At 42.6% G+C, this 72,089-nt stretch overlaps 1 protein-coding gene and 1 long non-coding RNA gene across 4 annotated transcripts; one reads left to right on the forward strand and one right to left on the reverse strand.

The window, feature by feature from the left end:
• Positions 1-668: 668 nt before the first annotated feature.
• LOC139044125 (serine/threonine-protein phosphatase 2A regulatory subunit B'' subunit beta-like) lies at positions 669-33,010 on the reverse strand. 3 transcript variants are annotated; one of them, XM_070503676.1, is made up of 3 exons: positions 29,834-33,010; positions 16,273-16,455; positions 669-8,800 (listed from the first exon to the last, which is right to left on the reverse strand). In XM_070503676.1, exons 1-3 carry the CDS (start codon positions 30,179-30,181, stop codon positions 8,777-8,779), a joined length of 555 nt encoding a protein of 184 aa, XP_070359777.1. In that variant the 5' UTR covers positions 30,182-33,010; the 3' UTR covers positions 669-8,776. The 3 variants fall into 3 exon arrangements, with proteins under 3 accessions (XP_070359777.1, XP_070359776.1, XP_070359775.1); XM_070503675.1 differs by lacking the exon at positions 669-8,800 and adding an exon at positions 10,727-10,942 and having other exon boundaries at positions 16,273-16,449; XM_070503674.1 differs by lacking the exon at positions 669-8,800 and adding an exon at positions 10,727-10,942.
• Positions 8,809-16,266, forward strand: LOC139044126 (uncharacterized). Its single transcript, XR_011501167.1, has 3 exons — positions 8,809-9,219; positions 10,807-11,023; positions 11,915-16,266. It is a non-coding gene; the product is annotated as an uncharacterized lncRNA (long non-coding RNA).
• Positions 33,011-72,089: the final 39,079 nt, after the last annotated feature.

Consider the following 72,089-nt stretch of genomic DNA (forward strand, 5'->3'; position numbering starts at 1 on the left):
CAAAGGCTGGCTGGCGGCAGATTGACCGAGAACTGCTCTGCGGCATCTGAGACTCCTAAGTGTGTATGTCCGGTTGAGAGGGCTTTGCATCTGTGGATCTCATCACAGGGGGCAGAGACGGGCCTTCCCGCTGGAGGTGTTTACGGTTTTTCCCTCTAGATTAGACATGTTTTAAAAAACAGAAACATATTTCTATTTTATCCCATGTTTTTAAAAAACAACATAATTTTGAAATCCTTCAGTGAGATGTATGGGTTCATGTTTTACGAAGTGTATTTTGCTCTTGCTTAGTGATGAGGCTCCAGAAGTAACAAAAGAAATGTTGGCACACAAAAGTGAAACTTCAGTACATCAAGATTCCGACGAATTACGCCGTCCTTTGAGTTCTCTGACAGTTGGGAGCACAGGTATGGTATTTTCATGAATTTTTTACTTGTTTCTCTGGGTTATGGTTTATCAGAGATCGTTTAGAGTCTTTTCCACCATGTGTCTCACCATGTAGCTCAGGGTGTGATCTCAGGGTCAGAAGAGACGGAAAAGCATGGGGAGGGCTATCTGGAAACAGAGCTGGAATGAGGACTGCAGACTGAGAGGAGGACCGAAATGTAAATTTCAAGAGATGAAGAACATTGAGAGACACTGTAAAAGGAGATCTGATGAATGAAATCTTTGAGGCAGAAATAAAATTTTATTTAAATTTTAAATTTATTTACAATTTTAAATTTCAATGTTGAAAAAATTGAAGGATTTAAGAAATTTGTCTTGTGGGGGATGTCGTTATAGGAGTTGCTGCTTTGAAATGTATATGTAATGTTTTCTTTAATCTATAGATCGTGTCTTAAATAAAAATGAAACTACTACTGAAAATTTACATGGCTTTCCAATAAAAGAAGTCCCATCACTTGAAATAAAGGAGGATCAGACATCTCAGCAGCGACATGTGCTGCATTTCAGGTCTGTGCGTTTGTTCCCAGTGTAAGCATTTTGTATTAATGTCTAGACATTTAAAACCAAAATTAAACTATTTTAACCTTAATATAATACGTAGATGAATTAGGAGGAAACTGACCTTGAGTGATTTTTATTTATCTTTTAAATTAAAAATCTTTTTCAATGGCTAGTATATTCATGTGGTTGCTAACTTAAAAGATAGAAAGAGGTACAAGTGAGAAGCCTTTTTTCCAACTCTGCTCCCAACCCTACAGTTCGAACCTTCCACAGAGGCAAGTGTTATTCATTTCTTGTGAATTCTTCCAGAGATACATAATGCATATGTAGATAAACTTTTTTTAAATGTAAACAGTAGCATACTATTCTGTTTTCATTTAATGTTAAATGTAGGAGATATTCCATTTTAGTCCTTTAAGAACTTTCTCATGCTGTTTTTGTGTGTGTTTTAATGGCCGCATGGTATCCAATTGTATGGCTACACCACGATTTACTTAGTAGGTCCCTGTTGCTGGTTGTTTCCATTGAGTTCAGTCTGGTAGTATTACTGTCAAGCCTGCAAAAAACAAGCCTGGATGCTTTTCAATCCTCTCCTGTGCAAATAAATAAAGACCTCAATTTACATTCCCTCAGCAAAATATGGGAGTTCCTATTTTATCATACCTTTTTTTCAAACAAAGAAACTAAGTTAATGTTTATTTTACAAAAGAAGGATAGAGGGAGATGATGGTAGGCTCCTTGGCCCACTAAATCATAAGATAGGATTATGTTTCTCCAACTATGAAGACTGAAAATTAGAGTTCCTGTTTGGGAACCTAAAAGCCATGTCACCTAAATGCCTTGGACACAGATCAGAGGACTGCATCTGGAGAAAGGCCCCAACGCTCCACATCACACAGGAAATGATGACATACTATGTTCTTGAGTGAATGTAGCAAGGAGATTCTCACATCTTTTCCAATACAGTACTAACCACTTTTTTGGGCTTTGACAATCAAATAGAGGAGAAATATTATCTTCCTATACTTTTAATACTCATTTGTTCTATTATGAATGAGTATATTTCAGAGCCACTTCAGCTGTTTGTAGAACGTAAGGTTTTATGATTGTAAGGGATTTTAGAGATGAGCTAGTCCACCGTGTTGTTGGACTGAGACATTGAGATAATAAGCAATTTACCCAACTAAATAATGTCGGATCTAAGACAAGTCTCCTTTCTCATTAATTAAGTTTTCATTAGATATAAACAGCTAATTTTTTCTTCTAAGAAAAAAAACTATCCTCAGTTTCTCCTGCTAAGATGCTTTTTATAAAGAGACAGAGTCAATTTATCTTGGGCCGGGGTTTCTCAACTTGCACTACTGACATTTCAGATTGGATAATTCTTGTTGTGGGGCCGTCCTCTGCATCGCAGGATGTTGTGTAACGTCCCAGACCAGTAGCACTCCTCTGGTTTGTGACAAAGGTGCTCTAGACACTGCCAGATGTCCCCTGGGGGGCAAAATTGACCAGTGTTGAGAACTACCGCCCTTGGACAAGCAAAGCCTACTAATTAGAATCTGTGAGGCCCTGACACTGTAATTCCAGTCTTACAGGGTTTAGCTTCAACTTACTCTGGGCAGTTGGGTTGGTCTCAGTTCCATGGGCAATACCAGAAGTAAAGACAGAACTCAGGCATGTCTGGTTCTTTCTGTTTCATCTCTGATAAATGAGAACGGAAAGAACTAGAAATATTAGCTTGGAAAGTTGCTCTTGGCATTAACCATCCACGTAAGTTTTAGGTGTAGAAAGATGGACATGTATAGGATATCAACTTGTATTTATGGATTTTAATATATCACAGTTCATAAAATAAGCATCAGCTCTGGAAAATCGCTATTGTATAAGTGTCATATTGCTAATACTTAGATATTAGTATGAGAAACATTTGTAAAGCTGAAACATGTCATAATTTTAGAAAGATTCTCTGATATGAAAGAGAGGAATTAATATTGACCGACTGCCTTGAGTGGGAAAGGAAGCTTGAAGTATAGATTCCAAACAAAGGGGAGGGAACATTTATGTTTTTTGTCTTAGCTTTGTTTATTTTATTTTATTTATGTATTTATTCTTTTTAGGAAGATCGGCCCTGAGCTAACATCTGTTGCCAGTCTTCCTCCTTTTTTTCCCTCTCCCCAAAGCCCTGACATATAGCTGTATATCCTAGTTGTAGGTCATTCTAGTTCTTCTGCGTGGGATGCCAGCACAGCATGGCCTGATGAGCGGTGTGTAGGTCTGGGCCCAGGATCTGAACCAGTGAACCCTGGGCTGCTGCAGGTGAGTGCATGGACCCAACCACTTGGCCACCAGGGTGGCTCTGCATTGTTTATTTTAATATGTCTACATTTATCTGAAACAAAAATCTAGTGTTGCCGAACTTTATAGTTTTGTTAATCAAAATAGCAAGACTTTTCATTTCTCAACATACGTTCACTAGTATCTCTGTGCTAAAATGGTAGATGACTTATAAGGTGTAAGTAATTAGAATGTTAGCAATCATTCCTGGGAGTTAAACGTTTGCCTATTTTATTATTAGATTTTTTATGACTTTTTGAGTGACATCTATATCTAGTATTGTTTAATTATGCAAAATATTTTCTGAATGAAAATGACCTAAATAAATATGGAACAAATTTTCTGATATTTCCTTAATCTTATTTGGAGAAGCTTTTTAGAAAAAATCATTTGTGTGCTGTGTGAAGTCCTTAGATGCTGATGTACAGTGAGTTGTTTGAGGTTGAATTCTTGTAAAATACAAGGTGAGCAGAATGCTGTTTACTATGTAGCAACATATATGAGAATGAATATTGCTACGTTTTAGTGGGAACAGAAGCAGACAGTTAATGCTCAGTATTGGTATGACAAAGTTTTGTAGTCGATGTTTTTTTGTTTTGCTTTAAGGTAAGAGTTTGATTCTGGAAGCCCCAGGATATTTGGGGTGAGGTCGTCTTATCAGCTGGCTGACTTGCAATCAAGGTCCTGTTTTGTTCTCTAGCTTTTAAAAATCTCATCTTTTCCTTAGCAGAAGATCTTATTCCCCTCGCAGTTGGTCAAAAAAGACTCCTTAAGGCAGAAATATTCAAACGGCTTGAAGAACTGGTGGACAATTTGGAATACAAATGAGGCAAAAAGGATACCACCTGTGCAGACCTGGATGGGTTCTGGAACATGGCCAGCCTTCAGGTATGTGGCCAGGATTTGGAATGGCTTAACTTTCGAGTCGCATGTTTTTGGAAGTGAGGTAACAGTAGTAAAATGGGAGTAGTAGAGGCTGCTTAGGTATCTGTAATATTAAAGGAGATATTAGCCCCTTTACAAACTGTAAAGCACTGTCTAAATTTTATGGCTGCTGTCCCCTCCTCCTGCATACTGTCAGGGTAATTTCTATATGGGTTGGAAATTGAGATTCTATTCAGCTGTTGCCTAGTCTGTGATGATTCCATGTGTGCGAAAATGAGGACGAGTCTTCAGTAGCTGGGTCCATCGAGCAGTTATTGTCCCTGCTGTGTGTCAGGCGTTGTATGAGGAGCTGACAAATAGGCACATTCTCTACCCCAGAGGAGTTTATAGTTTTATCAGAGTCAGACATAGCCCTCATACCAATCTGGTGTAGAAAGCGCTGATAGAGGCCGTTACTAGGAAAATCAGTGAAGGTAGGGAGATGACAATTTCTAGCTTTTTGAGCTTATTTTAGAAATAAGCATATAAAATACTAATTCAAGAACCAGTGGCCAAGAACCATGAGACATTTGCAGACAGCCCGAAACCTGGAAGAAGGGGCCGCAGCAGCACAGGAAGGAAGCTGTCTGGATGAGGCCGTGGGCTGATCCAGGAGAAAGAACTTTAAAAGCAAGTGTTAATATGCTCAAAGAGACCAGGCATTTTTTCTGCCAAATGAGAACAGCTATGCAAAAAAGAACATTCAGAGAACGACAACAAGAGCTCTTTGAAGTTAAAAACTATATGAGCAGAAATGTAAGATTCACTAGAAAGATGGAATATGAAGCTGAGATCTCCCATAAATTAGAGCAAAAAGAGAGAGATAAAAGAGGAGAGACTAGATAAGAATATTAAGGGGACCAGTCTAGGAAGTATAATATCCAAATAACAGGGATTCCAGAAAAAGAGAACAGAAAAAATAGTGGAGAGGAAATGATCAATGAAATAGTTTGACATTTTCCTGGAACTGGAGGACCTGAATTCCAGATTGAAGGAGCCCATTGAGTGCCTAGCACTGTATGTCAGTGTAGACACACACCAATGCACAATGAAATATAATTGTACAACTCTTGGGATGAGGAGAAACATCTAGAAACTTCCAGAGAGCAAAAACAAGTTTCATACAAAAGGTCAAAAATCAGAATATCCCTAGATTTCTCAACAGCGACATCGAAAGCTGGGAGAACAAGGCCCTCGAACTTCTCGGGGAAAATAACACTCAGCCTGGTGTTGTATACCCAGCCAGTCACGCTTGAGGGTGGAAAGGCATGTTTCAGACACACACAGTCTGAAATTTTACCTCCCAGGCACCCTTTCTCAGGAAACTGAGAACGGCCCTCACAAAAATGAGGGAGTAAGCCAAGAAAGGGGAAGGAGCTGGGACAGATCCCCAAAAAGTCTAAGGGAATTGTGGCTGAGGTGAGTAAAGAGGGTGAGCAGCAGGCTTAGGAAGCAGCTGTTCAGACTGGAGCAGGAGGCTGGGGCTCGGCGAGATACTGTCTCTGAGGCTGAACGGAACAGAATACCCGAGTGGTTTGCTTTTCTAGTTGTATTAAGAGGGAATTTATACATACTGTGCAGACTTTAGAGGCAAATTGATGATAGATACATTAAAAAACTAAGCAAACAAAAAGCAAAGCAATGATGAAGTCTAGAGAAAAATGTGAAGAAACACAATATTCTGGTAATTATATGGCGCAGAAGTGAATAGTGTTTATGGAGTCACTTTATGACCAGTTGACATAATAATGAGTTGGTTCACTAGCATCCTTCAATGGTGACCAATTAATTTTGTCTTTCTTAGTATCATAATTATTTTATGGATTTAAAAGTATTTGTGTTGGCATCTTTTACAGTCATTATCTTTAGTGATGCTCATTTCCCAGTTTTGGCCAGTGGGAGCCTCTTCAAGTTGGCTCCTGGGGCTTTTATTTATTTTAAAGAGCTATACTGAGGATAAACAATCTACATATGATAAAATCTGCCCATTCTAAGTGTAAAAGTCAATGATGTTTAGTAAATTTACAGAGTTGTGCAACCGTCGCTGCAATCCAAACTTAGAACGTTTTCCTCACCGCAGAAAGATGCCTCTTGCCTGTTTTCAGTCAGTTCCCATTGCCACTCCCAGTCCCAAGCAACCACGAGTCTCCTTACTGTCTCTGTAGATTTGCTTTTTCTGAACGTTTCATTCTAAGAATCACCCAATATGTGGTCTTTTGTATGTGGCTTCTTTCCCTCGGCGTGGTGTCTCTGGGGTTCCTCCATGTTGCAGCACATGCCTGTACTTTGTTCCTTTCATGGCTGAGTAGCGGTTCATGGAGACATCAGTCTGTATCGTCCAGTTGATGGACATTTCCACTATTTGACGATTACGAATAATCTATGAATATTCACTTACAAATCTTCATGTGGGCATGTTTTCTTTCACTTGGGTAGATATGGCTGGATCATGTGGTAAATTTCTGTTTAACTATTTAAGAAACTGCCAAACTGCTTTCCAAATTGATTACACCCTTTCACGTGCCCGCCAGCAGTGTGTGAGAGCTCCTGTTGCTCCGCATCCTCACCAGTGCTTGCTCCTGTCTCTCTTAGTATTGGCCATCCTGTGGGGTGTGAACTGTCATATTGTAGATTTGATTTGCATTTCCCTAATGAGTAATGATGATCAGCATCTTTTCATGTGCTTATTATTAGACATTTGTATGTCGTCTTCGGTGAAATATCTATTCAAATCTTTTTGCCCATTTTTAATTGGGTCTGTCTTTTTATTATTGAGTTGTAAGTGTTCTTTGTATATTCTGGATACAAGTCCTTTATCAGAAATATTTGCAAATATTTCCTCCCAGTTTGTGGCTTGTTCTTTAATTTTCTTAATGGTATCTTTTGGAACACAGCTGTTTTTAATTTTGATGAAGTTCAGTTTATCAATTTTTTTAATGTTGTGATTTTGGCATTATTTCCAAGAACTCTTTTTGCCTAACCATAGGTCACAAAGATTTTATCTTATGTTTACTTCTAAAAGCTTTATCTCTTTCACTTAGGTCTGTGAACATTTGGAGTTCATTTTTTAAAAAAATTAAGTTGTGATTAATTATTTTTTGCTAGGAAAGATTTGCCCTGAGCAAATCTGTTGCCAGTCTTCCTCTCTTTTTTTTCCTCCCCAAAGCCCTGGTATATAATTGTGTATTCTAGTTGTAAGTCCTACTAGTTCTTCTGTGTGAGCTGCCACCACAGCATGGCTACTGCTAGACAAGTCATGTGGTTCCACACCCAGGAACTGAACTTGGGCTGTCAAAGCACAGCATACTGAACTTTGACCACTAGGTTATCAGGGCTGGCTCTGGAGTTCATTTTTGTGTATGGTGTAGGAAAGAGCCCAAATTCATATTTTTTCTTGCAGATATCCACTTTTCTCAGTCCTGTTTGTTGGAAAAAACTATCTTTTCCTCACTGAATTGCATTGGCACTTTTGTTGAAAATCAATTGGTCATAAGTGTAATCCTGAGTCTTTTTGACATTTAAATTTTTTTGAGAAAGGGAGATTGAGAGTACCTATTTGTATAAATGCAAATAGAGTACCTATTTGTATAAACAGAGACTCAAAGCATATTTACCCAACTGTTGACAGTGGTTACCACTTTGAGGAGATTGGAAATACCAGAAGGATGGGATCATACATTCCCATCCTGCTAGTATGTATATTATTTGAATCCTTTAAAATGAGATTGTGCCAGGGTCAGCCCAGTGGTATAGTGGTTAAATTTGGCACACTCCACTTCATTGCCCCAGGGTTTGCGGGTTCTGATCCCAGGCATGGACCTACACCACTCATCAAGCCATGTTGTGGTGGTGACCCACGTACAAAATAGAGGAAGACTGGCACAGATGTTAGCTCAGGGCCAGTCTTCCTCAAGCGAAAAAAGAAGAGGATTGGTAACAGATGTTAGGGCCGATCTTCCTCACCAAAACAATAAAAATGAAAATAAAATGAGATTATGTCAAGAGAAAGAGAAGGCAAGCTACAGACTAGGGGAAACTTTTGCAAAAGACCTATCTGATAAAGGACTGTTTTCTAAAATATACAAAGAACTCTTAAAACTCAACAATGATAAAACAAGCAACCTGATTTAAAAATGGACAAAAGAACTGAACAGACAGACACTTGATCAAAGAAGACAGATGGATGGTAAGTAAGTGTATGAAAAGATAAGATGCTCAACATCATATGCCCTTAGAGAATTGCCAGTTAAAAGTAAAATGAGACACTAGTACACACTTATTAGAATGGCAAAGATCCAAACCGCTGACAGCACCGGATGTTGGTGAGGATGTGGAGCAACAGGAGCACTCATTCATAGCTGGTGGGGGTGCAAAATGGTGCAGCCACTTTGGAAGACAGTTTGGCAGTTTCTTACAAAACTAAACAGAGTCTTACCATACGATGCTGCAGTCACGCTCCTTGGTGTTTGCCCAAATGAGCTGAAAACCTGTGTCCAGACAAACATGTGCACAGATGTTTATAGCAGCATTGTTCATAATTGCCAAGACTTGGAAGCAATGGATATGCTCCTCAGTAGGAGAAGGGATAAATAAACTGTAAAAAAAAAACAAAAAAACAAAAAAAAAACGGAGAGATTGTGTTCACACTGTATAATTTAGGATATCTCTCCTACCATTTTAGTCATCAAAATAGTTTGGGAGTTATTCACATATGACATCCTTTATGTAGATTTTTAACATAAAATAACAATGAACAATTTTACCATAAGAATTCATTTGAATACAAAATTGACAATGACAGTCTAATTTTATGTCACCAGTCCAAGTCGTTGTCAATTTGTTTGAAGCTTTTGGGCATTAATTTGTAAATTTAATATGGTTAGCATTAATCTGATAAACTTGTGCTTCATTTATTAACAGATACAGGATCTACGCCAGAAATTCAACAATCTGACCATACTTGAGGAGTGTGGATGGGAGAAAGCCAGCAATACGAGCAAAGATGTGTTTCAGGTAAATTTGTGGATTTCTAATATAGACTTTTACTTTAATGAATTTAAGCTTTAGAAACATTTAGCTTCAGGTTTTTCATTTCACAAAACGTGTCATCTATTACAATGTCCTGATTGTCTTGAAGAGTGAGGAAAGGTCAACACAAAATTCAGGATGGTTATTTCTGGCGGGGGAGGTGGGGCTGAGATTGGATTTGGTCCTCCTGAGAGCTTCTGAGTTGCTAAGTAACGGTATGTACCAGTGTGTTTTATTCTTTAAACTGTACCTATACATTGTTTTGCAGTAATAATAGCAGTAGTACATAATTTATATAATGTGCCAACTATGCTTCCCAGGCCCTCACACACATTGACTCAGTTAATCCTCACAACAGTCCTGTGAGGTGGGTGCCGTTATCCCCGGGTGGGGAATCTGAGGCCAGGAAGACTCGAGCACGTGCCCAGGGTGGAGCTGGGTTTCTCATTCCAGAACCCATGTTCTTAACCCACAGGTTATGCCATCTCTGCTTTCTATACTCTTGTGTGTGATATATTTCAAAATGAAAGAACTTTTTAAGTAGAAAAGAGGAACAATGACTCTTAGACTCTCTCTCTTCTTCCCAAATTTTATCATGTAAAATTTCCTATTTTCTCTGTAAAATTGGCTTTGTTGACATGATAGATTCCATTCTTATCTATTTGTACTAATTTTTTTCCCAAAATATTTTAACTCCAAGCTTTTGGTTCAGAATTGCTACTTCTCAAGCCAGCTTGGAGCCCTGCCACTTTTTCTTTTAGATTTTAGAAAAATGCCTCTGGTTGTAAAATCAGGTTTCTAAACTGGTACTTTATTATGCTGTGTAATCCAAATAAAAACTCTGTTTTGAATTCTGTCTTAGGAGTTTAAGATGTTAGAGTATTAAAGGATTATTGTAGGATTGTTTTACTAATGAAGTCTCCTTATTTTACTAATGAAGTAATGTCTTAGTAAGACGTTAGTAATGTCTTACTAATGACAAAGGCCCTGAGGACAGTGACGAGATTGATTGAATGAATTTCAAGTCTGTTAAACAGGAAGGATGCTGGGACATTTGGACCTGCCGTGCGCATTTCTTATCGGGTGCTTAGTCCTGGGGACATAACACCATCAGTGACGCAGATAACGGCTGTGTCAAGACAGCATTATGTCGGAGCCTTGTAATTCTGCCCCTTACCACCAGTGTTTCTCTCCTACATTATTTTATAGGCCACCGTTAAGACTACTGAACAGTTAAAATCAAACTAATCTTTTATCTATACTTTGGAACCATTCCCCCAGATCTCTTATTCATTGACCTCTCATCCCATCAGTTAGCCTTGTTCTCTCTTTTCCATCAGTTTTTAGACATGTTGAAGGGTCCTATCTTTGTTTACATTAAACGACAACCACAACTAACTCCTTGAGGGCAGGAACTTTGTCCTTTACCTTTGACCCCCAGCATGTTTAGCACATACTAGGAACTTGATAAGCATAAGATGGATGTGTGAAATATTTTAGGCATGCTTTATTCATTTTTCTTATAAGATGGTAATGAGTTGCTTTAGTAAATGTCATAATTTCTCTTTGTAGGAAAAAGTTGTCTCGGGTATAGCGAGTGAACCAAAACATGATGATGCTGGGATCGCAGATGGGGGTCGCCTCGCTGCTGTGAAGAAGGCAATGAGAGAGAGGATGCAGCCGGGAGAGCGTGCTGAGGCCGTGGGCTCTGCGGTGCCAAAGGAAGTTGATCATAAAGCGTTTGACACTGGATCTTTTAGAATTGAAAGTCCCGTTAAATCATTCTCAGGTTAGTTTTTCTGTTGAGACTACTTAAGAAACGTACTTGGGTTGGATGGGAGCTTGTACAGGAGGTGAAAAAGTTTTCACAGGAAGCAATATAAGCTGTCTGTGATTTCTGGAAAATAGACCACATCCTCACCACCAAACACTTGCAGATTTTGTTTGATGGATGGGATTAGATTACCTGAAGTGACATATCTCCTAAAGTTGCTTTTCTGTGTTTTCTAAGTGACTTCACTTCCATTATTAGCCCCTAACCCCACGGTCCTGGGAGGAAGGTCCCAGGTCCCAAGAGGGAAGGGCGATGAGCATGAGGAGTGAGGTGATTTCCTTCAGGTTGGTGCCAGGCTGGATGAGAATTTCAGCAGGAAAGGAAGCTTAGGCACCAAACCATCACACTTCTCTGGCTGTTCTTAAAAAATGACGCTTAGGGAAGGTGGGTTTGGTTTTATTTTCATTTGTATCAAAACTTTTGCCCAGATCTTTTTGAAACACAACAGGCCAATCCACAGACAGAAAGGGGACTCATGGTTGCCAGGGGCTGGGCGTGGGGAATGGGGAGTGACTGCTACAGAACCCGGGATTCCCTTGTAGGGGGATGTGAATGTTCGGGAACCAGACAGTGGTAATGGTTGTGCAACACTGTCTATGAAATAAAGGCCCCTGAATTGTACATCTTAAAATGGTTAAAATGCTGGTGGAACTTTATGTGAATTTTACCACCATAAAAAGAATGAAAGTATCTGCAGTATGATTTAGTTTATGTACAATTCTAGAAATCCCTAATCAATAGTGACCACAGGGAGCCTGGGGCTGGGGGTGGGAGGGATGAGAATGAAGCAGAGTTTAGGGGCCAGTGGAGACGCTCATCATGCTGACTGTGCTGACGGCTTGACAGGCCCACTGGAGCTCACCAAACTGTCCACAGCAGACACCCACTGCTTCTCGCCCAGCAACCGTGCCCGGAGAAAGCCGCCAAAGAAGTAGAAAAGCTACACAGGTTTCAGCTCGTGGGGTCACTTTCATGCTCCCACACGAACATGCAAAGCGAGGACCACCTCGCCAATGGGGAGTGATCGCCACCCATAATGTTCAGAGAGAACACACCCAAGCATAGAACAGCGTGCTACTTCTCATCCAAGAAAGGGAAGAAATTAAATATGTGTGTACATACACAGATGTATATTTGTAGGTATTTGCTCATATTAAAAAATAAAGGATAAGCCAAATTTATGAAAACTGTTACTTATGGGGGAGGAAGAGAGCAGAGTTGAACAGACAGGGGTAGACTCTGGACTTATGGGAATATATCTGGTTTGTGAGTTTTGACCTTGGAACCATGTACGTTTTTACATACTTATAAAACAAAATTTAAAAACATACTTTAAAAAGGCGATCTCTAACAGAAGAGAAGGGGACACTTCCGATCTTCCTCTTGGACCAGTGTTACCCTAATACCAAAACCAGACACAGGAATCACAGGAAAACTGCCAGCCAGTATCTCTTCTGGATACGGACACAAAAACCATCCACAGAATACCAGCCAGTGAAATCCAGCCACGCAGAAAAAGGACCACACACGATGGCCAAGTGGGATTTGCTCCAGAACGCAAGGTTGGTTTAACATTGGAAAAACCAACTCACGTAATGCACCTCATCCATAGAATAAAGAACCAAACCACACGGGCCTCTCAACAGACACAGGAAAAACATCCGACCAAGCTAACATCTTTTCTTGATAAAAACGCTGACCAAACCAGGAATGGAAAGGAAGGTCCCCAACCCGATAAAGGGTATCTGTGAAAACCCACGCTCACAGCATGCTTAGCGGTGAAGGACTGGATGCTTTTCCCAAGGGCAGGATCAAGAACCTCCACTCTCGGACATCAACACCACACCACGCTACAGGTTCTTCCCAGAGCAGTCGGGCGCGACGAGGAAATAACAGATCCACACCGGGAAGGAAGAAGCGAAACTATTTCTAGCCGCAGGTAACATGATCATGTACACACAAAATCCTAAGGAATACGCTAAAACACTATTAGAACGAATAAATGAGTTCAGAGGACTGCAGGATACAAGATCAGTACACAGGAATTAATTGCATTTTTATACACTTGCAATGAACAAGCTGAAAATAAAATTCAGAGAAGCATTCCAGTTATAATAGCATCAAAAAGAATAAAATGCTTCAGAACAAATTTAACAGAAGATGTGCAAAACTTATACTTGAAAACTACAAAACATCTTCGAAAGAAACTAAGACCTAAATGAGTGGAAGACGTCCTATGTACACGGATGAGAAGACAGTAGTAAGACGGCCATACTCCCCACACCGATCTACAGAGTCAACGCGAGCCCAGCAGAACCCCAGCTGGCGTCTCTGCAGAAACTGACAAGCTGACCCTAAAATCCATAAGGAGTTGCAAGGGTCCACGGAGAGCCAAAACAAGCTTGAGAAGGGACTCACACGTCCCATTTCAAAACCGACTACAAAGCAGCAGTAATCAAGACAGGGTGGAACTGGCATAAAGACACAAGGACAGGTCAAGGGCTAGAATCAGAATCCAGTACTAAACCCTCATATTTATGGGGAACTGATTTTCAACAAGGGGGCCAGGGCCGCTGGACGGGGAAAGAATGGTCTCTTCAGCCTTGGTGCTGAGACAACTGGATTTCCAGACGTAAAAAATGGAGTTTGACCGCTGCATCACTATATTCAAAAATTAACTCAAAATGGATCAAAGACCTAGACGTAAAGGCCGAAACTAGAAACTCTCAGGAAAAAACAAAAGCAAATCTTCATGACCTTGCATCTGGCAATGATTTCTTGGATATGACGGCAAAAGTACGGGCAACAAATGAAAAAACAGATAAAGTGAACTTTATCAAACAAACAAAAACTTTTTGGCATCATGGAAGACTATCAAAAACTGAAAAAAGGGGTCAGCCTGGTGGTACAGTAGTTAAGTTTGCACACTCTGCTTCAGTGGCCCAGTGTTGGTGGGTTCAGATCCTGGGCACAGACTTACACACCGCTCAACAAGCCATGCTGTTGCAGCAGCCCACATCCAAAATAGAGGAAGACTGGCACAGATGTTAGCTCAGGTCCAGTCTTCCTCAGCAAAAAAGAAAAGGTTAAAAAAGACTCAGGTCAATTCTCAGTTTTTCAGGTGCTGAGTACATATAATTAAAAAAAAGAAAAAACAACTCAGAGAATGGGAAAAAATGCACACCAAGTATTGGATAAGGGACTTGAATCTAGAATATATAAAGAACTCTTACAATTGGACAATAAAGTGACAATCCAGTTAAAGAACGGGCACAGGATCTAAACAAACATTTCTACAAAGAAGATGCACAAATAGCCAATAAGCAGATGAAAAGCTGCTCAACATGACAGTCTTCAGGGAAATGCGAGTCAAAACCACCAGGAGACACTTCGTGCCCCCTAGGACACGCTGTCTACAATCAGCAAGACACAAGTGCTGGCGAGGGTGTGAGAGATCGGAACCCTCCTACGCTGCCGGTGGGAATGCAAAATGGGGCAGCTGCTTTGGGAAATGGTCTTGTGGCTCCTCAAAGCGTTAAACATGGTGTCGCCATGTGTCCCAGCAATTCCACTCCTAGGTGTGTATATCTGAGAGAACCCTACACCTGCACACCAAGACTCGCACACGCGTGTTCCAGCAGCCCTGTGCACCACAGCCCAAAGGTGGGCCAACCCAGACGTCCATCAGTTGATGAATGGATAAATGCACAACGGGACGCTGAAAGGACGTGCCACTGACACACGCCCCAATACAGACGAACCTTGAAAACACAGGCTCGCTTGTATTTTTGCTTTATTTTGCAATAAAGCACTTCCTTTATTGCTCCTCGCTTTACCGCGCTTTGCTTTATTGCGTTTTTCACCAGATGCTCCACCAGCAAAGAGAAGATGACTTGCTGAAGGCTCAGGTGCTGGTTAGCATTTTTTAGCAATATGGTATTTTTTAATTAGGGTATGCACTTTTCTTTAGTCATAATGCTATCACCCACTTAGACTACAGCATAGCATAAACCTAACTTTTATCTGCACTCGGAAACCAAACAATTCGTGTGACTTGCTTTATGGTGACATTCACTTTGTTGTGGGGGCCTGGAGCCGAGCCCCCAGTGTCGCCCGGGTCTGGCTGTGTGCTGAGGGAAAGAAGGCAGACACAAAAAGCCACACATGGTATGGATCTGTTTACATAAGATGTCCAGGATACTCGAACCTACAGAGACAGGAAGTGGATTAGTTGGGGGTGGGGGAGGGGGGATGACAGCTAAAGGGTACAGGGTTTCTTTTAGGGGGTGACAAAAATGTCCTCCAGTTGACTACGATGATGGCTGCACAACTCCGGGCATACACTGCATTGTGCTGAGTTGTACGTTTTAAATGGGTGAACTGTGGTCCGAGAGTTATATCTCAATAAAGCAGTTCCAACAAGAAAAGAGGACAAGCCCTAAAAACTGCAAGCAAAAGGAAGCACGTGAACCATTCAGCAGGTGGAACAGAACCTGCTCACAACACACATGGACGGAGGGTCAGCATCCAGAATAGGAAGAGACATTCCAGAGGGGAGGGTGGGGATGAAGAAAGAGAGAGAAAGCACCCCGGAAGCACAGGGGCAAAGGGGAAGCACAAGCACCCCAATGCGGCCTGAAGGCGGAGCTCAGGAGCACAGCCCAAGGCAGCCCGATCCATGGGGGAGCGGGACGCGTCAACGCCAGCACCCAGGAGGGGCCGTGCCAGCCGCCGGCTACACGGGAGCCTTCCCACGCGGCTGAGGCGATGTGGGAAACCACGATTGTGCTCGTCTACGTGTGTCTACACATGTCAACATGGATGGCCTGGAGACATGCCACCGAATTTCAAAACCAAATGGTGAGACAATGCACGGGGGATCATGTGTTAGGCTAAGTTCAAAATCGACATGTTGCTGCGCATGGACTGTGGGTCCACTAGCACCCACCCTACACAGGGAGAGACACGGGGCAGGAGGGCGGAGAGGAAGGCCCAGGCTGGACCTCAGGGGATCAGTTGCTTAAAAAATGCAAAGGTGAACGCTGCTCCATCTGGGAGGGCAACAACGCACAGGCATGTCTGTCTTCAATATTTGGCACAACCGTTAATACAGAGTCTCCACTGTGTTTCAGATCCTGAAAACAGAACACAAGCACCAACCCGTGAACGTGGTGCTGCCCAGAGGCAGCACGCAGGGCACCCACCTTGGCCACCTTGCCCATGTCCTCCATGGTGGCTCTCTCGTGCGGAAACTGGGCGAAGGTCCGCTCAATCTTGGCGATGACGGCATCGACGTCCACTGTCCCCTGCGGACGGCCTCGGGGGAAGTAGAAGGTGGGGATGCTCTGGCTGCTGGCTGGTGGCAGGGGCTCCTCCTTTGTCTGGACCTGAGAAATGAGACAGGTGGTGAGGACTTGGGAACAGGAAACATCGTCCTCACATGAACCCGTAACAGACAGGGGCGGCACCGTTCTCAAAGTGAGCGCACGGGGCCACGGAACCCCAATGTGCACAGAACGCCAGACAATCCTGGGGGCCAACTCCAGCCATGAGGCCACCCGCATCCGAAAGGTCACACACCACAAGAGAGCGTCACATACCACTGATCCACACTGCTGAGCCTCCCCCAGCCCTGCCTCAGTGTGACCCCGCAACAGTGACAGCTGACGGCCCAGGCTGCCAGGGAGGCTGGCACAGGTCCTTGTGGGGAGCCTGCCCCGCAGTCCTCCTGGGGTCAGGGTCCTCCAGGCGGGCCGTCAATGGCGCTCGCTCACAGCCAGGACAGGTGTGGCCTCTCTTTGGGGCCCACACCTGCAGTCGCTGGTTCCCACGTGTGCCTCCCGGAGAATGGGACGTACGTCTGTCACCTGACCTGGGATGGCCCTCCGGGAAAGGATCTGGCCCTGCAGCCTCTTTCTCGCCAGAAGGCAGAACGGCAGCTGAGCCACCCCAAGTGAAGCCAGCACCTTCAGCAGCAACTACTTCGGAGAAGTTTGACCTCCTGACATGCTTTCCAAGACACAGTGGTGTCGGGACGTGCCCTCGGGGATTCAGGGAGCTGACCTGCTGTGGGGCTGTCGTTACAGGCGGAAGGGGGGACTCTGTATATAAAACACGGTTGTTTAAAATGCCCCCAAGCAGAAAGAGCTGTTCAGTGGACCCGGTTAAGGAATGACTGCCGAAAGTTGGCCCCAGGCCGGGTCTGCAGCACCGAGGGGGGAGAGGCTCTGAATCTCCTCTGAGGCCGAGCCCATGAGGCTCGCTGTTCCCACTACGGTGGGCACGGTCGCCCAGCAGGACTCAGCAGCATCTCCCTGCTGACTCAGGAGAGGCCTTCTGGGGCCAGAAACAGCTCCTGGGAGCCGGGTCGTAGACGGCCGCCGAGGACCAGGCACCCGGTCGGCCTCGACGGGCAGTGACGGGGAGGCACAGTCTGGCCCATGGACGCATCTCCGGTCTACACCCTACATTCTCTAGGGCTGGGGACACGAGGCCACAGTCTCAGGAGGCAGGAACAGCCCAGCGTCCTACTGGGGAAGGACTGGACTGAGCAGCAAAAACCCAATGCCTGAGGCCACGGGGGCTGATGGGGCCGGGAGTGGGCAGATGGTCAGGAGAGTGCACTGTGAGGGTCCCCAACTCAACAAGGTCTGGGGAACCCAATGCACACGGGACACCACGGGACCACATAGGACCTGCAGACCCTGAGCGTGCAGGAGACACACACACAACACAGCAGGCCGAGGAAACACCACAGAGGGTTCAGGGCCGGCCCAGTGACCGGGCACAGCGTGGTTCTTACCCAGAGGAATGGCACCGCCAGCAGGCCCGAACGCCCAGGTGGGGGGTCCCCTCCATGCGCCACGGGGCACTCACATGTCAGCCACCCTCCCCAAGGCCGAGTGACAGAGCACAGCTCATGCAGCCACCGCCTCATGCCACAGGGACCAGGGGCTGGAACACCAGACACCAACAGCACTACCAATTTGCCACCAGGATACACAGTCAACACGGCTCCCCACTGAAACCTGCGGGTGTCCTACACATCTCGTCCTGCAACGGGGGCCTCTTCACCACCCAGCTGCAGCCTCTGGGACCGGCTAGTGTCCTCCTCAGTCCATCAGTCCATCTCAGGGACGGCCCATGTTCTCTCAGTCACGTCTCGGGATGGCCCCACGTCCCCCTCACTCATGTCTTGGGGTGGCCCCCCACGTCCCCTCAGTCACGTCTCAGGATGGCCCCACGTCCCCCTCAGTCACGTCTCAGAACGGCCCTGCATCCCCTCACTCACGTCCCGGGACGGTCCCTCGTCCCCCTCACTCACGTCTCGGGAGGGGCCCATGTCCCCCTCAGTCATGTCTCAGGGTTGCCCCGCATCCCCTCAGTCACGTCTCAGCATGGCCCCATGTCCCCTTCAGTCACATCTCGGGACGGCCTCGCGTCCCCTCAGTCATGTCCCGGGACGCCCTGTGTCACCTGTCTGTTTTCCCTCCAGCACTAGGAGGAGGAGTCACTTGTAAACGCTTTCTGTCCTGCCCCACTGACGTGACCCACAGACGACAGCAACACGTCCAGAGGTGTTGCTGTCCTGAGTCTGCTGTACTGGGGGGCTATGGGGAGAGCCTGCAGACGCACGACAATGAGCCCTGTGATCACAACAGGGCAAATAAAACAGTCAGGGGTTTGACGCAGGGTCACCTCAGTGCTGAGAGCCGAGAGGCAGATGTGGACGGCACGGTGATCAGAAAGGAGAGGCTGCAAAGGGCGGCCCTGAGGTTCCGGCACCTATTGCAGGCCGGCTGTGCTGAGCGAGGTGGATCTGCCATGGACGGTGGGAAGCACGAGGACCACACTGTGGACTAAGCCTCAGAGCAGAGCAAAGGCTGGACGATGACCTCGGGCCCACCCTTCACGAGACTCGGCCCGAGTCAGCACCCAGGGACACAGGCTGATCCCCCTCCTCCCAGCCCGGGATGTCCTGTTCCACGGGGATTGGGTTACAGTGTCAGAATCACTGAGTCCTGATGTGACAGCCCTGCACAGCAGCACTGAGCCAAAACCACACCCACCGTGGCCCAGGGACAGGCGGGAGGGGAAGCCACACCCAGAGCTGCCTCCTTGGAAGGAGAGGGTTCGGTTCAACAGATCTGCTGGGGGTGCCCACGATTCGCTTTGAGGAAGATAACTTTTCCCCTCGATTTCTGGAACAAAGACTGAGGGCCATTTTTCATTTTTTTAATTTTTTGTGAGGAAGACTGTTACTGAGCTAACATCTGTCCCAATCGTCTACTACTTCATATGAAGGAGGCCGCCTCAGCGTGACTTGACGAGCGGTGCTAGGTCTGCGCCTGGGATCCGAACCCGCGAACCCCAGGCCACCGAAGCGGAGCCTGTAAACTTAACTGCTGTGCCCCCGGGGCAGGCCCCTGAGTGCCTGTTTCCTTGCCTTGTGGCGGTGGTTCCGTTTTCCCGTCTTTCTCTTTTCTTCTCTCCCGCGAGGCGGAATGAATTGCGAGCCCAATGCCCTGAGCTGTCGGCCACAGTCGCTGCCCTTGTACCTTTGTGCAATACGGTGTTGGTGTTTCCTGAGCACCGACCACATCTTCCCATGAGCCATCTCACTCAACTGCCGCGTTCAGGACAATCTGTGACTGACGTGCCCCCAGCATCCTGTATTCACGGTGGGAAAACTGAGGCACAAGGAGTCTGGCGCTCCAGGCAGAGGGCAGGGCACCTACACTGTGGGGTGGCTGCCCCTGGGCTGGTTCTGGAGCCGTTGTCAACCATGTGCCTTCTCCCCAGTCCATGGCTGGGCTGACACAGACCCCTGGGCTGCTAAGTCACAGGGACGTCGTTCGCTGCTGGTCAGCGCTAGGAGGCCGCGCACCTGGTCACCTGGGAAAGGACAAGGAAGAGGGATGACAGCGCTGCTACGCCTCCATGCAGACACACTGCTCGGCCTCTCGCCTACGACCAGGTGTGATTCCTGAAAACGAGGTTGCTGTCACCGTGTCAGCCGGCTTCTGCCAGACCCGTTACACAGTTAATACTCAGGCCGGTCCTGAGAAATGGACTTTGACAAAATGGACAGAACGTGACAAAGAACTTAAATCAAATCTTCCTGCGGCTGTCAGTGCACAGCAATCCACCACGAGGCTCACCCTCGCCCCCCTGGCTGGCCCGAGCGTCCCCATGGGTGCCCTCCTCCCCCTGGATGGCCACAGGCACACTCCAGCTGGCGACGGCGTGATGCTGACTCCACCACACGAAGCCCTGAAAGCAGCGGGGTGGGCTCACTGGGGCGTCCTGGACATGTGGTGTCAGGCCCTGTGTCGCTCACGCCCACTATCTGTGCCCCCCTCCTGTGGAGACATAGGGACATTTCCTGCCCAAGGGCTGCCAAGCGACAGCTCTGGAACCTCGCTGGACACTCACGAGGAAGTCTGTCTTCATCTGCACAAGTCACGCGTGGCGACCAGACCTCCTCATGAATCCGCAGTCTACGCAGATGCGAATCCAGGCTGGGATCCGCGAGCAAGGCTTTGCCCTGGGGTCCTGGCGGCTCTGCCTGGGGAAGTAACGTGGCCTTTGTGCCCTGGTGACCTCGCGGTGACCCGGCCGCCACCACACGTGAGGGGAGGGCGGGAGGCCAGCATGCCCCTTTGTGGAGCAGCAGCAGCAGCAGCGAGTGCTCGTGGCTCCTGTCCTAGGCGTGAGGATACATGCAAGCACCTCCTGAGGGGGCTTTGGGGGCCTGGTGTCCCTGGTGCTGGTGTCTGCACACACCACAGTCCTAAAGGTGGGCGGTCCCCACCACGGGCTAGGCGCCTGTCCTGCGTTGTTTAAAGGTGAGCGAGTGCAAGAAGCTTACAAAGGCCCCAATCTGAATGGGAGCACAGGGAGGCAGCCGGCACGGCCTCAGCACCGCAAGAGTGTGGCTCGTCCACGTGCTCCTGCGGGAGGAGCTCCGGGGGCCACCACCATCTCCGACACCGCATTCCCTCCTGCCCCGTCAGCAGAGGGCGCTGTCAAACTGAGGTTCCGCCGTCTGGGGGAACTAAGACACCACACAGGCATCATGCTCCACCCCCACCGTACTCTGAACCAGGTGGAGCATCTCCTCATTTGTCTAAAAGGCAAGGACACCATCTTCCCTGCCCCTTCTCTACTCCACGCTGTGCCGTCATTTCTGTTCCTCCTCTGACCATTCCCAGGGCGGCACGTGTCTTCGGCTTTGTGAGTTTTGTCCTCCGTCCCCAGGCCCCACGTCTTTTTATTTACTTTGTGACGTCTGTCACCACACGGGAGTTTTTAGATCACGTTTGTAGTCGGCTTCATTCTCTCGTTGGTCTAACAGATGGTCCAAGGCAGCACTGGGAGCTACTTTATGACATCTGAGCACGTGCCCTGTGCTCACGAACTCAGAACGACCGGCACCACGGGGACAACGTCTGAGGTCTGTACAGTGGCCCATCGACCCTCCCATGGCCCTGCTGGGCGGGGAGGCCTCGGACAACAGGAGAGGCCAGAGGTATAGAGAAGGACATGGGGGGCCAGTTCCAAGGAGGATGGACACCGGGCCCCCGTGATGCAGGCTCGGCCGCAGTCCGAGAGGGAGAAGCTGATGGGCCACCCGGGCAGAGGGGCCAGCCTGGGCCAAGGGCACGGGGAGCCCCAGGTCCTGTGTGGGCCTCGCAAGGGGCAGAAACCACGCGTCAGGAGCAAGTTCACCAAACCTCTGTGGGTGGAGACGCGCCAACGTGTCTTCCGAAGCTGCAAAGACTGAGCACTCTAGGAGGCAGTATTCACACTGCACGGGATGAACCACATCTGACGGTTTCTACCCGCTTCCTGAGCACATGGCGCAGAGATTCCCACGACAGCGATGGCACCGGCTCAGTCACCTGTTCCTCCTTCTCCATCCCCCACCGTCTGCTGGTCCGCTTGTCTCCAGGGGCAGGAACAGGAAGGGGATGGGGCCCAACAGCCAAATGGGCCTCCCAGTCAGGACTGGCGGGGAAGGGCCTGCTGGTCGCGATGGAGACACACACACAGACGCACACACACGCATGAGGCCTCCACGCCCAGGGCTGCCACGCGAGGGCCTGTCTCTGCCTCAGCTCGTGTGTCTGTTCCTGGGGGTGGACACACAGCTCGCTGATCTCCAGGAACCCCTCGCCTCGTGCGGCAGCCCGGGTCCTTCTGACCCTGGAACACAGCAGAGCTCCTGTCTTCCTCTGCTCCGGGCCCTGAGGCCTGGCCCCGAGGACACACGCATAGCTCCATGAGACATGACCTTCTGGACAGCGGCACAGGACGAGCAGAGTGGGACACGAGCGAGCTTACTGCCTGGGGAGCTTGACCATGGTGGAGGGAGGACGCCCACATGGGCTGCGCAGTGAGAGACGGCCCCTGTGGTCAGAGCCATGCGGACGGGGGGAATTTGGGGGGAATTTGGCAGATGGAGGGAGGGAGGAAGGGAGACAGCTACAAACTTAGGGGCAAAGACACAACCACAGGTCTTTGGTGCTCTTGACAGCGCCCTGCAGACACCCCGCATGGCCACACTGGCTGCTGCCAGCAGGAGGGCTTCCCTTGAGGGTGCCACACGTCCCTTCCACCAACACGCTGGTACAGGAGGACGGTCCCCTGGGTCAGGAGTTTGAGAACCACTGCACCACAGCTCCCTGGGGCACAGCGGGTGTGTGGAGGCGCTAATGACTGCCCCTGTCACTGCCCACCTCAGGGCCTTTGTGCCTACTGTTCCCAGGCGCCCCACAAACACTGCCTTACCTCATCTAAGACCATGATCAGATCCCACCTGCCACTAGCATGTCATCAATAGACAACACAACACCCCCCGCCTGAGCCCACTCCCACCTGCCGTCCCCTCACACCAACCATCACCCCAGGTCACAAGGTCATCCCTGACACACCACACATCCCATCCCACCTGCCGCCCCCTCATAGTAACCGTTACCCCAGGTCACAAGGTCATCCCTGACAGGACAAACATCCCACCCTACCTGCTGCCCCTTCACAGGAGCCATCACCCCAGGTCACAAGGTCATCCTACACACCACACATCCCACCTCACCTGCAGCCCCCTCATAGGAACCATCACCCCAGGTCACGAGGTCATCCCTGACAGAACACACATCCCACCCCACCTGCCGCCCCTTCACAGGAACCTCACCCCAGGTCACAAGGTCATCCCTGACAGAACACACATCCCACCCCACCTGCCGCCCCCTCATAGTAACCGTTACCCCAGGTCACGAGGTCATCCCTGACAGAACACTCATCCCACCCCACCTGCTGCCCCCTCACAGGAACCATCATCCCAGGTTACAAGGTCATCCCTGACAGAACACACATCCCACCCCATCTGCTGCCCCCTCACAGGAACCATCACCCCGGGTCACAAGGTCATCCCTGACAGAACACACATCCCACCCCATCTGCTGCCCCCTCACAGAATACATCACCGCAGGTCACAAGGTCATCCCTGACAGAACACACATCCCACCCCACCTGCCGCCCCTTCACAGGTACTGTCATCCCAGTCAGGCTCTGTAGGCTTTTCTGTCATCCCAACTAGAAGGTGCAGCTACCCTCCAGTGCCTGGCACAGAGCAGGCCCCCAGCAATATGCAGTGATGGAACGCACATCCCAAAGAGCTCCCCTGAAAGGAAAACACCTTTCGCTGTGTTCGGAAAGCTGCTACCTCAGAGAACTTGGCCACATGACTCTGTTTCCCTCTGTCCACAGTGAGTCTCTCCCAGCCTGGAACCTTCCATGTCTCTCACACTCATGGGGAAGCAAGCGTCTCCCACCAACTCACTCCCTGAGGCACAGCGCAACACTGGATGACCCAGTTCTGGTGCTGGACTTGCAGGATCGACTCAGGGAGAAGTAAATGCTAACATGTGTGCTCTTTCTGCGGCCCTGTCAAGACCCAGGTACCCGGACCAGCCCTTCTGAGGAAGGCAGCTGGAAATGCTGGGGAGAGCACTTGACAAACATCTTCCTGAGTGCCTCACGGACTGGCAAGAGAGGAAGGACTCTCAGGGCACGGACGCTGGGAAGGGGCACCCAGCGAGGCCAGGAGAGGCTGGACAGGCGCTGCCTTCAGGGAGTGCACTCAAGGGGGTGAAGTGACCGTCACCTCACAGTGTTGCAGAGCTCGGGGACAGGAGGCAACATCCAGCATCCTCGACGGAGGCTGCCCCCTGAGCGGGATCCTGGGGGCTGCCCCTGCAGCGAGAAGAATGAAGTGGAAATAAATCCCCACCAACCTCTGACCCCAGGAAGGAAAGGACAATCATAGGCCTGAAAGCTGGTGCTGCATCAAGGGGCTGCGGGCAGGGGTGGTGGCAAAGCTCCCGAGAGCTCACAGCAGACTCCCAGTCAAGTGTGCAAACCAAATGTACATCCTGTGCCTGGTCCCCAAACCCTCCAGCCGACGACGTCAGGCTGCCACAGATCAGCAGTGCCCGGAAGCAGCAAGATGTGCTGAGGTGAACCATCCTCAACTCGGGACTCAGAAAACGCCCCAAGTTCCAAGGAAAGTGAGGCGTTCATGATCAAAATGCACAAACACACATGAAAGGAAGGCACCATGAGGGAGAGCCGGCAAGCAGGGAGCAGCTGGGCTGGCGAAGACTCCGGACTCTGACGTTGTTGAGAATGAGAGCCGACACGCTTCATATATCAAGACAGGGAGAGGCTTGAAGATGCAAGAGTGAGGAGACTTAAGACAGCCCCAAATAAAACGTCCAGAAGAACAGGAAACACACTTGCTTTCTGGGTTGGAGAGCAGAGCAGCACAGCTGGGAGGGACTCGTGCCCCGGGAGGGAGGAGACGCAGGTGCTGAGCCTGCAGCTGCAGAGCTGGAGACACATCCTGAGACCCGAGGCCCAAGGAACCCCAAGCAGGAGTCCTTGGAGCGACCCACACTGCACACCGGACGACGAGACGGGACAACACCCAAGACAGCGGCAGATCCTCAGAACCTGCCACAAGGAGACGGAACGGAACAGAAAAGGGGACCATCTCCAAAGGAGCGACCCAGGAGCCCTGCAGCCAGCTTCTCGACAGAAATGCAGGGGCCAGAGCTGGAGGAGAGCGGCTGCCCTTTCGCCCAAACGCCACCTCCCGGGAGGTGTCTGCCACACAAAACCAACATGGAGACAGTTTGAGACCAAAACGGAAGAAAAGCAAAAGCGAGCCGGCCACTGTCAGCAGACGCTGGTCCAGGATGTGCGGGGGACCGTGCGTCAGGCAGAAGCCAAGTGCTCCTGACGCAGGTCGGAGATGCAGGAAAGGGGCGTATGGGGGGCAAATCTCAACACGCTGACTGTGTGAATCATCATAAGGCGGCGATTTTATTTCTTTTTAAAAACCCTCCGAAGGCAACAACAGCAGTATAAAATGAATGGGGTCATGGAATGGAAGTGTCTGAGAGTTTTGTTTTTTTTTGTTGAAGAAGATTAGCCCTGAGCATCTGCCGATCCTCCTCTTTTTGCTGAGGAAGACTGGGCCTGAGCTAACATCCGTGCCCATCTTCCTCTACTTTATATGTGGGACGCCTACCACAGCATGGCTTGCCAAGTGGTGCCATGTCTGCACCTGGGATCCGAACTGGTGAACCCCGGGCCGCTGAAGCAGAACATGCTCACTTAACTGCTGCGCCACTGGGCCAGCCCCCATCTGAGTGTTTTGAGCTGGAAGGCAAAGGTATTAATTTTTCACCTGGAAAAATCCAGTAGTGGCCATTTCTAGGATGAGCAGTCAGCTAGGAGCAAGGGAATACTCCAAAGTAGGAGAGGAAAAGAGAAAGAGGAGGCAAGAAAGGACAGGACGAAAATAAACCAAGATGGACGAACAGTCATAACACGTGGAAACAGACAAACGGCACAGTTAAAAGATGAAGATCAGAAGGAAAAAGAGAATCGTGTCTATTCACAAGAGACACACATAAGACGTAAGGGTGCAGAGGGTGAACATCTTCTCAAAAGACGGAAAAGGGTAGAGGGGCCGTGGGGTGGCTGGACTGACGTGCACACAAGAGGTGGAGGTGTGGACAGTACTAGAGAGAGACAGGGACCGCGTCAGGGCAGGCGACCAGGGGAAACGACATGCCTCAGAGCTGGCCGATGCCGGCCCCAGGAGCCCCACACGGACACGGCAGACGCTGCAGGGAAAAGCAGAGGTCCAGCCCCCAGGGAGGCCGGGCCCAGCTCCCCGGAGCGATGACGGAGCTGACCGGACAACGAGAAACAAACAGCCTGCTGCAGACACGGGAGATTTACAAGTTTAATCTCCGGGACAGAAATAGATGCGGCCCCAGCACAGCTGCAGCTCTCACATTCTTTTCCAACACACAGGACGCCGTTGGGGGCTGGCCACCTCCTGGGCCGCAAAACAGGTCTCAGCAGGTCCTGCAGGGACCGTGGGGCGCATTCCCCGACCTCCAGGGGACGCGGCCAGATGACTGGAATGAACAAAAGTGGCAAAAACACACACGTGTGTGTGTGAAAGGAGAGTCCTAAAGTACGGCTCAGGCCTCTTAAAAAATGGCAACCAGCCGACCAAGGGGCATTCGGGTCCCCAAGCCTCTTGCCTGGGCTCCCACCCGCCCCGCCCCACGCAGGCCCCCTGCAGCCCCGATCAAGGGGCACGGCCTCACGGAGAGCTACTTCTGTAGAGGGCCCCAGCCGCCTGCTCCCTGACTCGACCCCACTCCTGGGACCTCAGACTCGCCCATGGGCCTCCCAGAACACACAGTGGGGCGGAGCGGTGCCCCCACGACCAAAATCCAAGCCCTGGGATAAAGCAAAGGCATCTCTTCTCCCGCAGAAGGGTATGGGGGAGCCCAGCAGAAATCCGTCCAGCTGTGTCTCTGGGGTCACACCTCCCAACACCAGCCTCGGACGGTCAGGTCCCAGAGGGGTCAGACGGCACGTGCTGGGACATCAGATGGGTCCCTCCGACTCCAACGGGCCAGGACAGGGCACAGGTGGCAGAATGAGAGCAGGCCAGGCAGGGACGCTGGGCCGGAGCGGCCAAGCCCAGCAGCGTCCTGGGCGGCCCCGTCTGAGACCGGATGCAGCAGCAAGGCCGGGACGGGGCCCTGGACGGGGCCAGGGAGCTCAGGGGGACAGCCTGTGGATTCCAGGTGAGCCCAGGCCCCAAAGATGCTGCACCCAACAGGAGGCCCCTGTGGGCCGCGAGCTTTCTCCTCGGCTCCCGTGGACCCTCCACACCAGCTGGCAGGAGGTGCGCCAACTAAACGCGTGAACGACACTCCACGCTGACAGATGGGAGCCAGAGGTCAAAGTTTAACACAGGGGAGCCAAAGACAACAACGGGGGAGCCAGGCCCTGCACACGGGTTCGTGCGAAGGATCTCCCTCCAGCACAGGAGGGGCCGGGCTCACTGTGGAGGCTGCTGGGCCAGCCGCGTTCACAGGAGGGAGCAGAGCTGTGTTCCCAACACTGACACAGACGGGGGAGCCCGGCTGAGCGGGGTCCCCGGCCTGGACACTGTCAGCCTGGCTCTGCACCTGCCCCACAGGACGGGCTCCCAAGGGGGCGTGTGTGTGGCTCTGGAGTGGCCTGTGAGGGGAACCTGCATCCACAGCCGAGTGGACAGAGGGGCCGCTTCCAGCTGCCAGGGTCCTGGGAATGTGGATCAAAGGGGGTATTCATGACCCTTCCTGCAGGGTACTGTGACCCCACCCAGACTAGGACCCCAGACTGTGGCCCACTTGCCATCTGGGACAGGCAGAGCTGGGAGGCCACGCTGTCACCCCAGGGAGGGGAGGTCAGCTCAGAGTCCAGGACTGTCCCCAGGGGGTGGCCACACTGGGGTCTGGAATGACGCTCAGCGGGGTCTGTGTGCCCTGAAGGACCCTGCAGGGAGGCTGGACAGCGTGTCCGGGCCCACAGCAAGGTGACAGAGTGGAGGAGCAGAGGCGCCCGTCAACTGTGCCTGAGCCTGTTTGTGGAGAGTGGGTGATGGGACCCCCGGGGTACAGGACGCTCAGGACCCCTTCCAGCGGGGTGAGCCGAGCATGTCCTGGGCCTGAGAGAGCCTGCAGTGACCACCGGGAGTTGGCGCTGCTCGGCGCCCAGAAGGCCCAAGAATCCCTGGGCAGGGTGGGCGGGTGGACATGGGAGGCGGGAGCAGGGATGGCTCCACTGTGGACGGCACAGCCGTGCCCCAGGGTCCTCTGCTCCGGGCCAGGGGGGCCCACTGAGCGGGTGGCGTGGCCGTCAGGCTGAAGCACCACCTCCCTCCCTCCACCCCCAGCCTCTCCCTCTACCCCCAGCCTCTCCCAAAGATGTTTGCTGACCCCCCCAAGGCTGTGTCCCGAATCCGCCCTCCAACATCTTGGGATGAAAGGAGCCAGGAGAACTCTCCTTCTGCTCCTCCCACAACCCCCATGAGAAAGACCCACTGGTCCACCGCCTGCAGCCCAGGGAGCACTCACGTTACGCAATGCACATCGTCACGGCTGAGAAGCAAGGTTGAGACATGTTTTCTGTGACAAGAAACAACTTCCCATGAAATGAATTCATAAAGTTTGATTCCCAAAAAGTGATTTTCATTTGATAAGCAGCAGCCCTAAAGCAATGCAGACTTTCCTGCATGGGCTCTGTGGGGAGCCGGGCCCCCAGGCACGACCATCCTGGGCGAGGCTGGAGGGATTTCCGGGTCTCCCACACAGCCCAGTGGACCATCAGGAGAAACCCTAACTGCCCCACATCTGTTTTCCTATCGTCAAAGCAGGACCCGCGTGGGGCAGATTCCACTCCTGGGTCTCCAAATGCAGGCACTTTCCTTAAAATCTAGGGACAGACTCACACCTTCCCCAGCTGCAGACAAAACTTCAGAAGTTGGAAGACACAAGACAGGAAAAATTCCCAAGCTGTGTAAAAGCTGAGATATGATCCCAGAAAAACTCCCATTAAAATATCAGCAGAAGGCAGGTCTTTTTTTCCCCCAGATGGCCCGGTCTGATTGGATGTCATTTTTTTTGGCCACAACAGGACGTTAAGTCCTGGCCTACAGAAAAAGTGCGGGTGTCTAACTGCAAGAGGTGAGGCGTTCAGGAGCAGGAGCCCCGGCCCCAAGCCCTGTGGCCCTGCCCCCAGCACCGGCCCAGAGCTGAGGCAAGGACAAGATATGCCACGGAGAGACCCCTCGAGTCACAGACAGACTCTGGGGATCACGGGCTGTCTGATGCTTCCAAACGACTGGGTCCCTCAAACTAACTCGTAACACGTCCAAGGTGTAGACACAGCAGGTCTTACTCCTCTGAGCACACACAACCATGGAGAGGGTGTCTACACGCCAACTACTCACTATCAGCACCGAGCCATCCACTTGCCCGGCCCATGTGTGCAGATCCCCACAGCCCAGTAAACACCATGTGGCCGAGAAGGCCAGGCGTCCCACAGGGCCGTGTCATCACGGAGATGGCCGTGACCATGGGCCAGGCTTCCCACCGGGACCACAGGGTCAGGTCCCCACCCGAGCCAGAACCTGTCCACGCGCTGGGGGCTTGCATCCTGGCCACACCGCGGCACCTGCCGCCAAAACTCCAGCAACGGGCGAGCTCTTAGGAGCTCTCCCAGCGACTTCACGCGGGACCCACGCTCCCTGCACGGGTGGGTGCGAGCAGCCCCCGCCCCCCCCACACCAGGGAGGGACTCGGGAGGGACCCGGGTGGGCCGGGGGGGTGACATGCGGCAGACCTGGACCTGCTGGAAGGCCTTGAGCCTCTTCTTGAAGCGGGAGGGCAGCACGAAGTCGCAGCCGCGGGCCAGTGAGGCCAGCTCCTGCCTCAGGCTGGGGTCCTGGCACAGCGACGGCTCGTGGAGCCGCATGTCGGCTCGCGTGGGCCGCCAGGGCCCGGGCCAGGCACCTCGCTCTGGCTCTTGCTCTCGGGGCTGGGCCTGGCTGGGGCCGCTGGGCTCGGGGCGGCAGCTGCGCCCGGCAGGACGGTTGGGGTGGCTGGGCTCAGCGCACTCCGTGCGTCGCTGGCCAGGCGCTGTGGGGGCCGGCCCAGGCGGCGCGCGTTCCACAGGCTGAGGAGGGCACATGGCTGGAGGAGGGGTGGCAGGCCACCCCTCCCGCGGGCAGGCGGGCCGGCGGCTGTGCAGGCGGGAGGGGACAGCTGGCGCGCCCTGACCGAGCAGCTCTCTGCGCGACTGCTGAGGGTGCGGGAGGCCTTGCAGGGGGCGGTGTCTGCAGGGACCCCGGCTGTGGCTCAGTGTGGACGCACAGGGCACAAACAGGTCAGCAAGGACAGCCGATCTGGGGCAGATCTGGGGCCGCCTGCCAGCGCTCGCACAGCGGGGAGGTGGCGCTCTCCCCAGAAGCAAAGCCTGCCCGCCCGCCCACAACTAAAGGGGACCTGCCACAGGCTCCTCGCGGAGGAGCGGGTTCTACGCTGAGGCCCCAGCCTGGGACCCAGATGCAGCCAAGCAGCTGTTCCCTCCCTGAAAACGCACTGGGAACAAAGGGGTCTGCCCGCCCCAGCTTCCCCTGCTCGTTAGAGGCTGAGAAAACATACTGAAGCTGCAGAGGACACCGGAAAGTTTTCTCTTCAAAAATCGGGTGAGGGGGTGAGTATTCTGGCTTCTGTAGTCTTGGTGCCGGTTCCACACGACAAAACGTAGAATGTCAGGACAGGGCAGAAAGTACCACAACATACAAGGTAACAATATGGAACGACAGTGTGGAACGTCACGACAAAGTACCAAGTAACCAGAACGTCCAAAATAACGACAGTGCACAAAGTACCAACAGGGCAGAACGTAACCACAATGCAGGATGTAGCGCTAACGCACACCATAAGGTAGGAGCCAGTCACATAAACGTCAACAGGGCAGCAGACAGCAGGTGCACTGAGGATGCGGCCAGCGGACACACGGACACCCGGCACCTCCGCCCGCTCCCGCAGGAAGGACCAAGGCTGCAGTGGGGGCCGAGTCGCCTGGGCCCACGCAACTCAACAACAAAACATCAAACAACCCAATCAAAAAATGGGCTGGAGACATGAACAGACATTTCTCCAAAGAAGATATACTGATGGCCAATAGGCACAGGAACAGATGCTTATCATCGCTGATCATCAGGGAAATGCAAATCAAAACTACACTAACATATCACCTTACACCCGTTAGAATGACAAAAATATCTAAAACTAATACTAACAAATGTTGGAGAGGTTGTGGAGAAAAAGGAACCCTCATACACTGCTGGTGGGAAGGCAAACTGGTGCAGCCACTATGGAAAACAGTATGGAGATTCCTCAAAAAATTAAAAATAGAACTACCATACAATCCAGCCATCCCACTACTGGGTATTTATCCAAAGAGCTTGAAGTCAGCAATCCCAAAAGTCCTATGCACCCCAATGTTTATTGCAGCACTATTTACAATAGCCAAGATGTGGAAGCAACCTAAGTGCCCAGCAACAGATGAATGGATAAAGAAGATGTGGTACATATATACAATGGAATACTACTCAGCTGTAAAACAGAACAAAATCATTCCATTTGCAATAACATGGATGGACCTTGAGGGAATTATGTTAAGTGAAATAAGCCAGCAAGAGAAGGATAATCTGTGTATGACCCCACTCATATGAGGAATTTAAAATTATGGACTAAGAACAGTTTAGCGGATACCAGGGGAAAGGTGGGGTGGGGGGTGGGCACAAAGGGTGAAGTGGTGCACCTACAACACGACTGACAAACATTAATGTACAACTGAAATTTCACAAGATTGTAACCTATCATTAACTCCATAAAAAAGTGTTAAATGTATATCTTTTTTTACTTATCAAATACTTAAGGGAAAAAAAGACTACCCATTGTAGGACAACTTACTCTGAAGTAGACACTCTCACATATGGACAGTGGTAATAAAAGGATTTAGAAAACAACTTGGCAATAAGCCTTTGATCTCTTGAGTAATTCTGCTTCTTTTTATCTATACAAAGAAAATAATTCTTAATAAATAACTTTACTCACAAAAGATACTGATCTATGAGTTATTTACAACAGCGAAAACACTGTAAATAATTAAAATGTATAATAATGGCTAAATAAACAGGTATGCATAAAAGTCATACAATATCATACCATCCATTAAAAATAATTCAAAAAAGTTCAATTATAATATGGAAAATAGTTCACACTACAATGCTAACCAAAAATAGCAGGCTATAAGTTGTAGACAAAATATGATCACAACTATGTTTAAAAGCACATGAGGTAAGCCCTGTGGGATAGTGGTTAAGTTCACGTGCTCCACTTTAGCGGCCCAGGGTTCATGGGTTCAGATCCCAGTCTCAGACCTACACACCACTTATCAAGCCATGCTGTGGCGGTGTTCCACATACAAAATAGAGGAAGACTGGCACAGACGTTAGCTCAGCAACAATCTTCCTCAAGCAAAAAGAAGATAAGCAACAGATGTTAACTCAGGGCCAATCTTCCTCAACAAAAAAAAATACAATAGGGGGCCAGCCTGGTGGCATAGTGTCGTTAAGTTGGCAGCAGCCTGGGGTTCACAGGTTCAGATCCTGAGCACAGACCTAGCACCACTGTCAAACCACGCTGTGGCGGCATCTCACATAAAATAGACGAAGATTGACACAGATGTTAGCTCAGCAACAATCTTCCTCAAGCAAAAAGAGGAAGATTGGCAACAGATGTTAGCTAGGGCCAATCTTGCTCACACACACCAAAAAAAAAAAGGAAATAAAATAAAATAAAATAAAACTATTACAGTAAAATACTGTCAGAAATATTAATAGTAGGTGTTATCTAGATGATAATATTATAGGGGATCTTTTTCTACCTTTTCATATTATAAATTTATCGCTTTTATGCTGTAAAAGTTCTGTTTTCTTTTTTAATTCATGTAATTTTCTTTTATAGTTCATAAATGAAGATTGGAGATGTATGAGGTAAACTAAACTTAAAAGTTGAAAACTTAATTTTCCTAAGATTTTGCAAGGTAATCCACTCCCATTCAAGAAATTACTCATATGTGCATGTGTTTTTAGTTTTAAAATTATTGTATCTATTTACAATGCATTATAAAATATACAGCTCATTTATTTGTTAGTATCCATAATAACTTCAGTTATAAATCAAACAGTATTTGATAGTTAGCTTTTCACACCTCCTTTATTTACAAGTTTACTCCTTGCTTTAGTGTTAGAAATCTTATGTCCTTATTCAAGTAAAATTATAAGAAATTCTATCAAAATCTTCCAAGTATTAATTACATAAGCATATAAAATAAAGTCTAATTGTCTATAAACTTTTTATGCCTTGATTTTAGTCGCAAATGTGATACAGGCCCATACAGGTTTCCACTACGCTGCTGAATACTTAACCACTGCTTCCGGTTGTTAGGGTAAATGGTGGAATTTTTCTCAGTGGGTCCACGTGTCTTGGGTTTCCTTACAAAAACTTACCAAATTTTAACATGTGCATTTTATGCACACTGACCTGATTTAAACCTCATGAGAACTTTATTACAGGAACCTGAGGCTCAGAAAGGCACTTATTTGCTGAATGCAATAAGGGAGTTAAATAATTTGCACTTACAGCTACTAAGTGGAAAATTAGGAATTCTATCTCCAACCAAAGCCTACGCTATACTGCACCCCTTAGGGGAACTCCAGGCACAGTGACAAATATAATTTAATGAATAGAAAAAGTAGTTACCCTAAAAGATAATCCTCAAAAAACTCAAAATCTGAAGTACAGTTTCTACTGAATGTGTATCGCTTTTGCACCATTGTAAAGTCAAAAAATCGTTAAGTTGAACCACCATTAAGTTGGGAACCGTCTGTACTTAAAAGGACTATGGACAAACTAAGACGTCCATGAAAGTGCTTTCAGTTACTAGAGCATACTTTTCCAAAGTTTTTCATCTTTGTTCATTGCTATCTTTATTGTTTTATATACGCTCATTGATTTAATTTACTTTTTTAATAAGACACTTTATGGACACATGAAATTACCCGAGTTCTCTGGCTTTACTGCTCATGCTTAAGCCACTGTGCTTACCACACTATTTTCACTTGGACATAGCAGCAACTAAAGATAAGTCACTAACAATAAGAAAAGTAAATCATTTTAAAATCAATTCCTAAAACTTCCAACTAAAACTGGAACCGATCCTCACAAAGACCAAGACTTGACAGGCGTTACAAAAGTATTTCAAGCAAAGGACAGTACGAAAACTAAAGCCACAGACAGCTATGGCATTTCACATAGGACCATTTAAAAAAAAAAACAAAAAACACTAACCAGTCAGCTACAGCCCATAAGGAGCTTATAAGTCCTCACTCCTATGCTCACAACAAGAAAAAAGATAAAGGAAACTGTAAATCAATAACATCTTAGAAAACTGAGGTCACAGGGCAAATCACCACTGAAAACACTGGAGACAGGCAGATACAGAGAATCACAGCTTATCTGGAGTGGGAACACTTCAACAGTAACTGACAAACTGTAGGAGACCAAGTATGGATCAGCCTGAGAGTTAAAATATCTTGGGGTCCCAGTTTTGGAGGGGGGCCCCACACTTTCCTGGGTTTTACGTCCAGGAACCCTAGGAGGTTTTCAGGTTTTCACAATGAAGATCTGAGGAAAATCCTCTTCTGCTTTGAGCAGGAGAAGGGGAAAGTAACCATACTGAAATATGCCCAGAACATTCTCTTCTTAACAAAGTCACACCCTGAAGATAAAGTACTTTAGCAGAGCATCATCTACCTGGAGGAAGAGCAATTAGGCAACCTCAGCCTCCACCAGCCTTCTTGTCTCACCGAAGCTGGGGGAGGGAGGGAGGGCTAAAAGACACTTTTGAAGGTCACAGTCCAGGGACTCAGGACCACTAGAAAAAAATGAGATTTAATCGTAAGATTACAGAACACTTTCCCTCCCCAACTGCTTATCACCCCATCAACAGGGATCCACCATAACAACAGTGAATTACAAGTGAGAATACAGCAAGATAACAGACTCTGTTTAAGAAGGAGTTTTTACTTAGGGAAATCCAAAGAAAACAGGAAGAAAAAAATTAAAACAAGGAAACTAGAAGAAAATGAAGCCTCTGTCACCTACGGGTACAGCAAATATTAAACACAACCCAGTTCCTAGTGAGATCAACATAAAAGCTCACACTAAAAGCCTGATTACCTCAGTTCCTATCACCAGAAATATCATATTTGGCTTTCAAAAAAAATTGCAAGTCATGCTAAAAGGCAAGAAAAAACACAATCTTAAGAGACAAAGACTGCATTAGAACCAGACTCAGATAAGACACAGGTTTTTGGAATTATAAGACAGGGGAATTAAAAATAACTGTGACTAGTATGATGAGGTCTCCAATAAAAAAAAGCAGGTAACGTGCAAGAATAGATGGGTAATATAAGCAGAGAGATGGAAACTCTATTAAATAAAACAAAAGGAAATGCTATAAATCTAAAACACTGTAAAAGAAATAAAGATGCTTTTGATGGGCTCATCAATAGACTGGACACAGGCAAGGAAAGAATCAATGAGCTCGAAGAGGAAAGAACCAGTCAGGTTGATGATACGTCAACAGAAATTTTCCAAACTGAAATGCAAAAGAGAAAAGAGAGAAAAAAAAGAAAACAGAAAAACTAGTAACTATAGGACAATTACAAAAGTTGTAACATACACATAATGGAATAAGAAAGAGAGAGAAAAGAGCAGAAGAAATGTTTGAAATAATGGTGGGTGGAAAATCTTCCAGAATTAATGATAGATACCACAGACGCAGGAAGCACAGAGAATATCAAGCAAGATAAATACCAAATATCTACACCGAGCTATATCATATGCAAACAGGCAAAAAAACAAAGACAGAGAAGAATTTTAAGAAGGCAGAAGAAAGACACCTTATCTAAAGAGAAACAAGGATAAGCATTCCATCTGACATGTGGTCAGAAACCATGCAAGCAGGAGGAGCACGGAATAAAATATTTAAAGTGTTTAAAGGAAATAAAAAAACCACCAAGCAGGAACAATGTATCCAGCAAAATGATCCTTTGAAAGCGAAAGAAAAATAAAGGCTTTCTCAAACAAATGAAAACTTAAAGAATCTGTTGCCAGGAGACTTGCCTTGCAAGAAATGTTAAAAGAAGTTTTTCAAAGAGAAAGAAAATTATATAGGTCAGAAACACACATCTGATAAAGAAAGGAAGAGCATTAGAGAAGGAATAAATGAAGGGAAAATAACATCTTTTATGTTTCTTATTCTTAACTTACCTAATAGCAAAAATGTATCGGGTGAGTGTGATCCCCTTACAGATAAGAGGAAGAATTGGGAACGCTCTATTATCAGGTACCTACACTATTTGTGAATGGTATGGTTTTATTTGAAAGTAGACTCAGACTAGTTATAAATGTATATTGCAAACTGTAAGACAACCAATAAAAATTGTTTTAAAGAAGTATAATTTATAAGTTAAAAGAGGAAAGAAAATGAAATCATATAAAATGTTTAAAACCAAAGGCAAAATGGGGAAGATAAAAAGAAAAAAGAAAACAAAGAACAAGTGCAATGAATAAACAACAGCTACAAACATGGCAGATATTAATCCAAATATATAAAAATTAACTTTAAATGTAAATGATCTAAATACATCAACTAAGAGTCAGAATGTGTCAGAGTGTCAGTGTGGATACAATCAGGTGTCAGAATGAATTAAAAAACAAGACTCAATTATATGTTGTCTACAAGAAACCCACTTGAAACATAACAATATTGGGGCTGGCCAGCAGTTAAGTTCGCATGTTCCGTTTTGGTGGCCCAGGGTTCGCCAGTTTGGATCCCAGGTGCAGACACGGCACCGCTTGGCAAGCCATGCTGTGGTAGGCGTCCCACATATAAAGTAGAGGAAGATGGGCATGGATGTTAGCTCAGGGCCAGTCTTCCTCAGCAAAAAGAGGAGGATTGGCAGCAGTTACCTCAGAGCTAATCTTCCTCAATAAATAAATAAATGAATAAATAAGTAAATAAAAATAAACATAACCATAGTGATTTTAAGTAAAGGGATGATGGGGGAAATGGGGACTTGTTGTTTAATGGGTATAAAGTTTCAGTTTTGCAAGAAGAGAAAGTCCTGAAGATTGGTTGCACAACAATGTAAATGTACTTAACACTATTGAAATGTACATTTAAAGGTTAAAATGGGGGCCAGCCCAGGTGGCCCAGTGGTTAAGTTTGGCACGCTCCACTTCGGCAGCCTGGGTTCAGTTACCAGGCACAGACCTCTGTCAGTGGTCACGCTGTGGTGGTGGCGCACATACAAAAAGAGGAAGATTGGCAACAGATGTTGCCAGGGTGAATCTACCTCAACAACAACAACAACAACAAAAGGTTAAAATGGTAAATATTATGTTATGTATGGGTAGTTCACCACAATATTTTTTTAAAAAGTAAAGGGATGTATATTCAAGTCCTTTGCCATTTTTTAATTGAGTTGTTTGTCTTTTTGTCACTGAGTTGTAAGAGTTTTTTATATATTCTAGATAGTAAACCCTTATCAGATATATGATTTGCAAATATTTTTTCCCATTCTGTAGATTATCTTTACACTCTCTTAACAGTGCCCTTTGATGTGAAAAAACGTTTTAATTTTAAGGAAATCCAAACTATTTTTTCTTTTGTTGTTTGTGTTTTGTGCATCTTATTTAAGACACCACTGGCAAATCCAAGGTCATGAAGATTAGCCCCTATGATTTCTCCTGAGAGTTTTATAGTTTTAGGTCTTTAATTTAGGTATTTGATCCATTGTGAGTTGTGGTATAAAGTATAAGGTAAGGATCCAATCTTCATTCTTTTGCATGTGGATATCCAGTTGACCCAGCACCATTCACTGAAGAGACTATCAAGAAAGGTATACAGTTTTTGTCAGGGATGATAAAAGAGCTCTGAGTATAGATGGTGGTGATTGTTACATACTGTGAATGCATTTAATGTCACTGAATTGCACATTTACAAATGGCTAAAATTATAAATATTGTGTTAGATATATTTTACCACAATAAAAATAAATGTGAGATACTACTTCACATCCACTAGAATGGGTATAATAAAAAAAGATGGACAATAGGATGTGTTGGTAAGGATGTGGAAAAATTGGAACCATGATACAATGCTGATATGAATGTCAAATAGTATCGTCACTTTGAAAAACAGTTCTGAAAGTTCCTCAAAAAGATAAACAGAGTTACCACATGACCCAACAATTCCACTCCTAAGTATATACCAAAGAGAAGAGAAAATATATGCCCAGACAAAAATTTATACACACTCATAATTCGATTCATAATAACCAAAAAGTAGAAACAAACCAAATATCTGTCAAATGATGAATGGGATATTATTCAACAATAAAAAGAAATGAAGTTTTAAGTCATGCTACAACGTGGATGTACCTTGAAAACATTATGTTAAAATGAATGTAGCTGGTCACAAAAGACCACATGTTGTATGATTCCTTTTATATAAAATATTCAGAATACACAAATACATAGAGATAGAAAGTAAAAGAGTGGTTGTTAGGATCCAGGGTAGAAGTTGTGAGGGGCAATGAGGCATGCCCACTAATTGGTATGGGGATTCTTGTTGGAGTGATAAATATTGTGGTGACTATACTAAAACCACTGAAATGTACTCTTTAAATGGGTAAACTGTGTGGAATGTGATTTATTTTAATAAAGCTGTTATTTTAAAAAAATGACGCACATTAACTGAATTGCTGATAGATCTTTTGACAGTAATTGCACTGGAATTTTGTCCTTTAATACAATTTCTAGCCCAAAGAAGAACGAGGGAGGAAAAACCTAACTCAAACTAAAAGATTTAACATGATCTGAAAATATTATTTGAATCCTGAGCTTTAAAAGGAATAAATAGGAAGTAATCAATCTGTAATTGCTTGAATTTTTTGCTTCAGCAGAGATTATAAAATTATGGAATGGAAATAGAAATTAAAATAATCTGTTATAAATATACATATTTTTTAACTTATCTGTCAAGACAATTATTTTGTTGCCTTTTGAGGCCAAGCAGTAGTGAACATTGATTGACTATATTAAAAATGAGCAGAAGCAGCACAAGTTCCTTCCACCAAGGATATCTCACCCTAGGATATCAACTCTTTAATGAAGCTCTGCTTTCTGAAAAATTCCACATTCAGTATTAAGAAAAAAACCAAGTGTCCACACTTTATGTTCATCAAGGGCACAAGGTTTTTACAATGTGATTTTACAATTTCTGTTCTCTATAATAAGATTTTTTGGCCTTCAACTCTACTTGAATCTTATTATTGTATTACTTTCTATTTAACATTAATTGCTTAATATTAATTTTGTACTGGGACACAGAAAGGACCAAAGTACCAGACAGTCTGGCAGGAAGCTTGTGCCACAAATAAGGGAAGTCAAATGGTATCTTCCCTTTTTAATTCTTCAGAGATCTCTCTAGAGATCCTCTAAAAGACCTAGACTTTTTAAACCCACGTGCTTCTCTTGACCCTTGAGAAATATTAACATCTTAAACTTCAAAAATTTCTGGGACTATAACAAACTTTTGTTCCTTTTCAAAAAGAAAAAAAAGGAGGGGAAGAGAAAATACTGAAACAAGAAATAAACAAGACTGGTGTCTATTCTACATCATCTCAAAAAATCATTCAGGCCTCCCAGCCATCTAAGGATATAAAAATTAAGTATATGAGACAACAGGTCACACCAGCATGGGTAACACAGAATAGTCATCTTAGAAGATTAATTTTATTTTTCTAAAGACAGCGTCCAAAGTTTACCACAACCAACATGGCATTACTGAAACCTAAGACCTTCTCTTTGAGTCCTCACACAAGATACATTAAAAGGTAGTCCTTCATAAATAAGTATCCTGCATACAAAGAGCCACGGAAAATCTCTTGAATACCACTGAAGATTTCTCTAAAAACAAAAAGGAGGCGATCCTTTTTTTCACAAAACCTTGGATCTAACTCATTTGAGTAAAAACTCAGAATAGCGGTTCTACATTTTGTAGAAGCCATCTTAAGACTTTGCAGAAGTAAACGGAAGAATTCATAAGGAGTTGATCAGAAGCAAACTAATTCTGTACGCCGTGCCTAACCATTAAAGTTACATGAAGATTAGCATAAAGAGAGGACTCAACTAAGAAGAAACAAGAGAAAATCAGTAAGTTCTGCAATTCTGATAGATGAGGAGTAGAATACAACCCAACAAACCTGTCCAACATCAGCTCTAATCCTCCTACCTCAAGACAACTAGAGTTCCTAGTCTGTGTGTACTCATTCTGATAGTTGAGCATCTTGCCCTGTACGTAAAACCTAATTCTCGTCTTACCACCCAAAACTACAACTCATTCCTTGTCACTCTGGTTAAACTTCCTCATTCATTTCTTTTCAGCTGATGGCACCGATCTCAGAAAACTAAAATTAATACCACTCCCAGAATGCAAATAGCCTATCTTCTTTAACTATTAAATGGTTTTCTTATAATTCCATTATGATTAATAAAAGAGATTCAGAAATGGCCAAAGATCCTGAGTTTCGAATTTTCCAGTCTGGTTTAACACATGAAAAAGTCATATGGGTCTGTTTTAGCAGGCTGATGCCTCAGGGGAAAGATGAGTCATAATCTAGGAGTAACAATATAATAAGGAAACAAGACTAATAGATATAACTTTCTAATGGTTGATGCTTTTTTGAAAATCCTTTAAAGTAACCGTGTAGCATTAAAATTACAAAGCAAAGGCAATTCAGGTCACCTTCACAAATATCTGTTGCCTGGAAAACTTCCATTTAAACTCTTCCCGAATTGATAAGGGTTTTAACCCCAGTTAACCAGTCAGATTTCACGTCTTATTCATGAGGAGTTAGATTCACTTAGTCATTTTACAATATTTACCAAATGCTGAATCTATTCTGGACACTTGGTATTGGAATAAAAAATATATTAAGACCTCACCTCAAGGAACTCACAATCTAATAGTGAAAAAAGGCTGTTAAGTAGCCCAGGAGTAATCTAGGGAAGAAAGGGGGGTCCGTCCCTATAACTATGAATTACCTAATGCTTTTTAAATCTTTGACTACACCTAATTTTTATACAGCTTCCTTTAGGGTTAAAACTCTTTACCTTATTTCCAACAACTGCTAACCTCCATTTTAAGAACCAAAATTTGCTAGAGGGTCAGGAATTTCCTGAAAGAATACCTTGGAAAAGCAAACACTGAACCACAAATGTTTCCTGTATTAAAAGAGAAAGGTGTAATGGTTTAACATAAAGTCAAGGGAAAACGTAGATCACTTGAAGGTGGTAAATATTTGCAAAGCTTAGATTTACCATTCCATTCAAGGCAAATCTACCCAAATTCAATACATTCTATTCACTTTAACACAAAAAGTAAACAAGTATTACTGCCTTTATTTTCTACAAAAGCATACCTTTAGGAGGTTTTTAACAGGATGAACTTTATTTTAGCTCAAAGGGAATGAATTTAGATTTAAGTAAGTTAAAAGACAAACTACCCTCAAATGAAGCAGAAATACAATTTTACTTCTACTCATTGTAACAAAATCTATTTTCCTCTAGAACTTGATTCAGAGTGAATTTATATCCCTATATATTGTCATACAAAGAGTACTTAAACCCAGTTTAAATAAAAGCCTTATTTCTCTTTTGGTAAAGAAGAAAGTGGAGAAAACCAAAATCTAGATTTCCTGAGAGAAAACAAAAGTCACGTTCCTATTCTATAGCTAAATATTTAGTGTCATAACTAAGCCCATCCACAAGCTACTATGGTAACCATTTAATTTGTGGACTACTACTCAATTTTGAGAGAGTGCTAAAAAGCAAATCTCTCCAGATAAAAACAAAGCTTATTTCCCTAATCAATAAAAACTGAATCAGATAAAATCTGCAACACAAGTGGCTATCTAAACAGAGTTTTGAAAAATATTAATTAAGCTCTGAAATAATATTAAGTTTTTTACACAAGCAATAAAACCATCATGCCAGAGGCAAAAGATATATAAACACATTAGATCATCTTCGAAAAAACAGTGTTTAGCTCATCTTTAGAATGTAGTGAACTCGATACTCCAGGTGATAGACACCTGAGAAGGAAGGTATGAAAAATCAGAATCAACTTATATGGTAACTTCCATACTTTGGGATATGTACATCACAGCTATTCATAGCTCTTTTCATAGAATTCATACCTAATCAATTCTCTCTCCAACTGTTAAGTAAATCCACTCCAAAAAATAGAAAAGGAGCAAAAAAGGAAAGTCAAGGGGCTGGCCCCGTGGCCTAATGGTTAAGTTCACGGGCTCTGCTTTGGTGGCCCAGGGTTTTACTGGTTCGAATCTTGGGCACAGACATGGCACACTGCTCATCAAGCCATGCTGAGGCGGCATCCCACATGCCACGACTAGAAGGACCCACGAGTAAAAATACACAACTATGTACCAGGGAGCTTTGGGGAGAAAAAGGAAAAATAAAATCTTAAGAAAAAGAAAAGGGGGGGGCGGCCCATTGGCACAGCAGTTGAGTGTGCACATTCTGCTTCAGAGGCCTGGGGTTCACCGATTCGGATCCCAGGTGTAGACATGCATGGCACTGTTTGGCAAGACATGCTGTGGTAGACATCCCACATACAAAGTAGAGGAAGATGGGCACGGATGTTAGCTCAGGGCTAATCTTCCTCAAAAAAAAGAAAAGAAAGCTAGTCAATTTTGTTAAGAGCTTACACTATGCTAAACATCTTATAAAGATTTTCATTTAGGTGTTATTGTTTCCATTGCACAGATGAAAAACCAACTTTCCAAAGTCACCCAAAGTTACAAAGCAAGAGAATTGGATTTGAACCCAAATCTATCGCTATATCATGTAATTCCAAATGAAAGCAAGTTGAGAGTAGAGCTCAAACTATTTGAATTGTATTCCAAAGGATTGGAGATTAATCGATTTTCCTCTACTTCCTTTCCCCGAGAAGAGAAAATACCAAATGCAAATAGACCTCTTACTTAAGTTAAATGACAATCCCTAAATAATTTATGAGATATTCTTTGAAATATTCCTCTAATAATGGAAAAACAACCGGTAAACAATAATATAGCTTGGTTCCATTTGCATCTTAAGGAAAGCCTGATATTTAATAAAAGAAAAGCATTAATTCGTCTTTGAAAATGAAAACAATTACAGCTCATTTACTCACTTATCTTTTCTATAACAATAGTCCAGGTGTGGAAGTTTTAGCATATGGTTACTAAGGACTCTCCTCCACATCCTTCTTCCCTGATGATAAATCCACTACTGAAAGTAAAATATAAAGAAAAGTGTGAAGTACAAAATAGAATGTCATCTAAAATCCCACCATCCAGAGATAATCGTAGGGGAAAATGTTAACACACATTTGGTTTTAACAAAACTGAATGGTTACTCTACTGGTTTGTAACCTTTCCTGTCCATTAATATACTGTAAATATTTTCCTGCAACATTAAATATTCTTCTAAAACATAATTTTTAGTGGCAGCATAGTATTCCATCATGTAAAGATGCCATAAGATTTTTTTCCAGCTAACAGCACTTAAAGAGGGATATGCTTTCATTGTAAGAATTGCAGCTGCATACTAATAGGATATATAGCACAGCTGGTAAATTTTAAAATCAATTTTTATTTATTCAGATCATAAGTACCACAAAAAAAGGGCTACGTGTATTAACTATTACAAAAGTTTCGCTGAGAAAAATATGGTGACACTTATTTTATCTTCACTTAAAGAATTACCAATGCTTGTCTGCGCTGTTAAAAACTTCAGTGTTAAGTTATAGGTGTCTACAAAAACACACTGGCCACAATAAAGAACTGCAGAACAAGAAAATTCTCAAACTGCCAGTGGAAGTGTAAATTAATAAAGTCATTATGGAGAGCAATTTGGCAATTCTAATAAGAAACAAAGGAGTGACATCAGCATCATGGCAGAGTGAGGTCTTGCCTTACACTCTCCCCCCCTAAGATACAATGAAAAGGACACTCATAAACCAACAGAGGAAACTGACACAATACAAGAGATGTCTGAGAGATCCACACAGCCATATGTCTGAAGATGAAGGTGCTGGACCACACAGGAGGCAGCGGAAGGAGGTAAGGGGATCTCCTGTCCCCCCTCGAACGGCAGCAATCTAGAGCATAACACCATGCATGGCTCTGAGAGAAGAGAGGGGGAAAGGGCAGCCCTCCAGGGGAACGCATTCAATCTCAGAGTTGTCTCCCAGCCTGTGGCAACACTCCACACAGAGGAGGCTTAGCAATCACGGGGGCGTCTTCCCCAAGCTGAGCAGCCCAGAAGGGCAGAGAGTGAGTACAGAGCAGGAGCACCCCCAGGATCACGCAGCAAAAGAAAGCGGCCTTCCCCTGCCTGGCACATCAGCTCATCCAGAGCAAGGGACTCTCACCAGAGCGCCTGCACACCTATGTGTGTAAAGCAGCGGTGGCCAGTGGGCAAATGCAGATGGGCCCTGTCAGCACAACTTCCAAAGGACAAGCACACCTGCCAGGGATTGCAGTGGGCTCAGAATACACAGGTTCTGCCCGGCCCTCCTGTGGTGGGAAGAGGCAGCTGTGACTAGATACTACCACTATGCAACAGCACAAATCCACCCCATCAAATAGTATGAAGAGATATATTAACACTACAGACCAGAAAGTAAATGACCCAGAAATGAATCCTGAAGCCACAGAAAATTACAATCTAACTGACGGACAATTCAAAATAACTATCACAAAAAAACTCAATGAGATATAGAAAAAAAAAATCAGAAATGCTGGCAATGAAAAACACAATGAATAAGATAAAGAAAAATTTGGAGTCTTTAAACAGAGGTGATATTATGGAGGACAAAATTAGCAATTTAGAAGAAAGAAATATGCAAATGCTTCAGAAGGATGAGGAGATAGAAGTAAGACTACAAACAAATGAAAAAATATCCAACTCAATTACAAAATGTAACATAAGGATAATCGGTATTCCAGAGGGAGAAAGGAGCAGAGAGCTTGTTCAAAGAAATAATAGCTGAGAACTTCCCAAAGCCAGGGAAGGAGCTGGAATTACAAGTAAATGAAGTCAATAGAACTCTTAATTACATCAACATAAAAAGACCTTCTCCAAGGCATGTATTAGTAAAACTGGCAAAAATCAAAGACCAAAAGTATTAAGGGCAGCAAGGCAGAAGAAAATAACCTACAACAGAACCCCTATCAGGCTTTCAGATTTCTCAGCAGAAACCTTAGAGGCTAGGAGAGAGCAGAATGATATATTCAAAATTCTGAAAGACAAAAACTTTCAGCCGAGAATACTCTACCCAGCAAAAATATCCTTCAGATGTGCTGGAGAAATAAAAACTTTTCCAGATGAATAAAAGCTAAAGGAGTTCACTGCCACAAAACCTCCCATAAAAGAAATGATCACGAAGGCCCTCATACCTCAAAAAAAAGGGTTAACCAAGCCTTGAGCGAGGAGATAGACAAAAACAGAATATTACAACTCTCTATCACAACAGGTTAGCAAACAATTATAACGTTAAAGAAAAAGGGAAGGAAAACATCAAAAATAACTATAATCACTTCATTTTAACCAAAACTCACAAAACGGATTAAGTTGTGACAACAATAACTCAGGGAAGAAGGAAGAGATGGAACCTGCTCAGACTAAGAAAATAAGAGGCTATCAGAAAATGGACTATTTCATCTACAAGATCTTTTATACAAACCTCACGATAACTACTGAACAAAAACTCAGAACAGAGACACAAATGATAAATAAAGACAAAACTGAGAAAACCCTCATAGAGAGTCGCCAAACTTAATTCACAGTCAGAAATACACCGGATTGAGAAACAAGGGAAATACAGAACAACCAGAAAACAAGTGATAAAATGGCAGCATTAAGCCCTCATATGTCAATAATCATTATAAATGCAAGTGGAGTGAATTCTCCAATCAAAAAACACAGAGTGGCTGGATGGATTAAAAAAACAAGACCCAACAATATGCTGCCTCCAGGAAACATCTCAGCTCTAAACACAAATACGGGCTTAGAAGGGATGGAAGACAATACTCCAAGTTAAGGGAAAACAAAAGAAAGCAGGTCTTGCCATACCTGTATCAGACAAAGTAGACTTCAAGATAAAAAAGGCAATGAGAGACAACACAGGCAGTATATAATAATAAAAGGGACACTACACCAAGAGGATATAACACTTTTAAGTATATGCACCTAACACAGGAGCACCAAAGTACACAAAGTAACTACTGACTGACCTAAACAGAGATATTAACAGCAAAACAATAATAGTAGGGGCCCTTAACACCCCACTTACATCAATGGATAGATCATACAGAAAGTCACCAAGGAAACATGGGATATAAATGAAAAACTAGAGCAGAGGGACTTAACAGATATGTATAGAACATTCCATCCAAAAACTGCAGAATACACATTGTTCCCAAGTACACGTGGAACATTCTCAAAGACGGACCATATGTTGGGAAACAAGGCAAGCCTCAAGAACTTAAGACTGAAATCATATCAAGCATCTTTTTCAACTGTATTCTATGAAACTAGAAGTCAACTACAAGAAAAAAGCTGGGCAAGTCATGAATATGTGGACACTAAACAACATGCTACTGAACAACCAATGGATCACTGAAGAAATCAAAGGAAAAATCAAAAAATATCTGGAGACAAATGAAAATGAAAACACATCATACAAAGTCATATGGGATGCAGCAAAAGAGGTCCTGAGAGGGAAATTCACAGCAATCCAGGTCCACCATGGAAACAAGAAAAATCTCCAATAAGCAATCTTAAACTATGCCTAACAGAGAAAATGAAGAACAAAATCCAAAGTCAGCAGAAAGAAGAAAATAATAAAAACTAAGTTCAGAAAAAAATGAAACAAATCAAATAAACAGTAGAAAAGATCAATGAAACTAACAGCTGGTTCTTTGAGAAGATAAGCAAAATTCACAAACCCTTAGCCAGACTCACTAAGGAAAAAAGGAAAAAGGCTCAAGTAAATATAATTAGAAATGAAAGAAGAGAAATTACAACGAATACCACAGAAATGCAAAGGATTATAAGAGAAGACTGTGAAAAACAGTATGTCAACAAATGGGACAATCTAGAAGAAATGGATAAATTCTTAGACTCATACAACCTCCCAAAACTAAGTCAAGAAGAAACAGAGGATCTGAATAGACCAATCACAAGCAAAGAGACTAAAACAGTAATCAAAAGCCTCCCAGAAAACAAAAGTCCAGGACCAAATGGCTGCTCTGGAGAATTCTAGGAAACATTCAAAGAAGAGTCAGTGCCTATCCTTCTCAAACTTTTCCAAAAAATTCAAGAAGATGGAACACTTCCTAACACATTCTACAAGGCCACTGTCACCCTGATCCCAAAGCCAGATGAGGAAAACACAAAGAAGGAAAATTAGAGGCCAGTATCACTGATGAACATACATGCAAAAGTCCTCGACAAAACAGTGGCAACCTGAATGCAGCAATACATTAAAAGCATCATACACCATGATCAAATGGGATTTATACAGGGATGCACGGATGCTTCAGCATCTGCGAATCAATCAATGTGATAAACCACATTAACAACATGAGGAATAAAAACTATATGATCATCTCAACAGACACAGAGAAAGCATTTGACAAGATCCAACAGCCATTTATGATAAAAACTCTCAACAAAATGGGTACAGAAGTAAAGTGCCTCAACATAATAAAGGCCATATATGACAAACTGACAGCCAACATCATACTCAACAAGGAAAAACTGAAAACCATCCCTCTAAGACAAACAGGAAGAAGACAATCTCCACTAATATTCAATGCAGTAGTGGATATTTTGGCAAGAGCAATTAAGCAAGAGAAAGAAATAAAAGCAATCCAAGCTGGCAATGAAGAAGTGAAACTCTCAGTGTTTACAGATGACATGATTTTATATATAGAAAATCCTAAAGAATCCACTGGAAAACTACTAGAAATAATGAAGAACTACAGCAAAGCTGCAGGGTACAAAATCAACTTATAAAAATCAGTTGCATTTCTATACTCTAATAATGAACTAACAGAAAGAGAACTCAAGAATACAATCCCATTTACAAGTGCAACAAAAAGAATAAAATATCTAGGAATAAATTTGACCAAGGAGGTAAGACCTATACAATGAAAATTATAAGACATTATTGAAAGAAATCAATAATGACATTATAAAACGGAAAAATATTCCAGGCATATGGATTGGGAAGATAAACATAGTTAAAATGTCCATACTACCTAAAGAAATCTACAGATCCAATGTAATCCCAATCAGAATCCCAATGATATTCTTCAGGGAAAGAGAACTAAGAAGGCTAAAATTCATATGGGGCAACCAAAGACCCCAAACAGTGAAACCAATCCTGAGAAAAAAGAATGAAGCTGGAGGCATCACAATCCCTGACTTCAAAATATACTACAAAGCTATGGTAATCAAAACAGCATGGTACTGGTACACAAACAGACACATAGATCAATGGAACAGAACTGAAAGCCAGAAAGAAAACCACACATCTATGGACAGCTAATCCTCGACAAAGGAGCTAAGAACATACGATGGAGAAAGCAAAGTCTCTTCAATAAATGGTGCTGGGGAAACTGGGCAGCTACATGCACAAGAATGAAAGTAGACCATTATCTTTCTCGCCATACACAAAAATCAACTCAAAAGAGATTAAAGACCTGCAGATAAGACGTGAAACTATAAAACTCCTAGATGAAAATATAGGCAGTATACTCTTTGACATCGGTCTTAGCAGTACCTTTTCAAATACCATGTCTACTCTCGCAAGGGAAACAAAAGAAAAAATAAGCAAATGGGACTTCATCAGATTAAGGAGCTTCTGCAAGGCCAAGGAAACCAAGAACATAACAAAAAGACAACCCACCCACCAACTGGGAGAAAATATTTGCAAGTCATATATCCAACAAGGGGTTAATCTCCATACTATATAAAGAACTCATACAATTCAACAACAAAAAAACAAACAACCCAATCAAAAAATGGGCAGAGGAATGTGAGGACACAGGGAAAGGTGGCTGTCCACAAGGTAAGAAGAGAGGTCTCACCAGAAACCAATTCTGGTGGCACCTTCATCTCTGACTTACAGCCTCCTTATGAGAAAATAAACTTCTGCTGTTTGAGCCACCCAAAAAAAAAAAAAAAAAGGGCAGAGGATATGAACAGACATTTCTCCAAAGCAGATGGCCAACAGGCACACGAAAAGATGTTCAACATCACTAATCATCAGGAGAATGCAAATCAAAACTACACTAAGTATCACCTTACACCTGTCAGAATGGCTATAATCACCAAGACAAAAAAGAGCAAATGTTGGAGAGGGTGTGGAGAAAAGGGAACCCTCATACACTGCTGGTGGGAATGCAAATTGGTGCAGTCACTATGGAAAACAGCATGGAGATTTCTCAAGAAATTAAAAATAAAACTACCATATGATCCAGCTATGCCACTGCTGGGTATTTATCCAAAGAACTTGAAATCAACAATTTAAATAGACCCATGAACCCCTATGTTCTTTGCAGCATTATTCACAATAGTCAAGATGTGGAAGCAACTCAAGTGCCCATCGACTGATGATTGAATAAAGATGATGTGGTAGTTATATACAATGAAATACTACTCAGCCATAACAAAAGACAAAACCTTCCCATTTGCAACAACATGGATGGAACTTGAGGATATTATGTTAAGCTAAATAAGCCAGACAGAAAAAGATGAACACCGTATGATTTCACTCATGTGGAAGATAAATACATGGACAGAGAACAGATTAGTGGTTACCTAAGGGTAGGAGGTTCGGGGGTGGGGATAAGGGCTAAAGGGGCACATATATATGGTGAGTGACAAATAATAATGTACAACTGGAATTTCACAATGTTATAAACTATTATGACCTAAGTAAAATTGATCTCCTGAAGAAACGCTAGCATATGTTCAAAGGAGACATGATGAAGAGTGTTTATGGAACCACATTTAATAGCACCAAATTAGAAAAAGATTCAAAAATCCACCAAGGGTAGATAAATTACAGTTTACTCATACAACTTAATACTAAACAGGAATGAAAAGTGAGCAATCTAGATTAGTGTTGTCCAAAAGAAATGTAATGTAAGCCACAAACATGAGCCACAAATATAATGTAAAATTTTCTAGAAGCCAAGTTAAGGAAATTGAAAAGGCAGGTGAAATTAATTTTAATATCTTATTTAACCCAATATATCCAAATTATCACTTCAATATACAATATAAAGGAATTCGTAATGAGATTTTACATAATTTTTTCATTTTGTCTTAACCCATTGTGCAAATACATTTCCAGCACATCTCAATTCACACTAGCTACATTTCAAATACTCAATAGCCAGAGATAGTGGCTATTGTTTTGGATAGTGCTGATCTGAGGCTACTTCATACTCCCCAAAACAACACTAAACAAAAAAGCAAGCTGTAAAATAATATGTACTGTAGGGTGCAACTTAAACTTAGGAAACCAAAAGAATTCTAAATAATGTTTATGACTACGTAAAAACGTGTCCATTATATGTTCATATATGTAGACAATATTTTAAAATCCATGAGACCTCACGTCTACCTGTAATGTTTTACTTCTCTAAAAGAAATCTGAAGCAAATGTGACATAAGATTTCATAAGGCTGGGTAGTAGGTGGAAAGGTATTTATATGGTGTTCTTGTCTGGAATATTTCACAATTAAATAAATTCAGAGTGTGCATGTTCTAGAACTCTCATTACCTCTACCTTACAATAACTTAAGTCTGAAAATATGCTAACGAAGTATTTAGAATATAAACAACTTACTTCACTTTGTTCTACAGAGAATAAAAGTAGCCTTCTTTCCTTCATGTAAGTTTTAAGGGAAACGAAAACTTCAAAAAACAAAATAAAGATAAGAATTGATACATTTGCCTTACTTATTTACTCAATAAGCATTTACTACATGGCTATCATTAGCATTCAAGAAGCTCATGGTGTGGAGAACAGCTTTTTCTGTCACAAGTTACACAGTCATGTGGAGATCAAAGTATATTTAGGCACTTTACAGAATACCAAGATCCAAGAAAAAGAGCTACACACCAAAACAGCGACTTTTGGCCCTCAAAATAATCGTTAAATGGAAAAATTTAAAGGAGATTCCTAAAATAGCATATTAGTTTGCTGTATCACCCTGGGACACACAAGGACTTCCTAGAATAGTGTTTTTTAAAAGACCAGTGAAAACACACATGCAAAACCCTCATTATTCATTCTATTTAGTGTTGGCTAAATATGAATTACTGGGACATAAGCTAAATACTCTAAGAAAGGTTCCCAGTGTATGAAAGCAAAGTTCAAAATGAGAAGCACTGAAACCACAGAGAATGAGTTGTCACAACTCAGAACTTCAGATATAAACCATCATTCACAACAACAAATTTTATGCAGAACAAGAAATCTGATAAAATCTAGTTGAAAAGGCAACTTTAAAAATTAAACTTCAATTATCCTGATCTCTTCAATTTACTTTGAAATGAATAAGAAAACAAGATGGATTGTTACATCAATGGAGAGTTGGATAGATAGATAAATATGTGATGAAATAAGTACAGTAAAATACTAAAGGTAGACTCCAGTAAGTATATGTAAAATTTTTTCAATCTAGCTGTAAGTTTGAAAATTTTTCATAATAAAATGTTGAAATATTTATACTTCAATAATATGAGAGTAGGGGCTGGCCCCATGGCCGAGTGGTTAAGTTTGCGCGCTCCACTGCAGGCGGCCCAGTGTTTCGTTGGTTCGAATCCTGGGCACAGACATGGCACTGCTCATCAGACCACGCTGAGGCAGCATCCCACATGCCACAACTAGAAGGACTCACAACGAAGAACGTACAACTCTGTACTGGGGGGCTTTGGGAAGAAAAAGGAAAAAAATAAAAAATCTTTAAAAAAATAACATGAGAGTATAATAACCTCTAAACTACAATTATGATGGACGCCAAACACCAAAGATACTACCACTTAAAGGAAATCAAGAATGCTACCTGTTTCTTGTATTGGCACCAAAAGAAAATAAAAAAAAAATCAACTTGTCTTTTTGCAAATAGTTCATTTTAGGCAAACACTCTACGGCACAGTTTTTTTAAAAAACAAAAAAATTCAATATAATAATATGATGTCTGGAATTTGTTTCAAAATAATCCAGTGAGGGGGGACCTGGGTGGGTATATATGAAATTCAACTAACCATGAGATGGTAATTGTTGAAGCTTGGTGACAGGTACTTGGCAGGGTTCTATTTTCTTCTTTTTGAATACACTTGTGATTTTCCAGAATAAGAAAGTTAAATATATAAAGAATATTATTTTAACACCTAGCTCAGTGTTCTATACCCTAGAATAAGTGGCCTATAAACAGTAGGTACTCAAATTTGTATAGATAAGCATTTATATAAGTAAGGAAATCTAGAATTTAAACTCACACACTTCTGATTATATTCAGTTAAACATGGATTAATGCTTATTTGTGAATTCATGACATAAAAACATACAAGTCATTCATTTCAAGCGTCCCCTGCCCTTACACCTCACTGGGTGTTCCTAGAGAAGATTCAACCGCCATAGGTAACATTTACTGGGTTAAGCACTGTTCTAAGTGCTTAACACGCATTATCTCAGGTAATCCTCAGAACTACCCTATAAGATAGGTACTATTATTATCTCCATTGTACGGATGAGAAAACTGAGGCACAGGGAGGTTAGGTAACTTGCCCGAAGTCACAATGTAAATAAATTGTGGAGCCAGAATCTAAATGTAGTTGATAACTCCCAAATCATACCTTAGCCAGATCTGAATTACAAAGTACTTAAGAAGTAGAGGTTTGCTTTCATTTAATATAGCAAGTAAAAAATGGGGAGAGATTTTTAAAGTACTCAGGAAAAAAAGAAAAAAAAGAAAGTACTCAGGAAAAACAATTCTTAGCAATGTTGTAATTAGATGGGGGCTTTAAACAAGTGAGTCCAATGTCCTGAATTTACAGCAAATCAAACACAGCTATAATTAAACATATTCTACTTGATTACATAAAAATTCCACAAATACATATGACACTAGAAAGAAACAGCTCTCTAGAGCCACAGGATAGTATGGACGTCACGACTGTATCCCCTAGTAAATAAACAGCCATTTAATAAGTATTTGCTGAATAAGCTGAATGGTTAAAACAATCCTTATCTTATTTGTATAGTTGGATGTTTTTTACTTTGCAGATAAAATAAGCTGTTTCAACTATTTATAGTATTAAAGGTGTAACTAATCCTGGCTCCCCATTAAACGATAATCTTGTAGAAAGATACTGATCCTTGTTTTTATGGACAATTAAGTTCTAAATCTTCTGGGTACCTCCATATTTCTTGATCTATTATTATAGTGTGCATTTAGGAAAGTAGTAAGAGAGTTACCAGGACTTGACATGAGTTCCATAAATCTGATCCAAGCTTCTGGACTTTCCCCACTCTGATCAAAGAATGTAAGGGAAGGGTAACTGTTCTTTGGCCAACTTCTAACTTATTCCACATTTTTCACCATAATAAAATCACATAGGTAATAAAGAAATGGAATTCCAAGTTCTAATATAAGACATACGATGGAAAGGTCAAATAAGGAATATTTTTTCACAGCAGAAAGATTAGTTTAAATTACTCAAATTTTATAGAAGACTAGAATTGGTTTACTCTCACTTTTTTTCTCCTATTCCAGACTTCCTCCTGCTATAGGTAGGCATCAAGACCTTTCCACCTAGCAAATGGAATTTATTCTGACCTCTAAAGGTCATACTGTTAAACTGGTTATGGAACTTAAAACAGAGTCAAAACTATGGAGCATGCAAATCCAAAGTAGAAACTGTACATCAGAACAAAGAACACATACAAACTACTTTGAGATTAGAAAAGGAAACTTTTCTGATCGAAAACAACTATGTCACTAATTGCACACTCCTAGAAAGTTCCCTTAGCTTCTGAGTTATGTTGTAGTGATTTCAGTAAATAATCACCTTATCTTAATTTAAATAGTAAGGAAACAACTCTGAAGCATATGAACAAAAACACAAGGAATCAAGAAGATTCTAAATAATCCACTGTCACAACAATAGAATTGTAGCTAATTTACTTCCTTGAGACTGTAGCAATGACACAAAACTGTAAAAATTACTTTAAGACATAACAAGTGTCCTTTGGTTTCTTGAACAAGAGTTCTGACATGACTTACAGAAAAATATTCTACATTCTTCATTGTTATAAAATACATACAAAAAATCCTAATGGGCTATTAAAAGCATAGTACTGCACCAAGAACCCTGATCTGGGAGTCAAATAATCTTGGTTCTAGTCCTAATTACTACTTAGAGTTATGACCTTAAGCAAACTGCAACCTCAGTAGAGCTCAATTTCCTCACTTGTAAAATGAGAGAACTTTACTAGATGACTGTTAAGATAACGTTCCAGCTATTAAATTTGCTTCTGAAAGGGATCATCAATCCAACTTTATATTTGACTTTCCAAGTGGTTAAGTTCACACACTCGCTTTGGCAGCACGGGTTTCCCCAGTTTGGATCCTGGGTGTAGACCTACACACTGCTCATCAAGCCACATTGTGGCAGCATCCCACATAACATAGAGGAAGGTTGGAACAGATGTTAGCTCAGCAACAATCTTCCTCAAGCAAAAGGAGGAAGATTGGCAACAGATGTCAGCTCAGGGCCAATCTTCCTCACACAAATAAAAAAGAAAGAAAGAAAGAATTGAGACCTAGGGACACACAAGTAATAGAAGACCCAGAACTAAGTTACAGAAAGCATGGTATTACTCCAGTGCTTTTTCAATATTTCATTCTATTAAAAACACTACCCATAACCTGATAATACCTTGACTTACTTTATATCACCCAAAGTTTCAAAGTTATTTCATTCCTTCACCAACTATTTAAGTCTAAGTGTAAATCAAGCTAGCTATCATCGCTGAACGGGAGCTGTGTCATATAATAAATCTACTTTGCCCATCATTCCACTGTTTATCATTGTTAACTAATTATCTTTTCAAAAGCAAGAGACTCAATAATCCTCACAGAGATCTGGCCCAAGAGTAAAAACAGACTTCCTCCCCCTACCATGTTTCCTAATTTTTAGAAAAGCACATGCAACAAATAACAAAGATTTATTACCTATCGTTACACAAATAAATGTTGGCTTTAACAATAACTTCGATGAAACAAATTTATGAATAAAAGGAAATGTTTTGAACTCCTCACTCTTTTATAACTGGATCACAACTAGGCCACACTACTCAAAACTAAGGAAATATGAACCATACCCTTGCTTCCTTAGAAGGATATCATTAAATATGTCTAGCGTCCACATGGAGGAAAAATCCTGTCCTCAGGTACTTTTCTTGAAAAACAGAAATACAGTAAATAAGAGGAAATAAATGTATCTACGCATATGGTCTTAGCCAGTTCTTAGAAAGCAAAAGACTAGCCATACCATTATAAGATTCAAAACCATGAAAATTTCACTTCTAAAATCGTTATTACATAAAAACTTGCAGAGCTCTCTTTTAGAGAAAGGAATAGCAAATTCAAATACAACACTAGAAATAAAACAAAAGTTAGAAAAATCCACTTAAATTATTAAAGATAAAGCAAACAGGAGCCAGACCGGTGGTGCAGCAGTTACGTTTGCACGTTCCTCTTTGGGGGCCCGGGGTTCACGGGTTCAGATCCTGGCTGCAGACATGGCACCGCTTGTCAAGCCATGCTGTGGCAGGCGTCCCACATATAAAGTAGAGGAAGAAGGGCACGGATGTGAGCTCAGGGCCAGTCTTCCTCAGCAAAAAGAGGACGACTGGCAGCAGATGTTAGCTCAGGGCTAATCTTCCTCAAAAAAAAAAAGGTAAAACAGTATAAACAGTATATTCTTAGACATGACTATGAACATGTTAAAAGAACATTTCCAGTCACATAAAAATTACTTCTGATTTTCACAGAATGCTATTCCCCATCCCTGCCAACTATAATCTGTTATGGTGAAAGACCTAAGCCAAGCCAAGTTATATTTGTAAGTTTCAAGACCGTAACAATTTAAATAAAAAGGAAAACAAGCCAAGAAAAATACCCCCAGAAATATGATGAAAAACTAACATCTATATTCTATTAAGATATCAAATACATTTTAAAAAATTTTGTCATCAAAGGAATAGACAAGGACATCAAGGACAAAGAATAGAACAATTCTCACAAAAGATGCAATTAGTAAAATGTGTTGAACTACCTTTAACCTCTTTATAGCAAGGTACCATTTTACACCCAACAACTGAAAATATAATGCCCAATGAAGGTACAGTGAAATGGGTACTCTCACACATTATGCTAACAGTGTAAATAAGTATAAACCCTTTAGAAAGCAATTGGTAAATTACAGAAGAATCATAAACGTCATAACCTTTGATTCACTAATCCCTCTCTTAGGAATATAAACTAAAGAAATCACCTTTTAAAACGCCTTATAAGAATGAATGAAGCCATTGTCACAGAGAATAATAGAGTAAATTACACTATAGCTAAATGGATTAAAAACAACTGAAAGAAACAGAAATCAGAACAGAAATTAACAGAGGATAGAGAGAGCAGGAACGGGGAATTACTGTTTAATGGATACACAGGTTCTCTTTGGGATGATGAAAAAGTTCTGCAAATAGACTGTGGCGATGGTTACACAATACTATGAATTTACTTAAAGACACTGAACTGTACACTTAAAAATGGTTAAAATGGTAAATTTTATGCTACGTATATTTTTACCACAATAAAAAAGATGGAAAAAATAACTACGTAAACTACATTTTTAAGTGAAAATACTGATTCTCAAATTTAATCAAAACTATTTCTAACTATGTGAACATTATACATGCACATGTCCAAGGAATTTTAAAGCACCACGGGAGCTGGAGCAAAACACCGCTGGAGGACAGCAGCTCTCTCTGGGGGCAATTTTGCCCCCAGGGTACATGTGACAATGTCTGGAGACTATTTTGGAGATCACAACAGCGGATGGGGTCATCACTGGCATATAGTGGGGAAGGGGCGAAGGATACTGCTAAACATCTTACGACGCACCCAAGAGTGCCCCCACGACAAACAATCATCTGGCCCAATGCATCAACAGTGATCCTGCTGAGAAATCCTGCTTTAACAAGATTTTTGGAGAGTTCTCTTTTATTTAATGTGTCTATATTGTTTTTAACGACTGCAGGGTAAATAAAAATTCATTAAAGGCTCAGCAGTTGGGGCTCTTTTTCTTTCCCCTACAAATCTCCCCCTCAATCCGTATTTTTTATTCTAGAGAAAGGTCGGGAACCAAAGGTCAAAAATGGGAAAAGCAGCAAATTGTTACACATGGGTTATTTTTCTGCAAACTGTTCTTAAACAAATTACAAGAAATAGAACAAATCTGGAATTGGCAGGCTTTTAACACAATTTCCATAGACCTATCCATATGTTGGCTTTGTATTATTTTCTATTATATTTTTTCTATGATTTTTCTTATTAAGATTATGATAGATTACAACCTTGTGAGGTTTCAGTTGTACATTATCGTTAGTAATGATGTGAGTACACCACTTCACCCTGTGTGCCCTCCCCCCACCCCCCCTTTTCCCTGGTAACCACCGATCAGTTTTCCTTGTCTATATGTTAACTTCCACCTATAAGTGGGGTCATATAGAGTTCGTCTTTCTCTGTCTGGCTTATTTTGCTTACCATAATACCCTCAAGGTCCATCCATGTTGATGCGAATGGAACAATTTGGTCCTTTTTTATGGCTGAGTAGTATTCCATTGTGTATATATACCATATCTTCTTTATCCAGTCGTCAGTTTCTGGGCATTTAGGTTGGTTCCATGTCTTGGCTATTGTAAATAATGCTGCGATGAACATAGGGGTGCATGGGATTCTTAGGATTGCTGATCCAAAACCACAAAAAGTGACAAATGTTGGAGAGGTTGTGGAGAAAAGGGAACCCTCATACACTGTTGGTGAGAATGCAAACTAGTGCAGCCACTATGGAAAACAGTATGGAGATTTCTCAAAAAGTTAAAAATAGAAATACCCTATGACCCAGCTATGCCACTACTGGGTATCTATCCTAAGAACCTGAAATCAGCAATCCCAAGAATCCCATGCACCCCTATTTTCTATTATATTTTATGACTCCACATTCTCATTTGTTTCATCATAGCAATTTATTTTCAAATTTGAGACCTATTACTGTTTTACACCATCGTTTCTCCACGATAAAATAACTTTTAAAAATGTTGTTCTTCAAATGCATCTTTGTAAATGCCAGTAAGCGTAAAATAAATGAAATCAATCACCACATTTTTTAAAAGTCATAGTAATAAATTAATGCTAAAACTAGTAAGTGAAAGTTTATTAAGGAATAAGATATTTACACAGTCTCAGTATCTCCCCACAAATTATTTAGTGGTTAAAAATGGGGAATAATTAACTTTACATAGAAAAATCTGGTGGATACCACTTTAACCAAGCGATCGAAATTATCATCACTAGTCTTGGGATCAATTGACATCATGTGTCTCCTATCAAGATGCACTAAAAAGAACACAGTATCACTTCTGTTGTATTTCTACCAAAAATGCATAACCTTAATCTAATCATAAGGAGGCATCACACAGACCCAAACTGAGGGACCTTATAAAAACATAACTGGCCTGTGCTCCTCAAAAATATCAAAGTTAAGAAAGACAATGAGAGGCAGAAGAACTGTTCCAAATTAAAAGACATCAGGGCAAGTGGAAACTCTGAATATGGATTTTGCATTAGATAAGAGTATTATACATATTTAAAGTTTCTGATTTGTTATTTGCATAAAAGAATATTCTTGTCCTTCCGAAATACTGAAGAATTCAGGGGAAAGGGAGCATGATGTCTGCAACTCACTCTCAAATGGTTCAGAAAAAAAATGAATATAAGAAGAGAAAATGCAACTAATTAAGTAGTTGGGACAAAATGTTAACAATGGAACTCTAGATAAAGGGTAAACAGGAGTTCTTTGTACTAGTCTTGTAATGCTTACGTAAGTGTGAAATAATATCACAATAAAAGTCACCAGAAAATATGTAGCATTTTAACTCTTCTTCAAGTATTTTCCTTTTCTCAGAGCACAGAACTATTATAGGAGCAGTTTCAGTTAATCCGACTACCGGTCCAATCCAAGAAAGCAGATAAGTTTACAATATATCACTCTAACAACTTGCTTGAAAAAACACAACTTTGCACATTTGCCAACTTTACTCCTGCTTTAAATACCAAGAATCATCATCAGTGTTGATAATATACAAGAATTTTCACAAATATAGGATGAAAAAAGTCTACACACAAGGTGATGTGATTTGAGAGCAACTTCTGACATGTAGTTTTAGTTTTACATAAATCTCCATCCCTTCCTATTTTCCTACTTTATAGGCTAGAGTTATCTTCTTGAGTTTAATATTAACCATCTGCTTTTTATCATTTCACTATATTACTGTTCCTTTAAAAAACTTGATCATATTACTCTAAAGACTTTTAAAGTATTTGTTAGTTTCCTATAATGAAAAGGCAAAAACTGAAACAGCATAAAAAGCCTTTTGAAATCTGACCCTGTTACACACAAAATTGGGGTTCTCTTGCCTGATGCACATACAGAGCCAATCATTACAGCTTCAGCTTTTGATAAAAGAACACAGCGTTACTGCAAGATCGACCTGCAAAGAGACAGAACGCATAAGCTCTCAGATCTGTCTCCCCAATCCAGGGCTTAGGGTAAAATGTATGGGACAGAGGGCAGGGTGGTCTCAAGTATGGAGACAGAGGATTGGAGGTGAGGATAAGTGAGGTAACTGATGATCTGTGCAAGTGTAGTCAAGCTTCAGGGCTCTTCACAGGACACGTGTTCTCAAACGCTTGTGGGAGTATGATCTGAGGGTGGAGTTTTCAGCCCTTGACGTCAAAAGGACACTTTTAGAGCATTTGCGGAGGCCCAGTTGATGGGCTGGTGGTCCCAACCGGCCTGAACTGGACAAGGGGGAACTCTCAGTTCCTGAAACACAACTCTTAATTACTCTGTTGATAAGATGGGGTCAGGTGAACCAGTCCTAGTAGACCCATGGTTACAACTCCAACTACCTTCCTTTTTTTCAACTCTACCTCACCTGTCCTCTCCAATCACACTCAATGCCTCACTGTTCTCAAGGCAGACAAGGGCCCTTCTACCAAGCCTCTAGACACGCCCTTTTCACCACCTAGAATATCCACCCTCCTAACCAACACCAACACCTTGCTTTATGACCCAACTCAAAATTGTCATCTCTCTCTTTGGAAAATACTTGCCATCCACTCTTCAAGGCAAATTTGTTGTTCTTCCACATTTCCTGGTTCATATCTTTGTAACTGTACTTAACCACATCACAGCGTACAGTAGTCTCCCTTTACCCGCATGGGATACATTCCAAGACCCCCAGTGGGTGCCTCAAACTGCAGATAGCACCAAACTCTAACTATACTATGTTTTCCTATACATACAGACCTACGATAAAGTTCAGTTTACAAGTTAGGCACGGTAAGAGGTTAACAACAATAATAAAGTAGAACAATTATAACAACATACTGTAATAAAAATTACCACAGATCTTAGCAACCTCAGCATATGTTTTTGTCCTTTCCTTATTAAGTTGAGAACTTTCACCTTTTCACTTAAAACACTTGATAGCTTCTCTTTGGCATATCCAAGTTGCCAGTATCACTAATCTTGCACTTTGGGGCCATTATTAAGTAAAATAAGGGTTACTTGTACACAAGCACTGTGATACCACAACAGGTGATGTGATAACCAAAATGGCAACTAAGTGACTAACGAGCACGTAGTGTATACTGTGTGGATATGCTGGACAAAGGGATGATTCACATCCTGGCAGGACAGAGCAGGACAGCATGAGATTTCATCACACTACTCATAATGGTGCATGACTCAAAACTTATGAATTCTTTATTTCTGGAATTTTGTTTAATATTTTCAGACCATGGTTGATCACATGAAACTGAAACCACAGAAAGCAACACTGTGAATAAGAGGAGACTACTGCATTTCAACTATTTATTTTTCTACTTAGCTCAGTATTATCTGTGAATCCTTATCATCTAAAACAATGGTTCTCAAACAGGAGGACTATGCCACCCTCATACATGACCCTACCACCCACAGGGACCATCTAACAATGTCTCTAAACATCTTCAGTTGTCACAACTGGGGGGAGGGGCACTACTGGTATCTACTGGGTAGAGGCCAGGAACACAATCCATACACAGGACACAATCCACAACAAAGAATTATCTGGACCAAAATGTCTATAATGCCAAGGTTAAGAAACCTTGATCCAAAACAATACTTGGCTCACGTTAAGCCTTTAAAGTGTTTATCAAAATAGAATAAAACATTTATCAAGGAACTTAGAAACATAAAAAGGAATACATAATATGGAACAGTACAGGCTCAAGATACACAATACAGTACAAAGAACAGTGTGGGCATTAACGCCCTAGCAGATACCAAGACTTCATAAAAAGTGATAGTTAAGAAAACGTGGCACTGGCATAGGGATTAAGACAAACACACCAGGAATGACATCATACACAAGAGTGGAGCAGGTAACTCCAAAACTCCATCCCTCCACTAAGGCAACAATTATGCTGGTAAAAATCATCAGAATCAACTTTTTTGAAACTCTACAAGCTAATCAAAAACTTACAATCGCCAGGAGAACACATAACAGAAAGAGGTGCTAAACTCTGGTATGAGAGCACTGTGGTGTTTTAACTTATGCACCTACCATACCCCACCCCCCATCTAGGTGGCAGCCATGAAGACAGTGGCCCACATACCTAGTGCAACCTGCACATGCAAAGAGGGAAATATCAACCTTATTATTAAAGAATTGTGGTTTTGACTTGTTTGGTCGTTATCTGACAGATTAGGGCAGGGGTTCTCCTTTTTTCACTCACCTCAGAACTTTCTCAGGAGAAGTTCCTGAGACAAGTGGGGTTTGTCTAAAGCATTTAAAGGCAAATATACCATTTACAGCCATGTGGGACAAGGGATAACAACTAGGCCAGGCACTAAACAGACATAAAAGAATGGGAAGAAAGAAGCTGAAGAAAGAGAACGTGAAGGAATAAGGGTTCCAAAAGGCTCCTGCACATACCAGGAAATTTGGAAGGCCACACATACGCCCAAGGCTGGAGACAAGCTCAGAAAAGACATGACAAGGCTACAAGCATTCACCTCTAGCTGACCTCTAGCCTCCACACAATCAAGAAGTAAGGGCTAGGGAAGAGTCTTAAATGAACTGGCTAAGCACTGCAAAGTGCCCCAACACTGAGTCAATCTGCAAAGACTGGGAGAGTTGATTTGTTTTTTGTTTTTGCTTCTAGGCATTTAAGGAAAGTTCTGTTAAACCACTAACAGACCAGTAAGCTACCAGAACAAACTCTTCAGTGTCCACACAAGACAAAAAATAGTCTTTATAAAAATAAGTTAGAAAGTTCACCAAGCAAAAACGACAACCCACAACAAGCAGCAGCAACAAACTCTGGGGAGGGAGAAGGATGTTTACCAGTTACCACATTACAATATTCAAAATGTCCATTTTCAACAAAAAGTTACAAGCATACAAAGAAACAAGAAAGTATGGCCCATTCACAGGAAAAGAAATTAACAGAACTGTCCCTAAGGAAGCCCAGACATTGGAATTAGTAGGCAAGGGCTTTAAATCAACTGTCTGAAATACACTCAAAGAGCTAAAGGAAACCATGAACAAAGAACTAAAGGAAACAAGGATATCTTACCAAGGTAAGAAAATCCGGAAAAATAAATTACATAAAGAAACCAAATAAAATTTGAGAGCTGAAAAGTGCAATAACAGAAGTGAAAACTTCATGGGGCTGGCCCAGTGGCAAAGTGGTTAAGTTCTCACACTCCGCTTCAGTAGCCCAAGGTTCACGGGTTCAGATCTCAGGCACAGACCTACACACCACTCATCAAGCCATGCTGTGGCAGCATCCCACATACAAAATAGAGGAAGACTGGCACAGATGTTAGCTCCAATCTTCCTCACCAAAAAAAATTCACCATAGAGGTTCAACAGAAGACTTGAACAAGGAAAAGAAATAATCAGTAAACTTGAAGATAGCCCCATTGAAGTTACCCAGTATGAGGAACAGAAAGAAGAATAAAGAAAAATGAACAGACCATCAGAGACACCATCAAGTATACCAACACATGCATAATAAGAGCCACAGAAAGAATAGAGAAAAAGGAGCACAAAAAATGTTTTAAGAAACAACAGCCAGAAACTCCCTAAATTTCATGAAATACATGCATTTACACATCCAAGAAGCTCAATGAACTCCAAGTAGGATAAACAGAGATCCACACTGAGACAAAATATAAATAAACTGTCAAAAGCCAAAGAAAATTGCAAAATCAACAAGAGAAGTGACAACTACAAGGGATTCTCATTAAGATTAACAGTTGAACACCAAGGAGACTAGAGAACAGTGAAAACAGATAAAGTGCTGGGAAAAAAGTCCTAACAACCAAGAATTCTATATCCAGCAAACGTATCATTGAAAAGTGAAGAAGAAATGTGCCAAAAAACAAAACCTGTGGGAATTTGTTGCTAGTATACATGCCCTACAAGAAATGCTAAAGGCTGTCCATCAGGCTGAAATCAAAGGACACCACAGTGTAACACAGACCTATACTGTAAAATAAAGAACAATGGTAAAACTAACTACATAGGTAAATACCAAAACTAATATATATATTTTTTTTTTGGCTTGTAACTATTCAAACTCTTTCCTTGAGTTGCTAATCAAAAACACCCCGAAAAGAGAAAAACCCAGGATCAGATGCCTCACTGGTAAATTCTACCTTACATTTAATGAAGAATTATCACCAATCCCTCTCAAACTCTTCAAAAAACTAGAAGTGGAGGGAATACTTCCTAACTCATTCTCTGAGGCTGGTAGTACCCTGACACCAGTCAGACATAAACAGCACAACAAAATAAAATTACAGACCAATGTTCCTTATGAATACTGATGCAAAAATCCTAACCAAAATACTAGCAAACAGAACTCAATAACACATTAAAAGAATAATACACCATGGCCAAGTGGGATTTATCCAAGGAATACAAAGCGTGACACAAAAATAAATCGATGTAATAGACCACATAAACAAAGGGCAGAAAAATCACATAACCATCTAAATTGAAAGAGGAAAAGCAGTTGACAAAATTCAACACATTTTCACGATAAAAACACTCAAAGAACTAGGAAGACAAAGGAATTTCCTCAACTTGATAAAGAGAATTTTGAAAAACCCAAAGGTAACATCATACTTAATAGTGAAAGACTAAAAGCCTTCCACATAAGATCAGGAACAAGACAAGTATGTATTTTTGCCACTTCTATTCAACAGCAATTGGAAAGGAAAAATAAATAAAAGGTATCCAAATAGGAAAGGAGGAAGTAATTCATAGAGGACATGATCTTATATACAGAAAATCCTAAAGAATCTACAGAAAAGCTACTAGAGCTAATAAATGAATTCAGCAACGTTTCAGGATATAAGATCAACACACAAAAGTCAAAGTTATAGTCCTATACACTAGCAATGAACAATCCAAAAAGGAAACTAAGAAAACACTTCCATTTACAATAACATTAAAAAGAATGAAATATGGGACATCAGCAACATGGCGGTGTGAGCTCACCCAGGACTCTCTCCCCTCCAAAGTACAACCAAAAAGAGCAACTGCTTCCCAACCAAAAAAACAATCCTAATAACAGAAATCATCAGAGACTGACAGCAGCCAAACGATGGAAGGCGGAGAGACTGCAGCCAGCCTCGGAGGAGCTGCAACAAGGTAGGATAGAACATCGCTACCTCCCCTAGAGACTGGGATCACTGCCGCAGGTGAGGGAAGAAGTGGGGGAGGGGCTGCACCTCAGGGGATTGTCCAGGACTCCCACTGCCCATGCAGTGAAACCCTCTAACAGGGGAAAGATTTCGCGTATGAGAGCCCCAGCAAGCCTGGGCCCCGGGAGACCAGAAAGTGAGAGCTGATCCAATCCAGGTCAGCGTAAATGAAAGTGCCCCTCCTCCCCCAACCCACGCTGGGCGCGGCCATCTTGGCTGAAGGCGCAGGGCTCAGAAAAGAAGCCTCTCGACCCCCATCTAGTGGCGACAGGCTGTAACTGCAGCCTAATAATAGCAGTGTGAAAAAACCGCTCCTCTACCATCAAGCAATTTATAAAAGCTCCAGTCCAAAAGGAAAACAATAAAAATACAGAAGTAGGTCCTGAGGGCTTGGAAGTGGGTAAACTAAGTGAAGAGGAGTTCAAAATAGCTATCCTCAAAATATTCAATGAGGTAAAGGGAAATATAGACAGACAAGTCAATGAGTTCTGGAGTTACTTCACAAAACAGATCGAAATTATAAAGAAGAACCAACTAGAAATACTAGAGATGAAAAATACAACAGGTCAGATAAAACAGAATACGGATTCCCTGATGCCCATGTAGACACCACAGAGGAGCATCAAAGAACACAACCGAGAGAGTGAAAAGACAACCCACAGAAAGGGAAAAAATACTCACAAATCATCTATCTAATAACGGATTAATATCCAGAACTTATAAATGACTCCTACAACTAAACAAAAAAAAAACCAAACACCCTAATTTAAAATTGGGCAAAAGACTTCAACAGACATTTCTTTAAAGAAGATACATAAACAGCCAATAAGCACGTGAAAAGATGCTATACATCAGTAATCATTAGTGAAATACAAATCAAAACCACAATGAGATAACACTTTACATCCATTAGGTTGGCTATTATCAGAAAAATAAAATAAAAAGCATTGTTGGCAAGAATGTGAAGAAAGTGGAATGCTTATACATTGCAGGGAATGTAAAATAGTACAGCTGCTGTAAAAAACAGATTTTGGTTCCTCAAGACATTACAGATAGAATTCCACTTCTAGGTGTACACCCAAAAGAAGTGAAAGCAGGGACGAGAACAGACATTTGTACACCACTGTTTACAACAGCACTACACACTATACTCAAAAGATAGAAACGAACCAAATGTCCATCAACAGATGGATGGATAAACATGGTATATACATACAATTAATGGAATATTATTCGGCCTTACAAAGGAATTAAGTTCTGATACAGGCTACAAAATGGATGAACTTTGAGGACATTATGCTAAGTTAAATAAGCCAAACACAAAAGGACAAATATTGCACGATTCCACTTATATAGAGGTATCTAGAAAAGTCAAATTCAGAGACAGAGAATAGAATGGTAGTTACCAGAGGTTTGGGGGGAGAGGGGATTGGGGAGCCATTGTTTAATGGGTACAGTGTTTCAGTTTGGGATAATGAAAAAGTTCTGGAGATGGATGGAGGTGACGGCTGCACACCAATGTGAATTATTTAACGCCACTGAATTGTACATTTAAAAATAGTTAAAATGGTACATTTTATGTTTTGTAAATTTTATTACAATTAAATAAACAAAGCCAAAGCCAAAGCCTTAAGGTTTTCTTGCAGGTCCTACAAGATGGGAGCCCCTGTTTCCTCTATGGCCTTCTCTCCTACTAAGACAGCACCTTATGAAATTGCAACATCCCACCTTACAACATCTACTCTGATCAATAATAATATTGAACTCTTAAAATGTACATGACATTATCTTATTTAATATTCACTTCCAATTACTTCTTTACCTTTTTTTTTTTTTAAGATTTTATTTTTTCCTTTTTCTCCCCAAAGCCCCCCGGTACATAGTTGTGTATTCTTCGTTGTGGGTTCCTCTAGTTGTGGCATGTGGGACGCTGCCTCAGCGTGGTCTGACGAGCAGTGCCATGTCCGCGCCCAGGATTCGAACCGACGAAACACTGGGCCGCCTGCAGCGGAGCGCGCGAACGTAACCGCTCGGCCACGGGGCCAGCCCCACTTCTTTACTTTTAATACCCATTTTCAGTAGAAGTAATCATCAAGATTCAGAGATTGAATGAGTTTCCAAGGCAAGCATGGAACTGAATTAAGATTTTAACCCATGTCTTTATTACCATTAAGCTATACTTCCCCTTATGCTATGAGAGAAAAGCTGGGTTCCCCATAATACACAGACATTCGCAAATATGTAAAAGAATCTCCAAAACTTTTATTTTAATAAACAGTACATAGTAAATTTTATTCAAAATTAGTACAAATTATTTCTCACTACTCGTCTCCAGTCCCTAATCACATTTTACAGCGTTTATAATCTCATACTAAAAGTATCTTGGTTGAAATTGTTTTTTTATACTGAGTATTGCTTGGTCTTTTTAAACAGGTTCTAAATAAACTTGCTTAAATAAAAAAATAAAATAGACCACAATGAGATATCACTTCACACCCACTAGAATGGCCATATTTTTTTTTATAACACCAGAAAAGCGTTGGCAAGGAGCTGCAGAAACTGAAACTTTCAAGGACAGCTGATGGGAATGTTAAGATGTGCCACTGTAGAAAACAGTTCGGCATTTCCTCAATAAGTTAAACACAGAATTACCATAAATTATGATTACGACTCAGCAATTCCACTCTTGGGTTTATATCCAAGAGATATGAACACATATGTCCAAACAAGAAAATGTACATAAATGTTCATAGTAGCACTATTCACAATAGCCAAAAGGGAGAAACAAACCAAATGCCCATCAACTGGTGAATGGATACACAAATGTAGGATATCCATACAATGGAGTATCAATTAGTCATAAAAACGAATGAAGTACTTGGGGTTGGCCCTGTGGCTGAGTGGTTAAGTTCACACGCTCTGCTGCAGCGGCCCCAGGTTTCGCCGGTTCATAATCCTTGGTGCAGGGACACAGCACCGCTCATCAAACCACGCTGAGGCGATGTCGCACATGCCACAACTGGAAGGACCCACAACTAAAATATACAACTATATACTGGGGGGGATTGGAGGGAAAAAGCAGGGCAAAGAAAGAAGATTGGCAACAGTTGTTAGCTCAGGTGCCAATCTTCAAAAAAATTTTTTTCAATAAAAATTTTTAAAAAAAGGAATGAAGTACTGATACATGCTACAATATGGATAAGTCTTCAAAACAGTATACTAAGTGAAAGAAGCCAGACACAAAAGACCACATATTATATGATTCCATTTATACGAAATTTCCACAACAGGCAAATCCACTGAGTTAGAAAGTACATTAGTGCTTGCAAGGGGATGGGGAAAGGAGCATTAGGAGATACAGGGTTTCTTTTTAGGGTAAAGGGAATGTCCCGAGATTAGTGATGATGGTTGCACAACATTGTGAATATACTTAATGCCAATGAATTGTACACTTTAAAGTGGTTAAAATACTAAAATTTATACCATGTGTATTTTACCATAATTTTAAAAAAACAGAAAAGGAATATACAAATAACAAGGTTAGTAACCCCAATCTTTGTCCATTAATGTTCTCCCTTCCAGCCTGAGTCATCTTTAAAATCTGTTATGAAAGTTCACAGGTGTGCATGTATACGCTATCTCCATATTCGTTGCCAGGAAAATATATTTATATCATTTACGAAATATCTTTTCTTATTTATTTTTAATCTAAAAGCACTTAAGGGCAAAACCTAGGGATTCCTGGTTTTATAAGGCTCAGTACTATAGAACCTCCTTGGGCAAACAAACATTATTCAGAATTTGTCTGAAAATGTCAAGCTTTCCAAAACACTTAAGAAACAACAAAGGACTGAACAAATTCTAGTCTATTGTTTTAAATACAAGATACAAATGTTCTGATGGAGGTAAGGAATACCTTCTTTTTTTTTGAGGAAGATTAGCCCTGAGCTAACATCCGCTACGAATCCTCCTCTTTTTGCTGAGGAAGACCGGCCCTGAGCTAACATCCCTGCCCATCTTCCTCTATTTTATACGTCGGACGCCTACCACAGCATGGCTTGCCAAGCGGTGCCATGTCCACACCTGGGATCCGAACCGGCAAACCCTGGGCCGCTGAAGCAGAACGTGCGAACTCAACCACTGCCCCACCGGGCCAGCCCCAGAAATAACATATTTTAGTAACAGAGCGGCAATATTTGAATAAGATCTGCATTTTACCTTATTATGTTTAAATAGTGGTCTCTATATAATACTCAAAACAATAAAACTTACATTGCAATAAAGGTCACATGTTCATGTGGGCCAAATTACTGGGAACTTAAGAAATGTTTCATTTTATTTGGTGCACTGATTTTTGCTTTACTCAATACATTAACTTCATCGATACACCACTCCAAACCCCCACCCAAAGGCAGACTCTTCAAATGGAGACAGGAGGCAAAGAATGTGACAAAAGCAAGAAAGCAAAGCAAAAAGTTTTATTCTTGTTGTGAGGAATTATAAGAAAAGGGTATTTAGGAGAGAACAGGGGTTCTCTTTCTCTGCAGGGAAAAAAACCCCACACAATTTTAATGAGTTTAGACTTTAGAGGCAGAAAACGGCACCTGTTTCCACAATTCATCCATCAAGTAAGACAGGTAACCCTAGCTCCCATCAAAAATAATTGGACAAACATTTAGAATTCAGATGTCAGAGACAAATCACGGAAAACAGTAATAAGCAGTTGGTAGTATGAAGGAATACAAGTTATCTAAATATTTTAATACTACATTTGAAATTGGGAAGGAAGGAGGAAGAAGGTGTACCCAAAAGTCATCTTTACCTGCCTTGAAACTCCATCTTTTACCCAAATTCATTCTACCCCTCATCTGAGTACTAAACTACTCTATCATTATACCACATATTACCTGTAGCACTCAGTTGGTGCTCAGCATATGCTCCTATTTTTTTCTGGGGGGGGATAGGAGTTACAAGTATATGCCTATGTCCTCCTAAAAATACTCCTTGCCTAAAGGACTGTACTATCTTCTCAGTATTTCCAGTAATTGGCATAATCGAGTATAGACTCAAACATCTGTCACCTCCATGCTCAAAATATTCAAAGGCTTCCCATGTCTATAAATAAGGATAAAGTACAAATTCCTAAGCATAGCATTCAAAGCTCTCTGCAAGAAATTCACACGACTTTCCAATCTTATCTTACCACAACTCTTAGCTCAAAGAAGGTTCTCTTTCCCTTCTTCTCCCACTGAATTTTCTTTTACTTCTCTTATAATAAGCAATACATTCTGCTTGTAGTTCCTTGTTTAAAACTCCGAGTACTCTCTACTAGAGTGTAAGCTCCTCAAAGAAGGAAACTGGTCTGGGTTCAGCTCTTTTTCCCCACGTGGGAAATAACCAATTGCCTTGTACAGAGGAATAATAAATGTTTATTAAAATGAAGATAATGCCTGGCGAGGGAGTCCTTAACAGAGTGGTGATTTGTTGAGCTATTTTTTTAAAACCCTGAAGTCTTTCAGTGCCCTCAAATATTTTCCCTTCTGTCTCTAAAGTGAGGTATTCAGTAAGCTGTGTTGGATGCACTATAGTCAGCCTTTGAACGAAATGTATTATTTCACATACTTAATGAGTAACAGGTTCAGTCACTTTAATGTGAGACATTCACTCTTAGTTCTCTATTTTTAGTAGATACTCAGAATACACAACGAGAGTTCATAAACAGGGTGTTTTGGTTTTGAATTTGGGGGGTATCTGAGGAAGGAGGGAAGGGGAATGACAAGAGAAATGAGAGGTGGAGAAATTCTCTCCGACTCTATAGAAATTAACCAAGCCTACCTTCAAATCTCTACATTAATGGCAGAGAATGAGCTGATTAACAATCAGTATTAAAAGCAAAATCACTTTAAAATACAGTAAAAGCAAAGATATCATATGCCTCCTGATAAAATGTGCTGAGAGAAAGACACATCACCTCATAGTATTCCTAGCAAAATACAGAATCACAAAGAAACATCAGACAAACCCCAATTAATGGACCTGTGTTCTTCAAAAGACTGAAGGGAGAAAACAGCAAGGTGAACTGCTCCAGATTAAAGAAGATTAAAGAGACATGACAATGAAATGCAATGCATGTCCCAGAATTGAATCCCGGGCCAGAAAAAAAAGAAATCTTTGTCTCTCAGTATAAAAGACATTATGGAGCAAGTGGTAAAATATGAATAAGGTCTATAGATTAGAAATAGTATCGTTATCAGTGTTCACTTCTAATTTGCTAACTATACTGAGGTTACATAAGAAAATACTTCTATTTGGGGGGAATACATGTCAAAGTATTCAGTGTAAAGAAGGATCATGTCTGAAATTTACTCCCAAATGACTCAGAAAAATAATAATAGGGAATGATAAAGCAAATGTGGTAAAATATTACCATGTGCTAAATCTGGGTGAAGGGCATATGAGAATCTTTGTATTATTTTCTAATTTGTAAAATTTTCTAAGTCTGAAATTATATTGTTTACCTTTTTATTTTGAACTATAGTAAAAAAGGAGATAATTATCTCCTTGAAGGTAGATCAGATTCATTTCCCGGGGTTATAGTTATAAAAAATTCAAAAACTTATTCAATAAAACATTACATAAGGTCAATGAGACAGTGACTAGAAAATTGTTTTAAGCAAACGGATAGA

Source organism: Equus asinus, unplaced genomic scaffold (assembly GCF_041296235.1).
Source record: "Equus asinus isolate D_3611 breed Donkey unplaced genomic scaffold, EquAss-T2T_v2 contig_612, whole genome shotgun sequence".
Lineage (NCBI taxonomy): Eukaryota > Metazoa > Chordata > Mammalia > Perissodactyla > Equidae > Equus > Equus asinus.

Excerpts from the sequence above, each read along its gene's own strand:
- LOC139044125 (XM_070503674.1), bottom strand. The coding sequence starts at position 30,181 with ATGTGCCCTCCTCAGCCTGTGGAACGCGCGCCGCCTGGGCCGGCCCCC. Across the intron at positions 16,456-29,833 it reads AGGCCTTCCAGCAGGTCCAG|GTCCAGACAAAGGAGGAGCC; the intron begins GTCTGCCGCATG and ends CTCATTTCTCAG. Across the intron at positions 10,943-16,272 it reads ACATGGGCAAGGTGGCCAAG|AGCCCACGGCCTCAGCACGC; the intron begins GTGGGTGCCCTG and ends TTGGCACCGCAG.